At 41.9% G+C, this 59,069-nt stretch overlaps 1 protein-coding gene across 2 annotated transcripts; it reads left to right on the plus strand.

Moving 5' to 3' along the window:
• The first annotated feature begins 300 nt into the window (after positions 1-300).
• On the plus strand, positions 301-53,291 carry RNF8 (ring finger protein 8). 2 transcript variants are annotated; one of them, XM_064285407.1, is made up of 8 exons: positions 304-509; positions 6,105-6,233; positions 27,849-28,589; positions 30,814-30,876; positions 33,383-33,472; positions 35,339-35,446; positions 38,106-38,310; positions 52,810-53,291. In XM_064285407.1, exons 1-8 carry the CDS (start codon positions 399-401, stop codon positions 52,824-52,826), a joined length of 1,464 nt encoding a protein of 487 aa, XP_064141477.1. In that variant the 5' UTR covers positions 304-398; the 3' UTR covers positions 52,827-53,291. The 2 variants fall into 2 exon arrangements, 1 of the variants encoding a protein (XP_064141477.1); XR_002785301.2 differs by lacking the exon at positions 52,810-53,291 and having other exon boundaries at positions 301-509; positions 33,383-33,504; positions 38,106-38,229.
• The last annotated feature ends 5,778 nt before the right edge of the window (positions 53,292-59,069 follow it).

Genomic DNA, 59,069 nt, shown 5'->3' on the forward strand with positions numbered 1-59,069 from the left:
GTTATAAATAATTAAAAAAAAAAAAAAAAGGAACGGTGAGAAGAGCTTCCTATTTGGGGCAGTCAGGCTGGGGTGGCGGTTCTAGCGAGGAAGGGGACTGGGGGAGAATTAGCGTGCCTCAGGCGACACCTGCCGTACCTGGGGGTAAACGCCCCACACAGCCACCCCGCGGGCCGCCCCGCCCTCTCGCGCAGGCGCAGTGACTCCGCTCGCTGGCCGGGTCTGGGTTGGGCTTGCAGCCCGAGTGTGGGTTCGCACTGAGCGCGAGCGCTTGGCGATTGCTTCTGTCTGGTGTTTAGGTATGGCGGCCGCGAGGAAGCGGAGAAGCCGCCGGAGCCGGGGTCCGGGCCTCGCTGTGTGCTGACCGCGACCCGGGCCTGCCCTGGGCCGAGTGGGCTATGGGGGAGCCCGACTCTTTGGTCACGGGAGACCGCGCCGGTGGCCGGAGCTGGTGCTTGCGGCGGGTTGGGATGACCGCCGAGTGGCTGCTGCTGGAGGATGGGAGCGAGGTGAGGGCGAGGGAAGGGGGTTGGGGCAAGTAGGGGGAGAGCGGAGGGGAGGCGTCCGGGCGGGCCGGGAAGGGGGAGGAGGAGAGAGGCGTGAGGCTGGGTCACCGGGGTTCTTGTGCGAGCGGTTGGGGGAATCTGAGGGGGCAGGGCATTGGAGGAAGCAGGGACAAAGTGGGAGAAAGGAATAAAGGAGGGCTCGGGGGAAATCTGGAGGGCCACAGGGAGCGGAGTGGCGACAGAGGCCTGGTCCGAGGATACTGGGACGAGAAGCTGGCCCCGTTGACAGAGGCCTGGGCCCAGGGGGCGAGCTAGGGCGGGAGTCGTGGTTGCGGACAGAGCCAGGTGGAGGGGGCATAGTGAGAGTGAACGCAGAGAGGGTGAGAAGACGCTGGGGTGAGGGGCAGGGAGGGACTGAGACAGCCCCTGTTTGGGTCACTCGGAGCCCTGCAGTACCCAGTCCGGGGCCGGGGAACCGTGGGGCGGAGCTGCCGCAACTTCCACCCCGAGTCGCCAACAGCCAAGGATCGGAGCCTGGCCAGGAAGGGCTACCGCGAGCGTGAACTTTATCGAGTTTTATTTTGAAAACGATTGCGAGTTTTGGGTTATATCCTCCAAAATACTCAAACTTTAATGTAACGGTCTTTTTCTCCTTTTTAACTCTTGGAGAAAGCTTGGCGCTTTGGGATGGATCACCTTTATGCCGTGACACGTACCGAGTGGTACCCTGAGGTGGGCCGGGAGTGGGAATTCAGACATTTTTAAAGAATTCTCCTTTCCAGAGCTTGCTTATAATGTTTGCTAATGCGGTCATAAAAGCAAAACAAAACAAAAAAGAAAAGATGAGAGGAGGTGAAGGAAGAGAGGGGAGGGAGGAATTAGATTGCAATCCGGTTAGGACGGAGAGCTGGGTCAGGGACCAGCTTGTGGTAACCAGGAACCGTTTGGGTTTGGGAAATAATTTGTAAAACAGGTTCATTTTGTAGTAAAACTAGGTGGCTGATCATTATGTTCTAAATTAAAGATTTTTGATTATTATGTATGCTTGATTAGATTTCCCTATAAGTCATATAGTCTCAATTCAGTCTCCCATGTATTTATTGAGTACTTATTTTTATGCTGTTTGGTGTACTATGAGAGGGACAAATCTTAACAACCTCTGTACTCAAAGTATTTGTAGCTTGAGTGGGGAAGGATTTATACAGTGAAGCAATCTGAGAACATCCGTGCAGGCTGTATGATCAAGTGCTTATATATGGATTATTTAATACTATTCTAGAGGAGTGGCTCCTCAAGTCAGAAGAGGGATTCAGGTCCAGTCTTAAAGTGACTACATTAGAGGGTTATTTCAGGAACACCAGGAAGAAAGACACTTCTGCCCCAAAACATCCCATCCACCCAAGTATCAGTACCTTGAATTCCACACTAGACATTCATTCACTTCCCTGTATGGCTTTTTCCAAACCATATACCTTTGGGAAGTTTAACAAATTAATAATTATAAATTAATAATAACTGACATTATTTTGTATAGGGTTTGGGCTTTCACATGTATTAATTAATCTTATCACTACTTATGCACTATACTCTGACACACAACCCTTTGAGGTGCGTAGTGGTCAAGTGTTTACTCATTTTTTCAGATTCAGTTGCAATGGTTTAATTTATTACTTCTCCTGAATACCTTGGTAGCACTGAATATCTTAGGAGTGGCATGGGCAGAAAGATTAAAGCACCTGAACCAAGGGCGAGAGGACTATTAAAACTCTCCTAGACATATTTTAAACTATGGGTTAGTTTTGTGTGGTGCCTCTTCTTTGGAGAGAGACCTATGCAAATCTAAGTGAATGTTGAAGACTTAGTGGGAATGACTGTGGCTTGCCTAGGGGGCCTATGCAGAACAGAGGCCGGCCTATCCTGGCTGTCTGCAAGACTGGGTCTTAGGAAGTAGTTGGAGCATAGCCTGCAGTGTGTATGAAGAAAGACTTGAATCAAAGCCAAGAGATGAGGTCTTATTTTAATGGTCCCCAAATCATAGCATAGGCTGCTATGCACAAAGTTTTAGGAGGTATGCTGACATCATTTAATTATAATAGCAGTGTAAGGTCCATTCCCTACCTTTCCAGTTTCCCTTGGTCTCAGATTTCACAGATAACAAATAAAATACAGATGTACTGCAAATTAGCTAGCTTCTGGGCTCTGTGAGTATCTAGACCTTAAAGAAAAACTATAAAAAAACTATAGCATCTTCCTAAAAGGCAAGGATGGTTCTAGAGTATTTGCTAGTCATCTGGGAAACAGTAGGAATCATAATACCCAGGAGGGAAAGGGATAACATTGGTGAGGGTAGACAAGGACAAGATGATCTTCTAAACCAATTATGTCAGTAAGCTCAAAGGCTTGCAAAGCTGTTGTAAATGGAGACAACCTCCAACATATGGATCCCGGAAACGTTTGATGGCACTCAGTTTGCATGGGAAATTTAGTTTTGTGTTATGAACAGTGCTGAAATTTTCAGATAAGCTCACTGAAGACAATTCAACCTTGGTGTTGGTAAAAAGTCAATATTGCCAAGGTAATTTCTAGGGCCAGATAGTGCAGACAAGTATGAGAAAGGATGATTCCTTCTTTTTCTGTGAAAAAAGCCTGTAGGAAGCAATTTTAAAACAAGGTAGAGTTTCTTTAACATTATTCTACCTTTTCTGTACCACTTTCCCCAGGTTATCCACAATAGTGATCTGGCTGTCTCCCCTCAAGTATTAAAATGGAATATGGATTGGATGAACCATGAAAACATTGTGCCAGTGAAATAAGCCAGACACAAAGGGACAAATATTCTATTATTCTGCTTATGTGAAATATCTAGAATAGGCAAATTCATAGAGACAGAAAGGTCAGAGGTATTGAGGGGGCGGGGAAAGGGTTGAATGGGGAGTTATTGCTTAATAGGTGTAGGGTTTCCTTTTGGGGTAATGAAAAAGTTTTGGAAATAGATAGTGGTGAAGATTGTACAACATTAAATCAATGCTCTGAATTGTATGCTTAAAAATGGTTAAAATGGCAAACTTTGTGTTACATACAGTTTATTACAATAAAATAAAAAAAGGGAGGGGGCATATGGAATACTTCCTCTCACTAAACGGAAATTCTCACTTAATATGGATGACAGGTAAATTCTTAAACATTGCGGGAGTATTGCATTTTTTTTTCTAAAGTTGTTAGTGGTTTTATTTATTTATTTTTTGAGTATTGCATTTTTTAAAGATACACATATTAACTCAGAGAATTTCAATAATGAATGGAATTTCTGACATCTGTCAAAGAATTGAAAAACTTTAGACTCGGTATTGTTGGAGGTTGTCACCACATTTTAAAGGGGGGACAAGTCAGATTGTAAGAACTCTTAGCTGCTGCTTCTTTATATTTGTTGGTGGTAATAACCTAGTTTCCAACTTCTGGCCTAAAAAATGCCCATCCTAGAATCTGAGAGCGCTCATAAATGAGATCTCTTTATTCTTCCACTCATTGACAAATATTTACCGACCCATCTAAACTGCTGTGTAAACCTTCATGAAAAACAATAAAATATTATTTAAGAAATAAAAAGGATTATCCCAGGGCAGTGGTTTCAGGGGTTCATCCAGCCTCACTGGCTCCAGAAAGTCTGGATTCCATGAGAATTTGGGGTTCTGTTCTGCATCTTCCCTCCTTTGACCAGAATTCTACAGAATCCTTGATCAAGGCATTCAGTAGTAGTGGCCAGGCACTGCCTGGTTCTTCTGGTCTCCTAGGAAAGGAAGCAGATGTTCATAATCTTTGAACCTTAAAAAGTACCCGCTGAAATCTTAAAACCACCAATAGTTTAGCTTAACCAGTAATGAATGTCAGCCTTGAGCGTTATGCTCTTTTAAGAACTATCTCTATGGGATCAAACTGACAACAGCAACTCAAAAGATTACACAGGAAACTTAGGGGGCAGTGAGTTTACGTTAATGGAGGAAGAACAATTTGGAAAAGGAAGGTGAGAATGGTTGCAACTTGAAGAAAGTAATCAGTATCACTGAATTGTACGCGTAGAAATTATTGAATTGGTATACATTCTGTTGGGTGTATTCTCAACAACATATAAAATAAATTTTTAAAAAATCAGAGATACAGAGACTAATGTTCATTGGTGGTTACTAGGCGGGGGTAGGGGGAGTATTCCCTAGGTAGTAGTCACTTTTTGTTTATGGTGACGAGAAAGGTGCCACTGATAGGTGAAGTTTGCACAGCTTGACTGATTGATGCCAATAAGCTCTACACAAGAAAAAAGGATGAATTGGCAAATACTGGTTTATATATAATTTTGCAACAATAACGAACCAAAAAGGGAGAGGGGCTACCGAACTGATACAAATTAGAAATAACCAGTCATCTCACAGGATTAGCTCTCTTGATTTGAAGGCTTAGGGTCACGGTCTTGTGGGATAATCCAGTCAATTAGCATAATATAGTTCTTAAACTTTATGTTTTACCTCCCAGAATGGTGAGTAGCATCTGGGGTCTTAAAAGCAATGAGCGGCCATTTAAGATACAGCTATTGGTCTCTAGTCATCTGACAAAAGAGAAAGAAGGAAACCCAAGAATCAGAGAAGGAATCAGACTACTGGACTAATTTATCTCCATGAACTACTGCCTCCTCTACCCCAAGACCAGAAGAACTAGATGGTACCCAGCTGCCTCTATTAAAAGTTCTGATCAGGGATACAATAGATGGATCCTGATAGAAAGGGAGAAAAATGTGAAACAGAACTTTACATTCTTGAAGAATCCAGACTTACTAGACCTATTGAGGTTGGAGGAGTCCCCAACACTATTGCCCTGAGTTACTCTTCACACTTGGAATCAAAACTATCCTTTGAAGTTACCTTTAAGCTAAATAACGGTTTAGTTCAAAAAGTAAAGATTGTTACCCTTGAGTATTACATTCTTATAATAAATTATCTATATAAGACCAAGTAGACAATAGCTATTCTAAAGCATAGATGAGAATGTTGGGGGCACAGAGTTTACGTTAAAGGGAATGAAACAACTAGAAGAGAAATAAGGGGAATGTAGATACAATGTGAAGAATGTAACCAATGTCACTAATCACTGTCTAGAAACTTGAACAGGAACCGGTTTTGCTGTGTATGTTTTCACCAGAAATAAAAATAGTAATTAAAAAAATTGGAGAAACTATCTTATATAGTGGCTGTAGTTCTTGGTAGCATTTAAGACTAGTTGATAGAGTGTGTAGAAGGAATTCCTCCATCTCGTGGGTAGCTGAAGCAGATCACTCAGATGACCTTTAAGGGTTCTACCAGTCCTGAGACTCCATAATTAACTCCTTTCAAGCAGTCTCTTCTTGTCACAACTTCTTCCCTTGTTCTGCTTCTGAATCCCCATTTTCTAAAAGGTTTGTGTTGGTGTCTCCAAGGCAGTTGAAGGAAGAGATTGCAGATGAGCTGTTTCGGTTCCATGGGAGTCAGATTTCTTTGGCTGACCAGATTGTAAAGGACCTCCTTGTTAGCACAGTGGGTGATTGTGCCTCTTCCATTATTATTGTCTTCCTAGGTGACTATAGGGCGAGGATTTGGTGTCACATACCAGCTGGTATCAAAAAGCTGCCCTCTGATGATTTCCCGAAACCACTGTGTTTTGAAGCAGAATGCCGAAGGCCAGTGGACAATTATGGACAACAAGGTACAGGAATTCACAAAAGCCTGATGACTTTCATTGAATTTTTATTTATCTTTAAATTACTTTTTATTTGCATACGTAATAAATACGTGGTACAAAATTCAGAAGATCAAAGCTTTGTCTTTTTCTCCCCTAGTTACCTACATCTTCAGTGGCAATTGCTTCTGTATACTGCCAGAGATTAAATTATGCCTAAATAATTTGTAATGACTTTTAAATTGGAGTTATTTTGAAGGAAACACCTGAATTGGGGCAGTGGGTCCCGTTCCAGAAACTAGACTAAGTTACTGGGGGAATTAACTTCCTGTAAATGGAAACTCCAAAGTCCCCGGGAATCTGCCAAAGTTTGTTTTTCATGTAAAAACTTATACACACGTTGCCATGTGACCCTAGTTGCTCTCCCTGCAATGTGACAGCACACTCCTTCTGTCCACCCTGTATTTCCTGTGTCCATTCAACCAGCTCCTGTCCCCCTCTGCCTTCTCATTTTGCCTCCAGACAGGAGCTGCCCACGTAGCCTCATGTGTCTACTTGAGCTAAGAAGCACACTCCTCACCAGTATCATTTTATACCTTATAGTCCAGTCTAATCTTTGTCTGAAGAGTAAGCTTTGAGAATGATTTTAGTTTTGGGATACCAGGGGCCATGACCTCTGGGCTCCCACTAGTCTCAGTCAGGACATTAAGTCTGGTCTTTTTACTAGAATTTGAGGTCTGCATCCCACTTTTCTCCTGCTCCATCAGGGATTCTCTGTTGTGTTCCCTGTCAGGGCAGTCATCAGTAGTAGCCAGGCACCATCTAGTTCTTCCGGTCTCAGGCTGATGGAGTCTCTGGTTTATATGACCCTTTCTGTCTCTCGGGCTCATATTTTCCTTGTGTCTTTGGTGTTCTTCATTCTCCTTTGCTTCAGGTGGGTTGAGAACAATTGATGCATCTTAGATGGCTGCTTGCTAACGTTTTTAAGACCCCAGAGGCCACTCACCAAAGTTAAATGCAGAACAATTTTATTTTTATTTTTATTGTGCTTTAAATGAAAGTTTACAAATCAACTCAGACTCTCACACAAATACTTATATACACCTTCCTACATACTCCCAGTTGCTCTCCCCATAATGACACAGTCTGCTCCCTCTCTCCACGTCTGTTTTGCTAGCTTCTAACCCCCTCTACGCTCTCATCTCCCCTCTGGGCAGGAGATGCCAACATAGTCTCAAGTATCCACCTGACCCAAGAAGCTCACTCCTCACCTACATCCCTTTCCATCCCATTGTCCAGTCCAATCTCTGTCTGAAGAGTTGGCTTTGGGAATGGTTCCTGTCCTGGGCCAGCAGAAGGTCTGGGGGCCGTGACCACCAGGGTCCTTCTAGTCTCAGTCAGACCATTAAGTCTGCTCTTTTTATGGGAATTTGGGGTCTGCATCCCACTGCTCTGCTGCTTCCTCAGGGGTCCTCTGTTGTGTTTCCTGTCAGGGCAGTTATCAGTTATAGCTGGGCACCGACTAGTTTTTCTGGTCTCAGGCTGATGTAGTCTCTGGTTTATGTGGCCCTTTCTGTCTCTTGGGTTCGTAATTACCTTGTGTCCTTGGTGTTCTTCATTCTCTCTTGATCCAGGTGGGTTGAGACCAATTGATGCATCTTAGATGGCTGCTTGCTAGCGTTCAAGACTCCAGACGCCACTCTTCAAAGTGGGATGCAGAATGTTTTCTTAATAGATTTTATTATGTCAATTGACTTAGATGTCCCCTGAAACCATGGTCCCCAAATCCATGCCCCTACTACGCTGGCCTTCGAAGCATTCAGTTTATTCAGGAAACTTCTTTGATTTTTGTTTAATCCAATTGTGCTGACCTCTCCTGTATTGTGTGTTGTTTTTCCCGTCACCTAAAGCAGTTCTTTTCTACTGTCTAGTTAGTGAATACCCCTCTTCCACCCTCCCTCCCCTCTCTCGTAACCATCAAAGAATATTTTCTTCTCTGTTTAAACTATTTCTCAAGTTCTTATAATAGTGGTCTTATACAATATTTGTCCTTTTGCAACTGACTAATTTTACTCAGCATAATGCCTTCCAGATTCCTCCATGTTATGAAATGTTTCACAGATTCCTCACTGTTCTTTATCGATGCGTACTATTCCATTGTGTGAATATACCATAATTTATTTATCCATTCATCCGTTGATGGGCACCTTGGTTGCTTCCATCTTTTTGCTGTTGTAAACAGTGCTGCAGTGAACATGGGTGTGCATATATCTGTTTGTGTAAATGCTCTTATTTCTCTAGGGTATATTCCAAGGAATGGGATTGCTGGATAGTATGGTAGTTCTATTTCTAGCTCTTTAAGAAGGCACCAGATCGATTTCCAAAATGGTTGTACCATCTTACATTCCCACCAGCAGTGTATAAGTCTTCCAGTCTCTCCACAACATCTCCAGCATTTATTATTTTGTGTTTTTTGGATTAATGCCAGCCTTGTTGGAGTGAGATGAAATCTCATTGTAGTTTTGATTTGCATTTCTCTAATGGCTAATGATCGTGAACATTTCCTCATGTATCTGTTAGTTACCTGAATGTCTTCTTTAGTGAAGTGTCTGTTCATATCTTTTGCCCATTTTTTTAATTGGGTTATTTGTCTTTTTACAGTTGAGTTTTTGCAGTATCAAGTAGATTTTAGAGATCAGGTGCTGATCAGAAATGTCATTGCTAAAAACTTTTTCCCAGTCTGTAGGTAGTCTTTTTACTCTTTTGATGAAGTCTTTGGATGAGCGTAGGTGTTTGATTTTTAGGAGCTCGCAGTTGTCTAGTTTATCTTCTGCATTGTTAATAATGTTTTGTATACTCTTTATGCCATGTATTAGGGCTCCTAACATTGTCCCTATTTTTTCTTCCATGATCTTTATTGTTTTAGATTTCATATTTAAGTCTTTGATCCATTTCGAGCATGTTTTTGTGGATGGAGTGAGGTATGGGTCTTGTTTCATTTTTTTGCAGGTGGATATCCAGTACCATTTGTTAAAAAGACTGTCTTTTCCCCATTTAACTGCTTTGGGGCCTTTGTCAAATATCAGCTGCTCATATGTGGATGGATTTATGTCTGGAATCTCAATTCTGTTCCATTGGTCTATGTATCTGTTGTAGTACCAGTACCAGGCTGTTTTGACTACTGTGGTGGTATAATAGGTTTTAAATTCAGGTAGAGTGAGGTCTCCCACTTTGTTTTCCTTTTTTCAGTAATGCTTTACTTACCCCGGCCTCTTTCCCTTCCATATGAAGTTGGTGATTTGTTTCTCCAATTTAGAACATTTTCTTAATACACTTTGTTATGCCATTTGACCTAGATGTCCCCTGAAACCATGGTCCCCAGACCTCTGCCCCTGCTACTCTGTCCCTTGAAGGGTTTAGTTGTATTCAGGAAACTTTTTAGCTTTTGGATTAGTCCAGTTGCGCTGACTTCCCCTGCATTGTGTATTGTCCTTCCCTTCACCTAAAATAATTCTTGTCTACTGTCTAATTAGTGAATACCCCTTCTCCCCCTCCTCACCCTCATAACCATCAAAGAATGTTTTCTTCTGTGTTTAAGCCTTGTCTTGAGTTCTTAAAATAGTGGTCTCATACAGTATTTGTCCTTTTGCGACTGACTGATTTCACTTACCCACTGAAGTTTCCGGAGTACATCTGTGGCCCAGGGGGTACCAGGGGTAGGGAAAGCTGAACTTACTGCACTTAGCTCCCTCTCCTTCCCACTTCTTTCAATCAGAACAACCCCCCTTTTTTAAAACTTGTTTGTCTTAGTCATCTAGTGCTGCTGTAACAGAAAAAACACAAGTAGAAGGCTTTAACAAAGAGAAGTGTATTCTCTTACAGTCTAGTAAGCTACAAGTCGAAATTTAGGGTGTCAGCGCCAGTTCCAGGGGAAGGCTTTCTCTCTCATGGCATTAAAGGAAGGTCCTTGTCATCAGTCTTCCCCTGGACTAGTAGCGTCTCCGTGTGGGGACTGCGGGTCCAACAGACATGTTGTGGTCCTAGCGCTGGTTTCATGATGGTATGAGTTCCCCACGTCTCTCTGCTCCTTTCTGTCTTTTATATCTCAAAGAAGATTAGCTTAAGACACAATCTAATCTTGTAGACCATATCAACATAACTGCCGCTAATCCATTTCCTTAACATCACAGTGATAGGATTTACAACACGTAGGAAGATCACATCAGATGACAAAATGGTGGACAGTCACACAATACTGGGAGTCATGGCCTAGCCAAATTCATGCATATTTTGGGGGGATGCAGTTCAATCCATAATACAGTTTTATCATATATTGGTGTTCTAAGGAAAATTTTCTTTGAATAAAGGGTTTTCATCTTTAAACAAATTTGAAAACCACTAGTCTATTATAAATATACTAAGGGAGGTGAGGAAGGTGAGGAAACCCTGGAGGCGTAGTGATTAAGTGCTACAGCTGCTAACCAAACGGTCGGCAGTTCAAATCCACCAGGTGCTCCTTGGAAACTCTATGGGGCAGTTCTACTCTGTCCAGTAGGGTTGCAATGAGTTGAAATCAACTCAACGGCAATGGAGTTTGGTTGGTTTAAGGGAGGTGAAATAGCGTATAGTCCAGCAATTAGGAAGTACCTAAAGGGTAGGTATATAAGCCCTAGGGAATACAATGAAAATATAGAGTATGTTTTAAGAGAAATTCTAATGTAAACAGTTAAGGATTAGGAAACACGAAATGTCTTCAGACACCATTTTACACTGTTACACTGCTCTGGTTGGGAGGATTTTAATGGTACCTGTTAGAAGGGAGCGTTGCCTAGCAGCCTCATTTTGCATGCATAAAGTACATACCCGTCTGCGCTAGGATTAAGTTGAGTTGGCACTGTGTTGAAGGAGAGGGTGTAAATGCTAAGTAAATTGGTTCAGTACTTTTAGCGAGGCACTATGAGCAGAATAGAAATTGGCACTGAAAAGGAGACCTTAGAGATTAGTTTTACCACCTCTGTGGACAGATGAATCTGAGGCCAGGAGAGATAAATTGACTTGCCCAGGTCTGTCTACATAACTGACTGGTGAGTCAGTGAATGAACAGGACTCAAAGAACAGGTAGGTCTCTCTACTATGCCTTGTTGTCAAATACCAGTAAAAGACACAAGCAATTTGCTATGCTGGGTGGATGAATGAATGAATGAATGAATATTCTGTATATTTAAGATATAGCTGTAAGATTTTTGTTGTTACAAAAATAATATATAACACAACATTTGCCAATTCAATAGCTGCAAGGTTTTAAAGCCTCTGCAATAGCTTATATTAAAACACCTTAGGAAAAAATGTTTTCACAGTTGGTAATCTGAGAAATAGGGTTTTATGGCATTAAAGAGGTGAGTTCTCTGCTGCTTCTTCCCTTGATTATGTGCAGTATGGCTGTGCTCCATTTCTGGGTTTAGCAGATTTTGAGAGATTGGGAAGCCACCAGCTGACTGATTTCTTTGTTCCTTGACTGTCAGCCACAGGGGCACAGAGGCAGCCTCTCCCAACTAAGATCACAACAGCGCTTTCTGGAGTTACTTCCCAGTGTTTGCCTTGTACTTTTTCTTCTAGGGCTTATGTGACTCCTTCTCGGGTCACAGTCAGATAATGCAGAGGAGAGATAGGTTCCTGGTTCCTCCACATCTTTTCTATACAATTTATTAAGCCTCTTAGCTTTGATTCAGTTTGTGAGGTAACAGATTTTTGAGAGAAGCTATTACTGGAGTGTTTTGATGGTACAACTGTTCTTACAGGTACAAGCCTATCCCTTTTTTTACTCAACAGATATTCCCTTCCTTTCTGTCTGCTTCTTCCTGGCTTAGTGCCTTGGCTGCCCTCTTCTGTTCATTAGGGACTTGAGTTTCAGCCACAGGATATTATTGTTATGGTCATGTTTGAAGTCACTTGCCAAGTCTGTTTCAAGAGGTAGATATTTCTGATAATTCCAAAATTCGTATCTATGTTCTATCTTTATAAAATGGTTTCTTATCTGCTGGAATGGCCAGAAAATGAGAGCTTAAGTATAGATAATTGCAACAAATGACCTGCACACTGATGTATTGTTGTTAGATGACAGAGATGGTAGACAAGATCAGTGGGTAAAGTAGTAACTGTTCACTGGGAAAAATATAATCCATATAGAAAAAGAATAAATTGGATCCCTGCCTCACACTGTAAGTAAAAATCAACTCCAGGCATTTTAAGAACATAAATGTAAAAAAAAATTTTTTTAAACTTTTCATTTTTAAATAGAAAATGTAAATGAACACAATAGAAGATCCCAGATAGAATGGGAGAAAATGTGGAACAAAATTCAAATTCCTAAAAAAGACCAGATTTATTGGACTGACAGTGACCAGAGGAACCCCTGAGACTATTGCCCTAAGATAGCGTATTAACTTGGAATTGAAGCTACTCCCAGAGGTCTCCTTTCAGCCAAATAATAGATTGGTCTATAAAATAAACAGTACCACCCATGAGGGAATGTGCTCCCATAAGCAATCAGCTATTTGAGACCACATGGTCAACATTTACCTAGAAGGAAAGATGAGAGGGCAAGGAGGGACAGGGAAGCTAAATAAATGGAAACGGAACAAACAGAATAGAAATAAAGAGAACCCTAACACGTTGTAAACATTATAACCAATGTCATGGAATGATTTGTTCAAAAATTGTTAAATGGAAACCTAATTTGCTGTGTAACTTTCACCTAAAACACAATAAAATATTTGAAAAAAATTGCAACAAATGCAGTTTTGGTTTAAAATTGGCTTAAAAAAACAAACAATAACTTTGGTGACAACCCAAATGTCCATCAACAGATGAATGGATAAACACCAGCTCTGTACATACAATGAACTATTATTCAGCCGTAAAAAGGAGTGCAATTCTGATCCACCCTGTGACCTGGAACCTTGAAAACATTATGTGGAGTGAAATAAGCCAGTCACAAGAGGACAAATATTGTGCGATTCCGCTTATATGAGATATCTAGAATAGACAGAAAGTAGATTAGAGGTTACTGGGGGCTGGGGGGAGAGGAGAAGGGGAAGTTATTATTTAATGGTGCAGGGTTTCTGTTTGGGGTGATGAAAAACTTGAGGAAATAGTGGTGAAGGTTACACAACATTGTGAATCTAATTAATGCTATTGAATTGTATACTTAGAAATGATTAAAATGGCAAATTTTATGTTATATATGTTTTACCACAATAAAGTAAAAACACTTTTTAAACTTTGTAAGAGACAGTTAACTCTGCACACAAAATATGAGGATGGTTTAGTATTACAGATTTCTGTTAATTGAGAAGCTCTTCAGATGGTCCATTCTTTGTATTGATATCCAGCTCTTTTAGAAAAGTGGTTGTTTCAAAGAAGTCACAATCTGAAATTCTTTGGTGGGTTTGCTTGTTCACCTGCTTCCTGGGGGTTCCTACCTTTGTCTTTCTGTGTATTTGAAGTCTCTGGTGAGTGTACTCTATGTGAACAAACCTTCTTACTTGGGACCGTTCAGCTTCTGGTCTCCTAGCAGTTTGAGTATTGGTTCTCAACCCTGTTTCAGTGCAGTGGATCACTTTTGTGTGGCCTTTCTCAACACGGTCTTGTAACTCCCACCCAAGTACAGATAAGGTAATTGTGGCCCACCAAATGGATTGGTCAGTTTTGCCATTCCACTAGGCTTAAAATGAGCCATCCCAGAAGCAGGACGGAGAGGAACTCACCACTACAAGGGAAGAAGAGTCAAGAGCAGAGCGCGTCCTTCACCTCAGGGATCGCTGTGCTGAGAAGCTCCTGAACCAGGAGACTGAGAGAGAGAGCTGTAACACTGAGGATGGCCAGAAGCGGTGGCAGAGAAATGGTGGCAGGAGAACGCTTGGTGGAGCTAGGTTTGCTGACCCATGGAGCTAGAGCTGAGGCCTACTGGCAGAGTGGAGTGCCTCTGAGCACTTACCAGCAGAGCTGAAAGAGCTTTGCATCTCCTGCCCTGAATAGGGCTGAGGTGGGGGGCCAGAGAGTGGCATGCCTGTTGACACAGCTGATAAGAAGCTGTCCTGATGGAAGAACTGTATCCTGAACATTTCTGATCCTGAATTGTAACCTGTTACTTCCCTAATAAACCCATAATCGTCAGTATTGTCTGTGAATTCTGTGTGGCCATTGCAGTGAATTATCAAACCCGGCAGAGGAGTAGAGGGTGCCATGGGAGGGATGGTTGGTGTCAGAATTGGTAAAGATGACAGAGAGAGGAGGCATGTGTAATGTCTGCATCATAGCAGTCGGCCTTGGGCTGTTGATCTTGATTCTCCTTCTCACTTGTGATGTTAAAGGAGGTCAGATATCACTGTCATGCCATTTTTACACTTGTTTCCGGTTTTTGCCTCTTATTTGGGATTTTAAAAATACTGAAGGTAGTACATTAAAATTAAGAACTTCCATTCAATCCAGAGACAGCATTAAGAGAGTGAAGGGAAAGCTCAGTGTGGAAGACATTTGCTACACATATAACCAAAAAACGGCTTATACTCTGATATATTCAGAACTCCAAATCACTAAGAAAAAGAGAGTAACCCAGTTTTTAAGATGGGCAAGGGATAGGTACTTCATAAAAGATGATATCCAAGTGTTCAATAACCATAGAAAGTTTCTCAGCCTCATTAGTGATAAGAGAAATGCAAATTAAAACCACAGTGGAGTACTGTTACATGCCCACCAAAACAAAACCAAACCAAACCCCGTGCCGTTGAGTCGATTCTGACTCATAGCGACCCTATAGGACAGAGTAGAACTGCCCCATAGAGTTTGCACCAAGTGCCTGGCAGATTTGAACTGCCGACCCTTTGGTTAGCAGCTGTAGTACTTAACCACTACACCACCAGGGTTTCCCATGCCAGAATGACTGAAATTAAAGGGTGACAGTGCTCAGTATTGGCAAGGACACGGAGCAAGGGGAACTTACTCCTCTGATGGGATTATAAGTGGTGCAACTACTTTGGAAAATTATTTGGCATTATTTATTAAAGATACATACGTATATCTCATGAGAAAGTATTTTCACTCCCAGGAAAGCAACCGAAATGTTCATCAACAGTAGAATGGATAAATAAACTATAATATTCTTACAATGAAACACTGTATTGTAATGAACATGACTAAACTACTGCTGTATCCAACAACATGAATAAATCCCACAAAGGTAATATTAAGTGAAAGAAGCCAGACACAAGAGAGTACATATTACATGATACTGTTTATATAATGTTCAAAAACAGGCAAAATGAATGTGTGATATTAAGCCAGTACAGTAGTCACCTTATTTGGGGGAAGTCGTGGTTGACGGAGGCACAGGGGTTTCTGGGGTGCTGATAATGTGGGGTGTTTTTTGTTTTTTTTCTTTAAACTTAGTAGAAGTTACACTGGGATGTTCACTTAGTGATTATTTATCTAGCTGTACATTTATGATTTGTATACTTTTCTGTTTGCATGTTATCCTTTGGTAAAGAGTTTTCACATAAAGTACCAACTGATAAACACCTGTTAGAATTGCTGAAATAAAACTCACAATACCAAGGGAGGTGAGAACACAGAGCAGTTGAAACTCTGTTACATTGCAGGCAGGAATACAAAATGGTACTATCGCTTTGAAAAACAGTTGAATAGTTTCTTACGAAGTTAAGCATGCGCGTGCCCAGCAATCCCGTATCTAAGTATTTAAAAAAAAAAAAAATTTTTTTTAACCCGTGATAAATGAAAACTTACGTTCACACAGAAACCTATATGTGACTGTTTATAGCGGCTTTGTTCATAATTACCAAAAACTGGAAAAACAAACAAACTGGGGCATGGATAAACAAACTGACATATGCCCACACTCTGGAATAGTAGTCAGCAATAAAAAGTAACTACTGGTAATACAACAGTATGAATGAATCGCAAAGATAATTATGCTAAATGAATGAAAGAAGCCGGGCACAAAAGCGTACATACTGTGTGATTCCATTTGTATTACATTATGGAGAAGGCAAGACTAGGGCAGAGAGCACATCAGTAGTTGCCTGGGAATGGGAAAGGGTTGACTACAAAGGGGCTTTATATCTTGATACAAGCACATAACTGTATGTGTTTGTATATAAACCTGACTTTAAAAATATTGATGATAGGCACTGTCCCAGACCAGTTAACCCAGTCGGGGGGTAGGGGGGTGGGCCCAGGCACTGCTATTTGTTTTCAACCTTCCCAAATAATTTTACTATACAGCCAAAGTTCAGAGCCACAGAGTAGGTAAATCATCTGGAAAACATTGCCCTTTGGCTTTGGCTCCCTGCTTTCTTCAACAACTGTTTAAAAACAACTGGACAGAGACTGGCTATCAGGTGAGCCAAGTAGTGTGTAAGAGGGTGTGAGTTATCCCACTTTTCTCCCATTGTTGGCTAGGAGACTGAGCAGGCTTTTCCCTGCGTGCCACTTTGCTGCGGCTGATTGTTCAAGCTGGTGATTATGAAAACCAGCATTAAGGAAGATTTGAACAGAGCTTGATTTATTGAAACCATTGTGTTTGACAGCATATCCTGGGAAGTACTTGATTGTTCTTACATACCCATGGAATTGGCATCCTTTTTCTGCAACCACCTGGCGAGCAGACTTTACTAAGGGTTATGGTCCAGATTATACCACTAGGTGTCACCGAGGAGTGATGAATGGGTAAATGTGGCAGGATCCAAGGGTAAAATTGTGATGAGAAAATTTTGAGAGCTTATTTTCCAGATGAAAAGGGCTCTGGCGGGAGGATTGTTAATGCAGAGGATCTAGTGGAAGGTTGCAGTGTGTCTTGAAGGTTTACTCCAGCTTCTTAGGGATTCCTTGTTCTCTCTAGCCTTGGGGTTCTTCTGTAACCCTATTTAATCATTTATTTATTTCACCTTATCTTTGAGACTTCCTTAAATTTCTATACCTTGGTATTAGGTGCCCTCCCATGTCACATTACTTTTTCCTTTAATTCTTCTTTAAATAAAAGTTTACAGTTCAAGTTAGTTTCTCATACAGAAATTTATACACATGTTGTTATGCGACCCTAGTTGTTCTCCCTGTCATGTGACAGCACACTTTTCCTTTCTACCCTGTATTTTCCGTGTTCATTCAACCAGCTCCTGTCCCTTTCTGCCTTCTCATCTCGCCTCCCGACAGGAGCTGCCCATTTAGTCTCACGTATCTACTTGAGCTAAGAAGCACTCTCTTCACGAGTATCATTCTATGTCTTATAGTCCTGTCTAATCTTTGAAGAGTTGGCTTCGGGAATGGTTTCAGGTCTGGGCTAACAGGGAGTCTGGGGGCCATGTCTTCCGGGGTCCCTCCAGCCTCAGTCAGACCATTAAGTCTGGTCTTTTTACTAGAATTTGAGTTCTGCACCCCGCTTTTCTCCTGCACTGTCAGGGGCTCTCTGTTGTGTTCCCTGTCAGGGCGGTCATTGGTAGTAGCCAGGCACCATCTAGTTCAGGTCTCAGGCTGATGGAGTCTCTGGTTTATGTGGCCTTCTCTGTCTCTTGGTCTAATATTTTCTTTCTCCTTTGCTCCAGGTGGGTTGGGCTCAGTTAATGTATCTTAGGTGGCTGCTTGCTATCTTTTAAGACCCCAAACACCACTCACCAAAATGGGATGCAGAACATTTTATTAATAACCTTCATTATGCCAGTTGACCTAGGTGTCCCCTGAAACCATGGTCCCCAGACCTCCGCCCCTGCTACTCTGTCCCTCGAAGTATTTGGTTGTATTCAGGAAACTTCTTAGCTTTTGGTTTAGTCCAGTTGTGCCTACTTCCCCTGTATTGTGTATTGTCCTTCCCTTCACTTAAGATAATTCTTGTCTACTCTCTACTGTCTAGTTAGTGAATACCCCTCCCCCTGCCTCCACACCCTCGTAACCATCAAAAAAATGTTTTCTTCTGTGCTTAAACTATTTCTTGAGTTCTTATAATGGTCTCATACAATATTTGTCCTTTTGCGACTGACAAATTTTGCTTAGCCTAATGCCTTGCAGATTCATCCATCCATATTATGAGATGTTTTGCAGATTCATCCATGTTCTATATCGTTTTGTTGTTTTCCATTGTGTGAATATACCATCATTTGTTTATCCATTCATCTCTTGATGGGCACCTAGGTTGTTACCATCCTTTTGCAATTGTGAACAGTGCTGCACTGAACATGGATGTGCATGTATCTATTCGTGTGATGGCTCTTATTTCTCTAGGTTACATTCCAAGGAGTGGGATTGCTGGATCGTATGGTACTTCTATTTCTAGCTTTTTAAGGAAGCACCAATTCGATTTCCAAAGTGATTTTACCATTTTACATTCCCACCAGCAGTGTGTAAGTGTTCCAGTCTCTCCACAACTTCTCCAACATATATTTGTGCTTTTTGGATTAACGCTAGCCTTGGGGTGAGTTAGTATGTCATTGTAGTTTTGATTTGCATTTCTCTAATGGCTAATGAGTGTGAGCATTTCCTCATGTACCCGGTAGCCGACTGAATGTCTTCTTTGGTGAAGTGCCTGTTCGTGTCCTTGGCCCGTTTTTTAATTGGGTTGTCTTTCAGTTGTTGAGGTTTTGCAGTATCTTATAGATTTTAGAGGTTAGATGCTGATCAGATTTGTTGTAGCCAAAACTTCTTCCCAGTCTATAGGTTGTCTTTTTACTCTTTCGTGAAGTCTTTTGATGAGCATAAGTGTTTGATTTTTAGGAGCTCGCAGTTGTCTAATTTATCTTCCAGTGTTTGTGCATTGTTAGTAATGTTTTGTATTCTGTTTATGCCACATATTAGGGCTCCTAGCATTGTCCGTATTTTTTCTTCCATGATCTTTATGGCTTTAAGTTCTATATTTAGGTCTTTGATCCATTTTGAATTAGTTTTTGTGCATGGTGTGACGTATGGGTCTCGTTTCATTTTTTTTGCGATGGATATCTAGTTACGCTAGCACCATTTGTTAAAGAAACTGTCTTTTCCCCAATTAGCGAACTTCAGGCATTTGTCAAATATCAGCTGTTCATAGGTGGATGAATTTACGTGTGGGTTCTCAGTTCTTTTCCATGGTCTATGTATCTGTTGTCGAACCAGTACCAGGCTGTTTTGACTACCATGGTGGTATAGTAGGTTCTAAAATCAGGTAGTGTGAGGCTTCCCATTTTGTTTTTCTTCTTCAGTAATACTTTACTTATCTGGGGCCTCTTACCTTTTCATATGAAGTTGGTGATTTTTTTCTCCATCTCACTAAAAAATGCCATTGGAATTTGGATCAGGATTGCATTGTATCTGTAGATTGCTTTGGGTAGAATAGACATTTTCACGGTGTTGGGTCTTCCTATCCACAAGCAAGTTATGTTTTTCTACTTAACGTGGATCTCTTTTGGTTTCTTGCAGTAGTGTCTTGTAATTTTCTTTGTATAGGTCTTTTATGTTTCTGGTTAGATTTATTCCTAAGTATTTTATCTTCTTGGGGGCTATTGTAAATGGTATTGATTTGGTGATTTCCTCTTTGAAGTTTTCTTTATTGGTATAGAGGAATCCTACTGATTTTTGTATGTTTTTCTTGTATCCTGATATGTTGCTGAAATCTTCTGTTAGTTCCATTAGTTTCCTTGTGGATTCTTTAGGGTTTTCGGTGTATAAGATCATATCATCTACAAATAGAGATACTTTTACGTCTTCCGTACTGTCATGGGTTGATTATGTCCCCCCAAAAATATGTGTATCAGTTTGGCTGGGCCATGATTCCTGGTATTGTATGATTTTCCTATGTGTTGTAAATCCTGCCCCTGTGATGTTAATGAGGGTGGGCGGCAGTTGTGTTAGTGAGGCAGGATTCAATCTACAAGATTGAATTGTGTCTTCAGGCAATCTCTTGAGATATAAAAGACAGAAGCAAACAGAGACGGGGGACCTCGTACTGTAACCGAATGCCACTTGGGTTCTTGTCCTGTCTTATTAGCGATTGAAATAAGACAGACACTGATTGCAACGGAAACAGAAAGTGGCAAGTTTATTGTCTGCACATACAAGGAGCACACGGGTCTAGTGACCACAAGGCCACGTGCTCCCTGACTAACGGGGCCGGGGAGCTTTTTGTTTCCAATGGCGTTAGGGGGTTGAGTTTAGTACCCAGAACTTTCTGCCTTTAGCCCTCCCATACCTATATTTGGGGGGCGGGGGGAGGTCAGTTGAAGGATCTGATTTCAATCTGTGCGTGCTTCAAGGTGTAACTAGGGCTAGTCAGTGGACGGAGCCACTACCTGCTGCAACTTCCTGCTCAAAAGCTTGTGGTTAGCAAGACAAAGAGGGGGGAGGGGGTGCTGATTGGGGTTTTCAATATGGCTGAGCAGCCTGTTTCAGTACTACCAAGAAAGAAGCACTGGGAGCAGAGGGCATCCGTTAGACCTGAGGTTCCTGCGCAGAGAAGCTCCTAGTCCAGTGGAAGATTGACAAGAAAGACCTTCCTCCAGAGCTGACAGAGAGAGCAAGCCTTCCCCTGGAGCTGACACCGTGAATTTGGACTTTTAGCCTACTTTACTGTGAGAAAATAAACTTCTCTTTGTTAGAGCCATCCACTTGTGGTATTTCTGTTACAGCAGCACTAGATAACTAAGACACTTACCAATTTGGATGCTCTTTATTTCTTTTTCTAGCCAAATTGCTCTGGCTAGGACCTCCAGCACAATGTTGAATAAGAGCGATGATAAAGGGCATCCTTGTCTTGTTCTCGTTCTCAAGGGGGATGCTTTCAGACGTTCTCCATTTAGGATGATGTTGGCTGTTGGCATTGTATAAATGCCCTTTATTATGTTGAGGAATTTCCCTTCTATTCCTATTTTGCTGAGAGTTTTTTTTATCATGAGTGCGTGTTGGACTTTGTGAAATGCCTTTTGTGTGTCAGTTGATAAGATCATGTGGTTCTTCTCTTTTGTTTATTTATGTGTTGGATTACATTGATTGTTTTTCTAACGTTGAACTATCTCTGCATACCTGGTATGAATCCCACTTGGTCATGGTGAATTAATTTTTTGATATGCTGTTGAAGTCTGTTGGCTAGAATTTTGTTCAGCATTTTTGCGTCTATGTTCATGAGGGATATTGGTCTCTAATTTTCTTTTTTTGTGGCTCTTTACCTGGTTTTGGTATCAGGGTTATGCTGTCTTCATAGAATAAGTTTGGGAGTATCCCATTCTTTTCTGTGTTCTGACATACCTTTAGTCGTAGTGGTATTAACTCTTCTCTGAAAGTTTGGTAGAGTTCTCCAGTGAAACTGTCAAGGCCAGGGCTTTTTTGTGTTGGGAATTTTTTAATTACCTTTTCAATCTCTTCTTTTGTTATGGGTTTATTTAGTTGTTCTACCTCTGTTTGTGTTAGTTTGAGTAAGTAGTGTGTTTCTAGAAATTCTTCCATTTCCTCTAGGTTTTCAAATTTGTTACAGTACAAGTTTTCACAGTATTGTTATAATTCTTTTAATTTCAGTTGGGTCTGTTGTGATATTGCCCATCTCATTTCTTATTCTGGTTATTTGCTTCCTCTCCTGTTTTTCTTTTGTCAGTTTTGCCCATGGTTTATTGATTTTGTTGATCTTTTCAAAGAACCAGTTTTTAGTCTTGTTAACTCCTTCAATTGTTTTTCTGTTTTATTTTATTCTTCTGTGATTTTTATTATTTGCTTTCTTCTGGTGCCCAAAGGCTACTTTGTTTCTATTTGTTCGAGTTGTAGGGTTAATGTTTTTATTTCAGCCCTTTCTTCTTTTTGGATATGTCCATTTATTGCTATAAATTGACCTCTGAGCACTGCTTTTGCTGTGTCCCAAAGGTTCTGGTGGGATGTGTTTTCATTCTCATTTGATTCTGTGAATCTCTTTATTCCATCCTTAATTTCTTCTATAACCCAGTAGTATTTGAGCTAGGTGTTGTTCAGTTTCCAGATGTTTGATTTTTTTCCCTTGCTTTTTCAGTTATTGATTTCTAGTTTTATGGCTTTATGGTCAGAAAAGATGCTTTGTAATATTTTGATGCTTTATTCTGTTAAAGCTTGCTTTATGGCCTGATGTGTGATCTATTCTAGAGAATATTCCATGTGCGTTGGAAAAGAAAGTATCCTTGGCTACAGTTAAGTGGAGTGTTCTGTATATGTCTATGAGATCAAGTTGGTTGATTGTGGCATTTAGATCTTCTGTGTCTCTCTTGAGGTTCTTTCTGGATGTTCTGTCCTTCACTGAAAGTGGTATGTTGAAGTCTCCTACTATTATTGTGGAGCTGACTATCTCACTTTACAGTGGTGTTAGAGTTTGTTTTATGTATTTTGAAGCCCTGTCGTTGGGTGTGTAAATATTTATTATGGTTATGTCCTTCTGGTGTATTGACCCTTTAATCATTATATAGTGTCTTTCCTTATCCTTTGTGGTGGATTTAACTTTGAAGTCTATTTTGTCAGAGATTAATATTGCCATTCCTGCTCTTTTTTGATTGTTGTTTGCTTGATATATATATATTTTTCCACCCTTCGCGTTTTAGTTTGTGTCTTTAAGTCTAAGGTGTGTCTCTTGTAGGCAGCATATAAACAAGTGTTTATCCATTCTGCCACTCCATCTCTTTATTGGTGTATTTATTCTTTTTACCTTCAGCATAATTATTGATTGCTATGAGTTTTTTTTTTTATGAGTTTAGTGCTGTCATTTTGATTTCTTTTTGTGTGTGTGTTGTTGATAGTTTCTTTGTTCCACTTAATTTTCTGTGCTAAGTCATTTTTCTTTATGTATTTTCTTTTCATCTTTTTCATTGCTGTTGATTTTGTATTTACCAAGTCTTTATGTTTTTCTTGTTTTTTATTTTGATGTGTAGGATTCTTAGTTTCCTTTGTGGCTACCTCAGTATTTACCCCTATTTTTTAAAGTTTAAACCAATGTTTTATTCCTCTATGTCACCTTGACTTCCTCTCCATATGAAAGATCTATGACTATATATTTTAGTCCCTCTTTTTTCTTTTAATGTTGTCATCTTTTACATGTTGACATCTCTGTTTCCCTATTTTCTGCATTTTAGCTTTGATTTATTTTTGTGACTTTCCTATCTGGGTTTATATCTGGTTGCTCTGTCCCGTGTTCTAGTCTTGGGTTGTTATCTGATGGTATTGATTTTCTAACCAGAGGACTCCTTTAGTATTTCTTGTAATTTTGGTTTGTTTTTTTTTTGCAAAGTCCCTAAACTTCTGTTTATCTGGAAATGCCCTAACTTCACCATCATATTTGAGAGACAGTTCTTGGCTGGCAGTTTTTTTTTTCTCTCAAGGCTTTATATATGTTATCCCATTGCCTTTTTGCCTGCGTGGTTTCTGCTGGGTAGTCCGAGCTTAGTCTTATTGACTCTCCTTTGTAGATGACTTTTTGTTTATCCCTAGCCACTGTTAAAATCCCCTCTTTATCTTTGGTTTTGGCGAGTTTCATTATATGTCTTGGTGACTTTCTTTTGGGATCTACCTTGTGTGGGAATCAGTGAGCATCTTGTATAGATACCTTCTCATCATGATATCAGGGAAGTTTTCTGCCCACAAATCTTCAACAATTCTCTCTGTATTTTCTTTTATCCACCACTGTTCTGGTACTGCAATCACTCATAGGTTATTCTTCTTGATAGAGTCCCACATAATTCTTAGATTTTCTTCATTTTTTAAGAATTCTTTTATCCGATTTTTCCTCAAATAAGTTGGTGTCAAGTGCTTTATCTTCAGTCTCACCAATTCTGACTTCCATTGCCTCAATTCTGCTCCTGTGACTTTCTATTGAGTTGTCTAATTCTGATATTTTACTGTTAATCTTCTGGATTTCTGTTTGTTGTCCGTCTGTGTATTCTTGCAGCCTGTTAAATTTGTCATTGTGCTCTTGTATAATCTTCTTAAGTTTGTCTGTTGCTTTGTCTGTGTGTTCCTTAGCTTGTTCTGCTTTTTGCCTCCTCTCCTTCCTGATCTTTTGAAGAGTTCTGTATATTAATCTTTTGTGTTCTACCTCCAGTAATTCTTTGAAGTTCTCTTCCGGAAGATTTCTTGAATCTTTGTTTTGGGAAGCCATCGTGGTCTGCCTCTTTATGTGATTGGATACTCACTGTTGTCTCTGAGCCATCAGTAAGTTATTATATTTATTTTATGTTTCCTTTCTGTGTGCTAGCTTCTTCTTTTGTTTTGTTTTGATGTGCCTAAATAGGCTGCTCGTGTGAGCTAGTTCGATTATTGGCACCTTTGAAGCTCTAACGTCTTGTCACCAGGTAGTTAGATTTGTTACTAGGTATGTGAGCGCAGGAATCCACTTACTTTTCTTGTATGAATTCAGCTCAAGTGTCCAGATAGTCAGTCACCAAGTGTGGGGTGCAGGCTCCTATCTACAGTCCTAGAGGTGCAGCAGTGATTGGAGTAGGCACAGGTATCTGGCTGCAGTATGGGGTCATGCACTGAACAAGGCAGGGGGCTGATGGCTGCCCCTGATTGTCTGGGAGGAAAGCGTGTCCCTGTTCCCTAGAGTGTGTAGGTGGGTGGGTTTTGCAACCAGACTATGGGCACCCAATGCTGTTGGCTGTAAGGACTGGGGGGCCCACTTATTCTTGGACCCCTGTCACAGGTGGCTAGGTGGCATGGTTGGAGCCATCAGTCCTCAGGCCTTAATGTGGGTAGGTGAGGACCCTGCTTAATGGACACACTGGTGTCAAATGTCATGGACCTGCCGCTTTACCATATAGCTGATACAGTGAAGTTAGGCTTCAAATATGTACCTTGTTGTACTGTGCTAATAAGGGCCTATGCTTTGGAATGGGCTCACATAGGTCTATGCAGAGGTGAAAGGCTTTCAGAGTTCGTGGACCCCTTATGCCTATGCCTAGGTAAAAGAGCTGTGACTTCCCTGAGTTCTCAGCTTAGAGGACCTGGCAGATTATTTTTTCCTGTTTGTTAATTTGTTCCCTCTCTCAGGCTGGGAGAATGGCTCAGGGCTCATGATGGGTCCTATTTCCAGCCCAGGGGAAGCAGCATTCACTGAATCCAGCCCGGACTGGTGCAGAGTGGGGAGGGAGCAGATAAATGGGAGAGAACTTCTTCCCAAACAGGGTGTATTTTGATCCACATGGTAGGTTAGATGCATGCACTTACATTTTGCCAATTGAGGGCTGCTGCTTGCTGGTTCTGGAGGCTTGAGTAGACTGTCCACTGCTTGGTCTCTCCCCATGTGGAAAACACATCCCGAATGCCACTGCTTGCCTCACCGCGCACACCAGCTGGTTCCTGCCAGGTCAGGTCTGGCAACTCCTCACTGCTTCCGAACCGTTTCTCCCTCCCCCTGCCACTCAGTCTGATTGCTCAGCTTTGCCTTTGATGTTCGGGCTTCTAGATTGTCATATATAATCGATTGACTTCTGTTTTGGGTCTTTGTTGTATGAGGGACCTCCGGAAGCATCTGACTACTCTGCCATCTTGGCCCCACCTCCCATGTCACATTGCTTTTGCTGAAGCATTTTACCTGTGTATAATCCTAAAATTGACCACTGCTCTAAAATTGCTTTCAGATAGTTTTTTTCATTGCCTTCATCCCCCTTCTTTTTTATTTTCCCATGATTGTTTCCGAATTCAGCAGAACTGATCACTTCCTATAGTTTCTCAGGCTGAGCAGGGAGGGTAGGAGAAGGTTGGACAAATCAGCCAGGTTAGGCCCAAGGCAATGGCTTAAGGCCAGTCTTTCCATATGTATATATTCCAGTCTTTCTCTCCCTTGGAAACCCTGGTAGCATAGTGGTTAAGTGCTACGGCTGCTAACCAACAGGTTGGCTGTACAAATCTGCCAGGCACTTCTTGGAAACTCTATGGGGCAGTTCTACTCTGTCCTATAGGGTCGCTATGAGTCGGAATCGACTCGGCGGCAGTGGGTTTGGTTTTAGTGGGTTTTTTCTCTCCCTTCCCTCCAAACCGAATAATATAAGATAAAACAAGGGCTAATACCAAACCAGAGCTGAGAGCAGATTCATCCTCTGAGGCTTGGATTCAAGCCACCCTGTTCCTCATATTTGGGCTGACCAAATATTTTTTCTATCTGAGAAAGTAGGTAGCTATAATTTTCAACATAAATGTAAGTCTTAGCTCCATTTCAGATGTGAGCTTCAACTCTGGCCTACCTTCCAAAGTTAAGTCCTTGAAATGGGTTAAAATGCCTACCAGTATCTTCTAATTTGTTTCAAATCCAGTTAGGACCTATCATCTCCATGAAGTCTCCTTAGCTAATTCAGCTCCACGTGGTATTTGTTTGCATTTATAGACAGTGCCATCTAGTCCTAAATTTGCTTATATGTGCCTTCCTGTTGTCTTTGCCATAGTCAGGTGCTAAAAGTTGAGTTTCCTTATCTTCTGTTTTTGCAGTTAGTATATTTACCTTGCAAGATGCTGAGCATAGAGTTGAAGTAACTCTTGATAAACCAGTTGAACCACAACATAGTAATAATAGTGAACACTTATATAATGCTTATTACCATATACCAGTTACTGTTCTAAGTACATTACATATATTATCTCATTCAATCCACACAAACACCGTTAGGGAGATACTGTTATTATTATCCTCCATTTTATAGATGTGGTAACTCAGGTATAGAGAGATTAAGAAACTTATCCAAAGTCACACAGCTATTAAGTGATGGAACCTGATTATAAACCCAGGCAGTTGACTCCAGAATCCATATTCTTAACCCTTACAGTATGACTTAATTAAAACCATAAAATAACATTTATCAAGCACCCATGTTGCCTGTGCTAAGTGTTTCACATGCATTATCACATTCATTCCTCAGGAACAGTCGGAGGTAGGTACTGTACTATCCTTATTTTATACATTTAACTGAGGCACAAAGAAGTTAAGTACATTGCCTAAGACCATGCAGCTAACAAACCCTAGGCGGTACAGTTGGACTGTGAACCCAAGTCTGTCTGACTCCAGAGCACAACTGCTTAACCACTATGCTGTATTGCCCATGGAGCCCTGTAGCTATTAATTGGGTCAGATCCCATCTATAGTTTGACCCCAGTACAAGGTATTGGTACCGTCTTTATTGGCTTACATATACTGTGAAGCGCATTGCTCATTTACCAGTGCGTTCCAGGGGCACATCCAAGGATGGTACTTGAGTGATTTTCTGGCCAAGCCTTCCTCATTAACCTCATCATTAGATGGTGCTTCCTTGACTAATAGCAGTTTTTCAGGCTTGAGCCATTGCCCTCAGTTTGGGCCAATAGGAGCTATTCCGTTTCAGCTCTGCTGTAGCACTATTGCATTTGTTTGAGTAATTCATCCACCAGTAATGAGGTGATTCCTGCCTGTTAGAAAGGCAGTTCTCTGTGGAGGCATGAATGTGAAATATAGGTAAAAATCCAAAGCACTGTTTAAAGAATGTTGTTTCTAAGGATGGTGGTTTATGAACCTTTCTTTTCTATTTGTTCTCAAGGGTTTTCCTTCTGAAAAGGCAGAATGTTTTGCAGCAGCAAGAGAGAAATTTGATTAAGGGGAGGAAAATCATGAAGCTTATTTCATCTGTCTTTCCCTCTCCCTAGAGTCTGAATGGTGTTTGGCTGAACAGAGAACGTCTGGAACCTTTAAAGGTCTGTTCCATTCATAAGGGAGACCACATTCAGCTTGGGGTGCCTCTGGAAAATAAGGAGAATGCAGAGTACGAATATGAAGTTACCGAAGAAGACTGGGAGAGAATATATCCCTGTCTTGCCCCAAAGAGTGGCCAGATAATGGAAAAAAACAAGGGCTTGAGAACGAAAAGGAAATTGAGTTTGGATGAATTGGATGGTCCTGGAGCTCAAGGCCCCTCAAATTCAAAACCCAAAATAAGTAAAGTATTTTGTGAACCTGGTCAGCCAGTGAAGTCACGTGGGAAGGGTGAAGTGGCCAGTCAGCGCTCTGAATATTTGGATCCTAAGTTGACTTCTGTTGAGCCCAGTGAGAAGACCACAGAAGCTCATATTTACCCCACCCCGCCAAAAGTTGTAGAGCTTCATCATAAGAAGCAGAAAGCCTCAAACTGTCCTGCGTCTCAGAGCAGCTTAGAGCTGTTTAAGGTAACCATGTCTAGAATTCTGAAGCTGAAGACCCAGATGCAGGAAAAACAGATAGCTGTTCTGAATGTGAAAAAGCAGAACCAAAAGGAGAACTCAGAAAACATTGTGAAAATGGAGCAGGAACTACAGGATTTACAGTCCCAGCTGTGTGCAGAACAGGCCCAGCAGCAGGCGAGAGTGGAGCAGCTAGAGAAGACTTTCCAGGAAGAAGAACAGCATCTCCAGGTACCACCCAGGAGGAAGAGACAAATGCCCTTCAGGGATGGGCAGGCCCTCCGTGAGCTTCTGGCCAGAGGTTTCTGCTTCTGGGCCAGTGGCAGGAGATGGCATGGGACCAGAAAAGTTTGAGATAAGAGGGTTGAGTAAAAGGTTATGGTTTCAGCACACAGATAAGATCAGGAGCCAGAATTGGGGTACCAAGATAGGGTAAGGTGACCAGTGAGCCAGCCAGGACATAACTGATCTTAGAATACAAAAATGAGGCAACTCAGGACCAAGGTAAATTCAGGGAGAAGTTGGATGAAGGTCAGGATGCCATGAAATCACAGTATACCCCATATGAACCAGTATTTCTCCTCATAAGTTTGGCTCTGTGGTCAGAGCCAAATCACTTAGCCCCATGGCAGGTACAGGTCAGCTGGTTACTCTCTCTTCCTTGTACCTGGCTGCTTGTTAACTAGGAGGGTTAGTTAACTGTGTATCTAGCCTAGGAGGTGCAATGCTAGAAAAGCAGAGATGTTTTTGTTTGTGTCCTGAGCAGCCAGCAGGGAGGGAACCAGCACACCATGACTCAGTTGTTGGGTTGAGCAATAAGTGTGTTTGGAAGAAAGGTAAACTATTTACTGTCTTAGCTATGTCAACATAAGACCAAATGTGTCCCAGCGGCTGAGCCATTTGCTTAAATGACAAACTCTCACAGAGCTTCTAGGCAGAGCTGATCCTGGTCTCTGCTCAAAATGTCAGTTCCTGTTTGGCAGGAACCATGCATTTTTTAGTTGCTCAGGTAATACTGAGTGTCAAGAATTCCCCATTGTTGGCTTCGATCTAAGAAGGGCCAGATCACAACTGCAGTGAATAAGCTTTTATCTTTTCGTTTGGACTGCTCAGGGTAAGGAACAGCCGGAAGTGGTGTTGGCTCATTTCTAAACAATTTGTAAATTTGGTTCTAATCTCTGTTATCCCCTTGCACTGGTAGTATTAGCAAAGGTCATGGATTAAATAGGTCTTTCTAAGTAGACATGGGTTGCTCGTGTGTACATTTTTGTTTCCCTTATTCAGCCTGGACTAGTTCTTGAAATTAATAGAGGGTGGTTTATCTTTCCATATTTAGTGTATCATGCCTTCACCAGAGCAGAACTCTCTTTAAAGGCTAATTTGTTTAGGAACAACTGTTAACTGTTAATTAGTATTTGTGGCTGCTCTGGGTGTGCTTCAAGGTATAGCTACAACATTTTCTCCTGTACCAAAATGCTAAACAAAGGCAAAAAGGACTGGTTTAGAGAATTTCTTCAGGAGGTCATGTGTAAATTGTTTATAGTGGAGTGTATCTATCTAGTCCATTGTTTATTCGATGCATTTCCGTCTGCCCACCAAGCCATAGGGATTTATTCTACCACTGGTACTTGCTCAGAAACTCATTAAACTCTTGCTTCTTCGCACAGATTTGTTTTGAGCACCTATGTTACCTGGCACAATGCTTGGAGTTCTGGTAATTCTAAGAATGCTTAATAAATCATTTTTGCCATCAAGGAATTTATCTAGTTGAGGAGACAAGGTATGTGCTGCACATCAGAGAACAGTTTCAAGTCAGTATACTCAGTTGGAGAAGAATTTCAGGTTGGCATATTAAATGTGTTATGATTAGGTAAAGTAGGAAGGGCAGGACCCAGACATTCTTGTGGAACAGTGCTGGTTGTTGGTTACTGATGATGTGGAAGGCACTCTGGAAGGGGCAAATGGGGAACTATAGCATAAGTTCAGGAAAGGAGGGAGAAGGAGCAGTTTATGGGCTAGAAGTGGTAGAGAGACTCAGAATGAGAGATGGGGTAGCTAGAATTGAGGGCAGAAACATGCTGGAGCTCATGAGTGCCAGCCTGGGGGATTATATACAAGTTTAGATATTTGGTGGCTCAGAAGCTCTCAGTTTACATCCTTTTGGAGTCATGGCATTAGCCAGTAGACTTGGACTATTAGCCTAGGGTTTCCCAGAACAACCCGAGTGGTGACTTAAAGGTGACAACCCTGAGGCATGCAGTATTTGCGCAGGTAGCTCTGCTCCAATCCCTTATTACCAATAGCCTGAAGTAAAACAGGAGATTTTCCACCTGTTCCCTGCCCCCTCTTGTTTCCAGATGGTCATGCTAGCTGGTCTGCTCTGCACGTTGCTGCATTTTGTTCCTTTTCTCTCCTCCCTGCAGGGAAACCTTCCATTTTGTTTTTGGTTTTGCAGGGTTTGGAGAAAGAGCAAGGAGAAGAAGACCTGAAGCAACAGCTGGCCCAGGCTCTGCAGGAGGTAACTTATCTCTTGCCACTGTTCTAAGATAATAGTGGGCTACAGAGTAGGGAGCAGCCAAGCATTTCATGGCCACTGGCTGCCTCTGCTGCTTAGGCCACATCTCTGTGGCATCTCCAGTCTGTAAACAGAGCAGATGGCAGCTGCTTACACCATCAGGTCAGAGATTTAGAACCTCACAGACATGCCAGTCCACAGCGTGAAAACTTACATCTTCATCTGAGCAGACATTGCTCTAGTGAGGACGGAATGAGGCCTGTAACAATTAGGAGGCTCTCTGGGAATGTGGCTCCACTTCCACAAAGGTGAGGGCAACGCAGGGGAGATGTGAGCTATGACTTGGGCACCAGTGCCTGCCAGGGCCTCCATTACCTCGCTGCTCCTGATCTGTAGCCATCCAGAAACGATCTGAGAAAGTTACAATTAAGCATTTGAGGTCAGATTCAGAGTGTGCAGATTAACAGTTAGCAGAGCGTATTAATTTATCGAAAGGGCAATGCTCACAGATTGCCCGTAATTTATTTCATTTAATTTTACTACTTCTTTCATTTGATTATTTTTCATAAGCTCTTTTGCATCTTTAAAACTTGCTTTTGTCTTCTATCCTTTATGTATTACGATTAGAGGTTTGAAGCAATTTTAGTCAGGAGGTTAGTGGGATGGTTCAAATCTCCTTGAGAAAGTGAGCAGAGTCTTGGAATTTGCTCAGGGGAATTTATCTTCATGTTCCTTTATTGCTGCCTACCTTCCACCCTCTTACAGTGCTCACAGTCACACATCATTATAAGCATGGGAGGGTACCTGCCTTGATTTCTTGGAAGGGTACACAAACAGCCTTGGGAAAGAATTAGGTAAAAATAAATTTAATCTGTTTTGAATTTTATTTTCTGAGCTTGTTTATTTTCTAGGGTGGGAGGGTAGGTGTGTGCCCTATTTACAGTTCTCAAACATTATTAAATTAGTATTCAGACATTGTTTTGAAATTGGAAAGAGTAAGATTCTGCTACTTGGAAATCTCTAAGGGATCATTGAGTAGGCTGTACCCACAATCCCTCACCCTTTCCTTGGACAGGCAAGAGAGCATACCCATCATTTAGCATGTAATACTTGGCTAGTCTACATTCAGTGGCCTATAATGTGATATTTTAAGGTCATGATTCTATTCCAACACACAGGAGGGGAATGTCACTCTCTCAACTGAAGCAGCGGTTGCTCTTTTGGTCCACCCTGCTGGTCCTCTGAAGCTATTTTCTTCTATTTACCAGACCATTATAAAATCTTGCATTTAAATAGAGCATAAAAAACTTTCCTGAATGCTTTCATACCTGTTATTTTATTTTCTTATCGACACTGAGGTAGGAAGGGCACCTGTCTTACCATTTTATAGATGAGAAAGTTAGGGCATGTAGATCTAATTAGTGGTCCAGATGAGGAACCAGGTCTTCTGACATAACTGCTTTTTTTGAGACCACACATTTTAAAATTTGTCTCTTAAAACTAATATCATTTCAAAATACTTACTTTTGCTCCACCTCCTTTAAAAAAAAAAAAAGGACCCCTGGTGGCGCAGTGGTTCAGCGCTTGTCTGCTAACCAAGATTTTGGTGATTGGAATCCACCAGCCCACCAAGACGCTCCATGGGAGAAAAGACCTGGCGATCTGGTACCACGGGGATTACAGCCTTGGAAACCTTATGGGGCGGTTCTACTCTGTCCTCTAGAGTCGCTTTAAGTTGAAATCAATTCCATGGCAGTGTTTTTTTTTTTTCTTTTCTTTTCTTTAAAAAAAGGATTTGAGGTGAGATTTTAAAGTGTAAGCTATACTTAAGCATGAGGGAGCTCATAAAGTGTTTCCTAGAAGTGGCACCTCTTGATTTTCAGTGTAGGCAGTGAGTCATGGTGAATGAGCTGTTAGGTCTTGGGTGTGCCAGCTTCCAGAAGACACTGGTAGGATTCAGGCAGCATTACCTTATGAGCATGTATATGTGAGCTGTAGAATAAATTGGTTAAAGATCTTTTTTTATTTCAATGAAAATGATTACCTAGCTTTTCTGAATCCCATTTTCCTCTGATTATTTCTTAAAAGCCACTCCCAGTGCTAGTCAATCTCACAGTTATTTAATAGTTCTTGAGAACTGGTTCGCAGAATCACTTGGGCAGCTTCTTAAAAAAAAATACACATCCCTCGGCCCCAGGCCAAACCTATAGAATCAGACTCTGGAAAGCAATAAAAGTTCTTCAGTTGATCCGGATGGCTACCTGGATTGGAAAGAGCTGTCCTAGAAGGACTAATGGATTCGATGGCCTCCCTTCCTCCCTGTTTCCTTTATGAAGAAAAGCAGATAGGTAAGATGTCCTGAAGGAGCAAAGGCATTATTTTGAAAATGCCAATTCATTGATCCCTTGAGCCAAAGCCACTGGATAGAGGGAGGGAGCAAGTGTGCGTGTGGCTAAAAGGACAGGTGCAGTGTAGATCACCTGAGCATGGATCTGCTATGTTTCTGCAGCATCGGTCTCTGATGGAAGAGCTGAATCGCAGCAGGAGGAACTTTGAAGCAATCATTCAAGCCAAGAACAAAGAACTGGAGCAGACCAAGGTACTGGAAAGAAGATGGAGGTTTAGAATTTGGTTAGTACGTGCAACTCAGCATTTTTAGCAGTGCAAGGGTTGCTATGGTGAATGAAGAAAGAGATTATGGCTGCTCCTTGCCCCAGGGGAAATAATCTGTAAAGTTATTCAGGCCTCTAGAATGTTCTGCCTAATAAGACAACATCTTTTTCCCTCGTTCAGAAGTGAAATGCTGGGAATAGGTCACTCACATCCTGGGGCCTAGTCCTTTGTCTGTGGTAGCTGCCCCTTCAGTGTTTTCACTGGCACAGGCTAAGAAGTGGTGTAGTCAAAATAAAAAATAATTCATTCTGATGCATTCTTATAGTTCCTTCCCGCATCAAATCAATGGAATTCTTAAATTAGGCTTATAAATTCAAATGTCCACCAGAACCAGACTGGTAAATAGGATTGAGTGAAGTGGCCTGGGTGTAAGAACACCGTGGGGAACTTGAAGACTGACACATTAGAAAGCGGTGCTTACCCCCTCATCCCCTCACACAGAGGCAGCCTTTCTCTGCAGCAGCCAGTTGTTGCCATCCAGAAATGCAGGCCCAGCACTGTCAGATCTTCTTTTTTCCAGAGACGATAGAAATCCAAATGTTTATTTGAAAATATCTCAATTTTCAAATATTGGCAATAAGTTCAGTTTTTGTTTTGTTTTTTGACACCATGAGGGCCAAACTAGTGTGCAGGCTGGATACGGTCCACAGGTCACCAGTTTGTAACCTCTGACCTGGAAGTCATACCTGAGTCTGACTGCATCTCTCATCCTTACCACCCTATAGACCTAGAGCCAAGTACAGACAGGAGGAGGAGACTTTTTCGGTTGGCTCATATCTTTTTTCACATATCTTTACCCTCTGTTCAAATCACGTAGTACCTTCTCCCCCAACCTCCAAGTGACCAACACATCTTTTTTAACCCAGTGATTCATAAGTTTCCAGGGAACTCGGCTATAGTTAGAAATGGGCCCAGACCATGTTCATTGCCCTAAGCAGCCAACAGTCTTTGCTTCGATTCAAAAATAGAAGATGAAAAATCAACCATTCAAATGTACCCTAAATAGTTTTTTCTCTCCCTCCCACTCAAAATGGCTCCTGAGGCCTTCTGTTTTGGAGATGAAATGCTAACTTAAATACCTGAGAACTGTTCTTCTAGAGAACACATCTAGAATTCTCCCTAAAATGTCAGGTGTCCACAAGCAGCCTGACCCCTTGGGGAAAACACAGGGGAATTACACTGCAGATTTCTGCAGGAGTGGGAAGTAGAGCTTGGGGCCTGCAGGTGCTTTGAGAGGCTATCTCTCTAGCCTCCAGCCTCCTGTCTCCAGGGAATATGGGGATTATCCCTATTTTACAGAAAAGACAGCTGTAAAGAACACTAGGGACTTTACAACTAATTCAAGCTTTCTGCCTCTATGGAGTGACCTTTATGTCTTCTTCCTTGTCCAGTGCGTTCTTAGTTGTTTAGGATGATTTTATGTTATCTCTGAACTGCAGCTTGCTGTAGGGTACTTAATGTCTTCTTCTGGTCTTGGGTGTTGGTGGGGTTAGTATGCCACCTCCAGTTTCTCTCATTTCATTAATTTTGGGGAAGGAGACAGAAGCTATGATGCAAATACTGAAAAAAGAGGGGAAAGGAAAGAAAGGAAGCCAGTTCCCTGTATTAGAAAGCAGTTCTGAAAAACAGTAATCCTTAGGGAAAGAGTTTTAGTCTCATCTTGCTGTGCCACAATGAATTTTTAATTTAGACTCCTTCCGAATCGTATTCCAGACAATTAACCCTGCTCCCTGTCCTGTTTTGCATTCTCTTGGCTCTCCTGAATGACAGGTGGGGTTGTGTGTCTTTGCAGGAAGAGAAGGAAAAGGTGCAAGCACAGAAAGAGGAAGTTCTTAACCACATGAATGACGTGCTAGAGAATGAGCTCCAGTGTATTATTTGCTCCGAATACTTCATCGAGGTAATTATGAACACAGTAGCTCGCCCCTTCTCACCCTCCCGACTCTGAATGGAGCCTGGGTTGCACCTGCTGCATCTGTAATAGGAAAAAATTCTGAAGAGATTTTTCTTCCAGAACCTTTTTGTAGCTCTGGGATATCAGAATGACCCCTAGAGATAACAACTTCTCGTTTGTTTTTGTAGTCTTCTATTTTATTTGTTCTTGAACATTTATTTGGTATAATTAATATATTTAGCTGCAATAAAGCCTTCATCTCTTTGTTGGGGGAAAAAATAGGACCACATGGCATTAGATTTTTGCAGTATCAGAATAAAGCTGCTCGGTAAAGCGACTCTTTTCTTTACTCTGAACGGGCACTGTGCTGAGACCAGGTGTTTAGTATAGCTTTTTAAACAAGGCAGTAAATGTGATTGATGTATGGTCACTTTGGGATTTCGGGGCCAAGTTGAACATAATTTCAGGGATTGTAAGGCTCCTTGTGAAAGTGAAACATCTCAACCACCCTAACGGAGCAGGAGAAAAAACATGGTGCTGAGCTCACATTCACGTTAAAAGACCAGACTTATGCTCTGACTGAGACTAGAGGAACCCCAAAGACATGGCCCCCAGATGCTCTGTTAACCCAGAACTAAAACCATTCCCGAAGGCAACTCCTCAGACAAAGATTAGATTGAACCATAAATCATAAAATAATACTCATGAAGAGTGTGCATCTTAGTTCAAGTAGGTAAAACACGAGACTAAATGGGTGGCTCCTGTCTGGAGGCAAGATGAGAAGGCAGAAGGGGACAGGAGCTGGTTGAATGGGCACAGGAAACGTGGGGTAGAAAGGGGAATGTGCTGTCACATCATAGGGATTAGAACTAGGGTCACATAACAATATGTGTATAAATTTTTGTATGAGAAATTAACTTGAGCTGTAAAATTTCACCTAAAGCACAATAAAAAAAAAAACTCTGCCTAAGTTACTGTTTGTTATCCGGTCATGTTTTTGCACTGACTGTTTTTCATAAAACTGTGCCATTTGTGACCAGTTCATCTTGGACCACAAGTATTAAAACTCAGGTTGTTAAATGACTGCATTTCAGGCTCCTTTAAAAAGGGAAACACACGTACACTGCTTCCTTCTCTCAGAAGGTCTTTAGAGAGGCTAGGTGTAAAAGCCTCCTGAAAAATCCCCCTTGGGCAGACCTACTTCCCTACTTTAGAGAAATTCTGTTGTCTGACAGGGCTATGGACTCTGTAGGGAGAGACACGGAAAAGGGGGTTGGAATGGGTTAGCCAGCCTTGGGGGGGGCGGGGGGGTCTGCACATATACAGAAGGGGTAAACAACTTGACCTGTGTTTTGTTTGCAGCATACTGCCTGACCTATAGTACCAGTCTCCTTTTTTTTTTTTTTTTACTGTACTTTAGATGAAGGTTTACAGAGCAAATTAGTTTCTCGTTAAACAATTAATATACATACTGTTTTGTGATATTGGTTGCCAACCCCATAACATGTCAACACTATCCCCTTCTCGACCTTGGGTTCCCCATTTCCACTCCTCCAGCTTTCTTGTGCCCTCCTGCCTTCTCGTCCTTGCCCCTGGGCTGCTGTGCTCATTTAGCCTCATACATGACTGAGCTACGTGTATTATTGTTTGTTTTATGGGCCTGTCTAATCTTTGGCTGAAAGGTGAACCTCACGACTAGTCAGTCTGTTCTTAAAAGTCAGTGTTGGAGAGATGTTTCATTTTAATCAGGCAGGATTTTAGTCATGTTTATGAGAGTTGATCTCATTTTGTAAATAACATGTCTCCTAGTTTTCTAGCTTTCTGAGCTCAACTTGGCATTTGAAAAATTCTTAATTTCTGTGTTATTTTCCACGGTTACCCTAAAAGCAGGAATGAGGATGTTTGAGCCTCAGAGAAAGTTGTATTGTAGGAGATGTACATAAACATGAGTAATGACGCGAATGGTTTATATTCTCTTCTTGAGTGAAAGGACTCTGGGAGAAATCTAACCAGAGGGATTGTGCAGAGGACCCCTGGAGTCCAGGCTTCCTTTTGCATTTCCTCTCCTTAGGCATATTTACTTATGGATTCAGGCACTGTCAGTGAACCCTTTAGGTTTTTCACATTGTTTAGTTACTCTTCCGCCAGCCTTTTACATTTGTTTAGTTAGTTTCTTCAATTACAATGCCTCCCACAGTTCTGTATACTGAGTAGTCAGTATATATTCCCCTTCGAGGTTCTAATTCACCATTATTAGCAGGGCATAAATTTGTTTCTCATAAGAGAATTGTGGTATTTGTACCACAACATTGTCACACTTACTCATCCTCCTTGTGTCTGGTGACATTAGTTTACAAGGTGGCTGGTTTGCATTGGTAATATAGTCTGAGTTGATGGAATAAAATGGACAAATCAGCCTCCCTGTTGCCTGAACCCGTGCATGACCTTAACTCTGAGAAAGGAGGAAACAAACCTTCTAATAGAAAGCTTAAATTTCCAAACCCCAAAGATGATTCTAATGCCGTTTGTAAGCCCTCCAGGTGTGATTGTATTTAACTTTCTCTTGGGCCTTGGAAATTAGCTCCTATCCTAGCTTTGAGATGACAACCATCCCAGGAAAGTAAGTGTGACAGTTCTGATGTGTGTGTTCACATTCTCATTGTAGGCTGTCACCTTGAACTGTGCCCACAGTTTCTGCTCGTACTGTATCAGTGAATGGATGAAGCGGAAGATCGAGTGCCCCATTTGTCGGAAGGACATCACATCGAAAACTCACTCCCTGGTTCTAGACAATTGCATTAGTAAGATGGTAGATAATCTGAGCTCGGAAGTGAGAGATCGACGAATTGTCCTCATTAGGGAACGAAAAGGTGAGTAGCTGTGAGGATACCAACTCCTCAGCAAAGGACTTATTTACTTTTAGACTTTAAGAGATGTATACTTTTCATCGTACTTTTACCTATAATTATATTGCTTAATTCCCACAGTCTTATCAGGTGGTCAGAAAGGTGGTGGGTGATATTACCATTCAAGAAAACTGAGGCCCAGGGAGATAAAGCAACTTACCCAGTATTACACTGCAAGGTAGTTACATTAGTTTCCTAGCGTTTCATAACCAAGTTCCACAAACTAAGCGACTTAAAACAACAAAAATTTATTCTGTCCCAGTTCTGGAAACTAGAACTCCGAAATCAAGGTGTTGGCAGGGTCATACTCCTCTAAAGGCTCTAGAAGAGAATCCTTCCTAGCTTTTGGTGGCTATTGGCAGACCTTGGCTTGTAGCCGCATCACTCCAGTCTCTACCTCCATCACCACATGGTTTTCTCTGTGCACCTGTCTATCTCTAAATCTCTCTCTCCTGATAAAGACACCAGTCATATTGAATTTAGGGCCCACCCTAGTCCACTATGACTTCATCTTGAGATTATATCTGCAAAGACCTTATTTCCAAATAAAGTCACATTCACAGGTACTGAGGGTTTGGACTTGAACATACCTTTTTGGGGGACATAATTCAACCCATAACAGTAGTCTAGCCATTATCTATTGTTCCATGTTCTCAAAAAGACCAAGGATGGCTGTTAAGGTCATCTTCGTTTATAGTTCATCACATCACGAAGAGTTAATATCCCTCTTCTCTTCTGGGCCCCAGGCAGTTTCCCCTTTCCTTTTCTCATACTGCCAGTTTTTTTTTTACCTACTCCCTTGGTGGGCAAAGATGTGGGACCAAGTTCATCATCTAGGGGAGGAACAGGAAGAGTCTTGGGCTGGGTATGTGGAGAGAACTGAAGATAGCAAAATTAGAAGACTATTCCAAGAATATACCACTAACAGGAATGGAAGGGAGAATTGGGCAGGTAGAAAACTGCTCACATGCCCTTTCAAAGATGTTAGGATTCCTGGACAGCTGATTTTTTTTTTTTTTGCCAAAATATATCTCCTATACTTTGTCTTAAATTTTCCCAATTGGAAATTTATTTAATAATTTTCTCTTTAAAAATACAAATGCACCTGGAGAGACTAAGGAAATTGTCTATAGGCCCTTTTACTCTGTGAGCAGTTGGGCCCTTGGGTGTGAACCAGTAGCCAGCTGGGTATCCATTGAAGCATCATGTATCTGGTCTAGACGTTTTAGCTTTATAATGACCGAGGTCACAGAAGTCACAGTGAGATCACATTCAAGCCCTACTAAAACCCAAGTAGGATTTGCCTTCCCTTCCAATACATTGCTTAGCTCTTTGGAAATGTGAGCATGAAAGCATTCATGTGTGTTATCACTGTATTATACACTCTAGTACAAGTTAAAAGTCCCTGACCTCAAGTCATTTCTTTTCCAAATCAGGAGGCAGCGTACCACCAATATTTACTACCTTATATACTTCAGTTGTCTTTGCTGTAGTGGATGTTTTTGGCTTGTAGTGGTCCTAGTATATAGGAGCTCCAGACTTATGAATGGATTATGTTCCCAAAGAAAGAAAATATTTAGTCGTATTCTTTTGTTGACTTTCTTCCTTCCTTACTCTTACTTAAAAAAAAAATTATTGTGGTAAAATATATATAACAAAAAGTTTGCCATTTTAACCATTTTTTAAGTGTACAATTCAGTGACATTAATTACATTCCACATATTTTGCAAACTTCATCACTATCCATTTCCAAAAGTTTGTTATCACCCTAAACAGAAACCAATAACCTCTTAAGCAATAATTGTCCACTTCACCCTCTTACCAGACCCTGGTAACCACTGTTAAACCTTTTTCTCTCTGCATTTGCCCGTTGTAGATATTTCATATGAGTGGGATCATACAATATTTGTCCTTTTGTGCCTCATTTATTTCACTCAGTGTAATGTTTCCAAGGGTCAGCCAAGGCACACATGTATCAGAACTTCATTTCTCTTTGTGGCTGAATAATATTCCATTATATGGACTTTTTTTTTTTTTAATACATTCATCTGTTGGTGGACACTTGGGTTGTTTCCACCTTTTGGGTATTGTGAATAATGCTGCAATGATCATTGGTGTGTAAGTATCTGTTTGAGTCCCTGCTTTCAAGTCTCTTGGGTATGTATATACCTATGACTGGAATGGCTGAATCATGAGGTAATTCTGTTTAACTTTTTGAGGAACTGCCAAACTATTTTCAGTAATGGCTAAACCATTCCTTTTAAATTCCCACCAGCAACCCAGACCCTTGGCAACACTTGTTATTTAATAGCCATCCTGGTGGGTGTGAAGTTGTATCTCATTTTGATTTGCATTTCCCTAATGATTAATGATGCTGAGCATCCCTTTGTCTCTCTCTTGAGCTGGGTCCCCTGTTTTCTTCCTCTTTCTTGGTTTGATGGGTTGATGTGGTGGAATACATCCACCATTAACTACCCAAGAAGGCATGCATTAGATATAAAATTTCGAGATCCTGATATGTTGGGAGTATCTTTATGTTCTCTCATATTTGTTTGGTAGTTTACCTGGGTATAGAATTTATGCTAGGAAATTGTTTTCCCTCAGATTTTTGAAAGCATTGTGCAGCTGTCTTACAGATTCTAGTGCTGCTACCAAGAAATCTAATGCTATTCTTGTTCCTAGTCATTTTGATGTAATCCAGTTTTTCTCTCTGGGAACTTTTAGGATTTTTCTTTAGTACTCTGAAATTTTATGATGATATGCCTTAGTGTGTTCTCTTTTCAGTCATTGTGCTAGACATTCTATATGTCCTTTCAGTCTGGAAACTCATGTTCTTCAGTTTGGGGAAACGTCTCTGATAATTTCCTTCTGCCACTCCTGTTAGTTGAATTTTGGGGCTCATGTCTTTTTTTCTACTTCTTATGAGATTTCCTCAATTTTAATTTCTAGCCCTACTAAGGAATTTATTTCTGTTCTCATTTTTAATTTTCAAGAGCTCATTTTAAAATTCTCTATATGTTTCTTTTTTATCCTGGTCTTGTTTCCTAGGTGCAGTATTTTATCTTTCAAAGATATTAGTTTAAGGCTTATTTAATTTCTTGCAATGTCCTTTTTTTCTGGGTTCCTTTTCATTAATTTTGATTTATTTCTTTGATGTTAGGGGTATTCCTCAAATATCTGGCAATCTTTGGCCATGTGGTTCATATTTAGGAGGGAGAAACTAAATGCTGGTTGGAGCTCTGTATGCTTGGGCAACACTTGCCAACTATAGGGCTTTACTGCATAAGAGTCTGCCAAGACACTTCTGTTTTGTTGAGGGGAGTATCCAACTGAGAGTGCTTTTAGGTCTTTTCTCTTGATTTGATTAGTTTCCTCAGAGTTGAATCTTGCAGTCTCCTGACCTATGAATAAGGGGGATGGCAGAGGGTAGGGTAAGACAAGGTAGCAAGGCTGAGGAGGGGAAGGAGGATAGGCTGTGTATATGTGTGTCTTTCTTTCCCACCTTTTGCTATGTGGGCTTTCACTTTATTCCCTCACCTTTAGTGAGGCACCTCACCTTCCTTCCCTGTTCTCTCCCATCTAAGCTATGCCTGGTATTCCTGAGTCTAGAGCTTCTGGTTCAGTATCTCCAGATAGGAAACCCCTAGTCTTCTATCGGTATAGAGGAGGGCACAGTTTTTCCTGTTGTTTGTATAAAGTGGGAAGGGGGTCAGGCGGTTTAAGTGCTTCTTAGAAGGACTTTCAGCCGGTCTGTTTCCAGCCACTCCCTTACCTACTCCCACTCAAACCCATACATGCACATCCACGGAGGCTAGGGTTTCAGTTTTTCCAGTCTGCTGAGATATCTCTGTCTACAGTGGCCTTCTCTGTTGTTTGTTCTGTACTTCATAATTTATGCCTTTTTTATTTACCATTAATTGAGTGGCATTTGGGAAGGAGCAGAGATAAATGTGCAGATTCAATATATCTTTTTTAACTGTACTTTCTTATTTTTCTGTCCTTCTTATACTTTTCTACCAAACATACAAAACAATATACAAAAGTATTAAAATAAAAATATAAGGCTTAACTCTTCAGACCTTAATTCTATTCATCAGTGATATCCACTGATACAGCGTTTTTTTTTTCTAATAGAATGTTTCAGGCTGGCTACTCCTGAATGGATGTGGATTAGATGTTACGTATTTATAATTAAAGACAAAACAGAGCATTAGTAATTTTTCATAGCTACTTTGTCTTTATTCAGTTCTGCAGACATTTGCTGAGCATCTATTATTTTTAAATAATGTTGTGTTTTCACTGAATGTTTTTCACAGCAGTTTATGTTCCCATTCAACAGTTTCTACACAAGTTGTTCAGGGACATTGGTTGGTTACATTCTTCACAATGCGTGAACATTCTCAGTATTTCCATTCTGGTTGTTCCATTTCCATTAATCTGGTTCCCCTGTAGTAATTTTTTTAAAAAGAGAAAAAGTAGAGTGAAATGAAATGTTTTGTTTACCTTGAATGTTTTCTGAAGAAAGAATGATTTAATTAAGGGCGAATAAATAAGGTATATGGAGACTTACGTGAAGAGTCTAAGGGGTAAAAAAGACTTTCTGTTGGTTGGCACTTTTGTAGTTAATTTCATCTCACAATATGTATGACTTCCCTTTTTCTTGATATAGCTGTCACTTAGCTCTCTTGATAAGATCACATCTTTACCATGATCTGGATAACTTTTCTTTATACATATATTTTTTCCTGATGAGATAATACATGTATATGGTATAAAATTCCAAAGGTTCAAAGTGGCACACAGTGAAAATTCAGTCTCTGTCCTATCGCTGGCCCTTGGTTCTCCTCCTTGAAAGCAACTGTTTTTTATCAGTTTCTTGTATTTCCTTCTAGGGACAGTCCCTGGAATGTGTGTGCATGTGTGTTTTGTACAGATGATAGTACCCTGTATGTCGTCTTCTATACCTTATTTACTTGATGATGTTTCTTGAAGTTCTTCTAAATCAGTGTGTAGGAGCACCATCATGCTTTAAATAATCTCATAGTTTTTCATTATTTGGATATACCATAATTTAATTAGCCAGTCACCTTTTGAATAAAATTTTAAGTTGCTTTTTATCTTTTGTTATTAAAAAAACAAATGCTTTAATAAGTATTTTATACCTATGTCATTTTACAAACCTGTGAGTTATGTCTGTAGGATAAATTCTAGAAGTGAAATTATTAGGTCAGTGGGTAATTTTAATAGATATTGCCAAATTGTTCTTCAGAGAAGTGGACCAGTTTTACAGTCTCAGCCACAGTATATAACCATGCCTGTTTCCCACACCCTTACCAACATATTATAGTCTCAAACGTTCTTATCTTTCCAATCTGATGGTAAAAATAGGATTTTTTTTTTTGAACTCATAGTTAGATTGAGTACCTTTTTTTATGTTAAAAGTATTTCTTCTTTTGTGAACTGTCTGTTAGTATTTTTGATCACTTCTCTATTTAGTTATTGGCTTTTTCTTATTATTATTAAGGGGTCCTTTAGAAAACTAACACTTGTGACATGAGGTGCAATTATTTTCCTCTCAAGTGTTGGTTAGTTTTTTACTTCAAAGGGTTTTTTTCCCCTTCCACACATTTAAATTTCCCTTTAATGGCTTCTAGGTTTTAAGGGATGCCCTCTGACATCCAGATAGTTTAGGGAAAAAAGAGTCAGATTAGTGATTCTTGAGCTAAGGAAGAGGTGGAAGAGATCAGAAAGCGTTAAAGGTAAGAAATGTATGAGAACAAATTGAGGTGGAATTAACCTAAGCTATTTTTTTTTTTTTATTTGATTAGCATGGAAGTGGGGCTTAAGTATGTGTGCCTTGGTGGAGGGGGCGACGGGGATAAAAGATTAGAGACACGCTATCAGTTTGCTGTGCTGATCACTAGATGGTGCTGTTGCTCAAGACAGTTTGGTTGCAGTCCAAAAAACCAACCCTGTTGCCATCAAGTTGATTCTGACTCATAGGGACCCTTTAAGACAGAATAGAACTGCCCCATAGAGGTTTCCAAGGAGCGACTGTTGGATTCAAGCTGCTGACCTGTAGCTCTTAACCACAGTGCCATCAGGGTTCTGGTTGCCAACCAGATCTTGTAAAAACCTTGGGTTGGATACACAGTGAATTATTAATGGAATGTTTATACGAGTTAAAGACGTATAATTTGAAAAATGCCTGAAAAAAACGCAGATACAGGTTCTATCTATAACAGTCACAGCTTAGTTACACAAATTGACATAATATTAAGCCAAAAAGATATAAATATAATCCTGCCGTGTTATCATTGGGGATTATATGTATTTACCAAGAAGTGTCCCAGTTGGAGTGAGTTGGGATGCAGGGATTAGGGAAGGGATAGGTAAGTCTCCCTAATGAGCCACACCATAGTGAATATCTGTTCATTTAATCAGGTGATCTGGTTACATTTGGGGCCTGATGTGTTGAAGGTTGCAGAGAGCTACTCTACTTGAGGTTTGAGTGTCCTTGTGGCAAAAGAATGTGTCCTGGGGCAAAGCACAAGGAAGCTAATGGGTAGAAAGATTTGGTTGTTGGGCATAGAAGCAGGATAGATATTATTATGTTCAGTCCTTTTAATAGTCCAATAAACTGCCACCTTCTGGGAAAGCTTCAGAGCCAAATTGTGATGTCAGTTAGCTTTACATAGTAGGTCAATCACAGGAGAAGAACCAGAAGCTCACTGCCCTTCCAGGTGCTGCCATTAGCAACCTATGTTCATGTGTGTCTTTGGATATACCTTTCTCTAAGTCCAGAGAAGCTTGAAGGCTTAAAGGCCACACTGCTTAGAGTCTTCTGTCCACAGTTTTCTCTCTCTCAGCGCTTCAACAGATGTCAGCAACTTTGAATAGGGCCAGGAATCTGATGCTGATGAGCCTGGCCCTTGTTTGGTCCACCAGAGCTGAGACAGCAAGCCTGTTGCAGAGCCAGGTGGTGTGGGCATGGAGCAGGAAGTATGCTTGAATGTGTTATGCCCAAGGAAGACATTCTGACCTGTGGGAAGGTGGGGTGGCCTGCAGTTGATTCCTTGATGCCAAAGTATTTTCCATTTTTCTGACAGCTGTGTGCTGTTGGATTTTGTTCCAGTTTTGAGCCCCCGGCCAGATTTTTCCCTCCAAGAGCCACTTGATTCTGGAAAAATCTCCTTGTTCTTCATCTCTACCTCCCATTACTCTACAAGCATTTACAGAAATACTAAACTAGGCATCAGGATAAAGAGAAAAATAAGACATCGTCTCAGCCCTCTTTGTACCCATGTCCTAGTGGAAGAGATAGAAAGTCAAGTAAATAGTGTGATGCGTTCCATAACAGGGTGGTGAAAATGCAGAGTAGGGGCCCTTCATTTGGCCTGGGCCAAATGAATTTTTTCCTGAGGGGAAGTTTCAAAAAGGAAGTGACTTTAGAACTAAGCCTTAAAAATTCCCTAGGCGGGTAGCTTTCCCAACAGAGGAAATGGCACAAGCAAAGCACAGAGGCATGAGAAGCAGTGACCTGTTCCTAGTATGCCCTCTCCTTGTGGCCCACATAAGACTTAATGTCCACATGGTGTCAGGGTAGTATGAGGACAGCCAAGGCTTAGGAAGTGTCTTTTGAGGCCTTGTGAATGCCTCCTTTTTTCTTCTCCCTTTCCTTTCTGAGAGGAGTAGTGGCCTGGGTACCCAGATTTGACCCAAGGTCAGGTTATGGTCTGTGAGCTGAAGTGTGCTAGGTCTGCTTGCCGGGTGGGGATACCCACGTGCTTTCTTTACCCAGCCCACTGACTAGGTTCCTTCTAGCTGGTCGAAGCATGGTAGATGGCTTCATGAAGCCTTGGAAGGGGAAAGAAGAGCTCCATGTCCTAAGTTTACCTCTGAGTTCCCTAACACACAGCTAATTCTGTAGGGTAAATAGCATCAAGCCCCCCATTCCTCTCCAAAGGGTAGAGATGGTGCCTCTCTCTCTTTTTGGTAACACTGGGAGGCAACACTTGAGAACCAGTTGGCCTCCCTGTTGCATGCACTGTCTGAGAGCAGTTCTGGCACCAGTCTCAGTTTCTGCGGTTATCGCAGGGAGTGCAGCTTTGAGGTTTTCTCTAGAGACAGACAGATCGTTCTGGGGCCCAATTTAGGGAACGACATGCCAGGGCCATCAGCAGCTTCACTGGGCTGCAGTGTGGGGTTTACATAAAATTCTCAGTTCAAAGACCAACCTTTCTTGCATATTCAATGGACAATTGAAAGCTGGTTTATTAATCCTAAGTGTGTGGGAATTTTAAATAGGACCAAATTTAGGATCTGGGAACTAGGATTGGCAAGCCTGTAGTTGCCAAAATTTTGAAATTGTGGAAGGGCCATTTTCCTCCTGGGCAGCGGTTGCTCGTATCATGAGTTTTGGTTCAGAGAGGGAGGCCTGTCTATCTGTGGCTGCATGAGGCTGTCCAACCAGACAATCCTATGCTCTGATGTCAGTAGAGCAACCCACCCCCCCCACCCCCCCAGGCCCCCTCAGCTGGTGGTTGTCTTAAAGTTCCACATCCTAGTGGGTGGAGTAATGCCTCATGACTGATAAGCCATTAATCTCTTATAAAGTCTTATAAACACAGAGGAGAGGACAGAGGTGAGAATGGTAGGTGCTGTATCCTGTGTGGGAGAAAGGATGCTCTGGAGCTGGGACGGATAAGGAGCATTTGATAAATGCTTGTCATATGATTAATTGTGGCTCTCTGGAATATTGACATGAGATTTTTCAGAAGGGAAGAGTTTTCTTTGACATCCTGTATAGAGGATCCCCCTCTGGAGCTGGTGAGGTGAGGGAGCAGAGTCTTCTGTCAGCTGCTTCCACCTCCCCCGTTTGTTCTGTTCTCATTAGATGTTGGTTGGTTGGCAAGAGTGTTAAACACTCTTATTTTTTGCTTTAGGTTGCACTCAGAAAAGAATAAAGCAAATGGTCTAGAAAGGAAATCTTGTTGGCCCTTTGGAACAGTGATTTTCAACTCAGGGCCTTTTTCAAACTGCCTTCCCTACCTCCCTTGCTACTACAATGTTGAACCGAGGGTACTAGTGAGAGTGCTGGGGACTTCAGGAGAGTGGGGGTAAGGAGAAAGTTTTGTGAACAACAGTTTTTGCGAATTTGTGAGACAGAGGTTCCTTCAGAGGTTGGGGTCTCTGGGGAGATTGGCCCAAGTCAGGCCACGTGGCCTGTGACTCTTGTCAGCTTCCTGTGGGCCAGGAGGGTGGTCTAGACACAGGGCAGGAGAAACCTCTGAAGAGAGCATCCATCTGCCACCTGGAGGGTTCTCCCTGATGGCACCTGTTTGTTCTCCTTTGCTGGAAGGCAGAGGAGTGTAGCAACGGTAACAATGTCTAGCAAATGGAACTCATCCAGAGAGAATACTTGTTTGCAAGTACTTTTAATCTACCCAGAGGGTCATGTACATGAAGTTAACATTCCTTCCTGCCTGCCTTGTGTAGGACGATGTCTAAGGGAAAATGGCTGTCAGCAAAGTTGGGATGGGGTGGGGGTGTCCCCATACATGTACTCAAATTGTATACACCACTGTGCTCTTTATAATTTTTGACTTTTAAAAATTTATCCTTTGCAAAATTGTCATGGTATAGGAAATTAGCTTGTCACTAGAAGCTTTTTTCTTATTTTTCCAACTCCTCCCTCCGTTTTTTGCCCCTCCTTTTTTTCTTTCCCTTCCCTTCTTTTGTCTCCTATTGTCCTTCCTTTGTCATCAAGATGGGTTTTTCCCAGGGAGTCCCTGACAGCGCAGGAGACGAGTAGGGTGTAGAACTCAAATTCTAGTAAACAGACCAGACTTAATGGTATGACCGAGACTGGAAGAACTGCAGAAGACATGGGCCCCAGGCTCTCTGTTAACGCAGAACTAAAACCATTCCTGAAGTCAACTCTTCAGACAAAGAATAGACTGGACTATAAGACATAAACCAATACTCTTGAAGAGTGTGCTTCTTAGTTCAAGTAGATACACGAGGCTAAATGGGCAGCTTCTGTCCGGAGGCAAGATGAGTGGGTAGAAAGGGACAGGAGCTGGTTGAATGGACACGGGAAATCTGGGGTGGAAAGGAGGAATGTGTGGTCACATTACAGGGATAGCAACTAGGGTCACATAACAATGCGTGTATAAATTTTTATATGAGAAACTAACTTACGCTGTAAACTTTCACCTAAAGCACAATAAGGAAAAAAAAGAGATGAGTTTTTCCTCTGTTGAATTTCTCTCCCTGTCACCCTTATTGGTCTCTCAGAATACACAGTTTGAAATGACAAGGGCAGCATAGGAACTGTTCACCCAGTGGGGAAGAGGGCTGTAATATTAGTAGAGGTCAGCTCTAGGATTAATTGGAATAGAAGGAGTAACAATGCAGGAAGTTCCAGAACTTCAAATTTCTTGCTGACTCTGTAGTCCTTGTGATTTTCTGAATGGTCCTTCCTTCTGGAGGTCAAAAGGCTGTTCCCTGACTTTAGTACTTTCTGGTGGAATGTCTTCTCCCCTTCACCAAAAGCTACCCCCTCACCACAGGCACAGGAAAGCTTTCACAGTTTAGGACAGTGGCCTTCTAAGATGCAACTAATGATCCTCCAGTGCACCCCAACTCATAGATTGCTGGGTCTGGGGGAGCCATGTTGTGTCAGGATGGAGAGATCAGTGACCTTGACCTTGACTACCTGGCCACTTCATCTTTAAAGATGCCCTGAGGAGCCTGATCCAAGAGAGTCAGGGACTCTGCTGAACCTGGCCATGTTGTACTAAAGGTGAGGACCAGTGCTTGCTGGCCAAGGGGGGATCCCATTGCTGCTAGAGGCCTCCAGGGGAATGCCATCAGCCCCAGCTTGCCCACCAAGCTGGCAAGGAAGGACCTAGAGGTAGAGCAGGAGCATATGGGCTAGAGCTTAAAAAGAAGCAAGTGTGAGTAGCTCTGGCTGACTCTGGGGGTCTGGGCAGGAGGTACTTAAGATAATTCGTTCCTGTTTTCCACAGCAGAAGTTCCTCCTGCCCCTCCCCCCTTTTTAAAAAATTATTTATAAAACAAAGTTATTTTAACTCTAAAAACTGGTTTCTTCCTCCCCTCTAACATGTAACCTTTTGATTCACTTTTTGCACACTCTCCCAGGAATTTCTTGTTATAGGATATTGCCTGTGCAAATGTAAAATAGTATCATTAACCAAAGCAGCTTTTCCTTGAGGATTTCTTGCTTTCTGTGCTTAGCTCTGCATGAGCACAGAGCATTTTTAGAGCAAGCTCAAGTGAGTTGGTATTCCAGATTTCCAAAAACTAATCATAGAGAGTAGCTTGGGTCACTGATTATGCCTCTTCTACCATCTCCCCCAATATCATAGAATTAGGTACGCCACTATTGATGCCTCCGTGGGTCGGCTGGATAGATATTCTGTCCAGCTGCATACAGCTGTGGTTTTTGAGAAATCTGATATAACCAGACATGCTATTTCTGGCTAGGGCTTCTAAAATTGCTCTCTGCTTTCCTTTTTGAAAAGTTTGGACCTCTTTTGCCCTTGTCCCATGAAGCCTGAACCAGAACTAACCCCAGAGAACTGTCTCTTTCTTGCTTCATTTCTTCTGAGCTCCTGCTCAGTGCCAGGTGCTGAGATAAAAGTGAGCAGGGTTATGTGCAGCCCCTGCCCCATGGAGGTTTTGGTCTAGATGCAGGGTTGAGGCCGCTTCTAGTGAAGGGCTACATAAGGGGGAAAAACAGTACCAGGTAGGGGCCAAGGGAAAACTCTTAGGAAGTGACGAGGCAGAAGTGCATGTTACAGTAGAAGGGCCCGAAGCAAGAGAGCAAAGGAATTTTGAGGACTGAAAGAAGTGAGATATGACTGGATTGTAGAGGGCCAGAGAGAATGTTGACCAGTGAAGCTGGATAAAGTGGCAAGACTGGATCATGAAGGGCCATGTTAAAGATTTAGCCTAGAGGTGGTGGGTAAACTATCCGAAGATTTTAAGTGTAGACCTGAGTGTTGCTGTTTGTATTTTTCTGGATGGTTTAATGTGGCCACAAAGAGGTAAATAAATGGTAGTGGGGGACAAGACTAGAGGCAGCAATCTAGGCCTAGGGTGATGGTGGCTGGGCTACAGAAGTAGCAGTGGGGTTGGAGAGTAGATGGATTCCAGAGGTAGTTAAGGGGGTAGAATCTACACGTTTGTGGGACTGATTTACTATAGGGAGTGAGAGAAAACTGAGCTCAAGGATCTTGCCCAGATTTCTGTCAGGGACACCCGGGTGAATGGTAGTGCATTCACTAAAGTAAGGAGTTTGGGGAGGTAAATTTAAAGCACCTGAGGGCGTCAGTGGCCCATTCAGTAGGTATTTGGATATGTGGATCTGGACCCTGAAAGCCAGGACTGGGTTAAGATATTAGATTTGAGAACCATGTGCCATGGAAGTGGTTAAGCCACTTTGTGCCCTCTCCACGGGTGGTAAGAACCGAGGGTAAATTCCCTGGCCCTGAGAAACACCAACATTTGAGGAATGGGTAGTGGAAGAGGAGTGTGCAGGGTAGACTGATATAAGGAATGGCCAAAGAGAGAGATAGAAAGAGGGAAATGTGTAGCCAAAAAAGATGTTAGAATGGTGTGCTTTGAGCCTTCCTGACCACACCCTTGTCTGAGGCACGCCTCCTCTCATTACACTGTGGACATCTCCCTATGATTTCTTTCAAAGCATTTACCAAATTGAAATTACATTTGTTTGTGTGCTCTTGGACCTAGGTTTATAAACTCCTTGAGGGCAGAGATTTTTTTTTTTTTTTCCTATTCCCTGTGGTATCCCCAGTACTTCATATTTGGCACATGGTAGGTCTTTGACAGATGCATGTTTTTGAATGGTTACGAAGTGTGAATTCAGCAATGTGAAATGCTGAGCAGTTAAGATAGGGATGAAAAGTTGTCCTTTGTAGCAAGTGTGTGGGACATTGGTGACTTGGTCTAGTACAAGTTTGGAGAACTACTGGCATCAGAAACCAGTTAACAGTGAATTGGAGAATGAGTATGAGGTGAAGGAGTGGAGAAGAATAGACAAGTTCCTTGAGAAATTTGTCTGTGACTAAGATGGTGGGGACCAGCATCAATAGAAGGCTATAGTTGGAGGAGGAAGTAGGGTAAAAGGAGGTTTTGGTTTTGGTTTTTGAAAGACAGGAGAGATTTGAATATGTTTACTTGCTGACGGGAAGGAGCCTATAGAGGAGATTAGGAAGCTGAAATAGTAGTGGATAGGGCAAGATTCTTGGGAGGCCGGAGAGGAGAGGGAATGCAGAACACAGATGGAGGGATTAGCCTTAAAAAGTAGGAGGGGGTACATCCTCTGTTTTATAGAGTGAAGACTATAATGTAGGAGAGTAGGCAAGGGAATTTGCATGAGAGAAGTCAAGGGAATTTCTTGTGGCTTCTGTATCTTTCCGTGAGCTATTAGGTGAAGCCATTGGCTGAGAGGAAGGGATGCCCGCTTGGTTCTCACTTAGCTCTCCAAGGCTGAAGGCTTGCCCAGCTCCAGGACCCACCACTTCAGAGGCTGCACAGAAGTGGGAGAAAGTAACTTTTATAATCCCTTCGGTCCTCCCACCAAAGCGGTCCAGGCCTCAGTCTCAGGGTAGGAGACAATCTCCTTGGTGGCTTTATTGTGCCCTTGGTGTAGGCCAGGATCCCTACCCTCCTGAGTCAAGAAAGCAGAAGTTATCAGAAAAGGCTGGAGGCCAGTAAATAACCCCTCTTAGCCCGCCCCTCGGTGGACAGAGAGAGAACTTCACCTCTCCTTGCCCCTTTCTGTATATATAATTCATTGCTTTCTTGAGCAGGTATTTATTGAGGGCCAGCTTTGTGCTACATGCTGGTCTAGGTGCTGAAAATATAAACAGAAGTAAAAATCTAGTAAGTTAGGTGTGATCAGTGCTATGGAGAAAACTAAAGTGGGAAAGGGGAACAGGGAGTGACAGAGAGAGGCTGCATTTTTAACAGGATAGTCAAGGAAGGATCACTGAGAAGGTAATACCTGAGTAAGATCTGAAGGAAGTTTTCATGTTGCCATCTGGGAGTGTCCCACACAAGGGAATAGTAAGGGGGAGCATGCTAAATGTGTTGCAGGAACAGTAAGGAGGCCAGTGTGGCTGGAGTGCATGAGCGATGGGGAGAAGAGTAGGGGAGGAGGTCAGGAGGCTGGGGTGGGGGGCAGATTGTGTTGGGCCTGATAGGTCTTTGAAAGGGCTTTGACTTTAGCTCTTACTCTGGCAAAAATGGGGAGTGGGGTTTGAGTAGAGTGACATGATCTAACTGACATTTTCTAGGTTCACTTTGGTTGCTGTGTGGAGAAGAGGCTGAGGGTGGTGAGGGTGGAGGCAGGGAGGCCAGGGAAGGGAAATGCAGGCTTATCATTCCTTTCTCTTTTCTTTCTGTCTAAAGCAAAGAGCCTGTCCTGAAGACCATGCTCCAGGGCATGTGAAAGACTTCCAGGCAATGGGAGCTTGGAATCGGTCTGGAGGATTCACTCTGGACAGGACTTGGGATATTCTGCAGGTCATCTTGAGAAGCCAGGTGGGACAGGAGCTGAGTTAGCAAGTTCTCCGTTACAAGCCGTTGATGTTGGCCTGCCCTGCTGCCATCATGTCTGAAGCCCCACCCGTACTTAAGCCCGCTGCTTAAGGGCACTTAATAGACTGTTTCACTACATGTTGAATGGGTTATTCTAGTTCTGTTTTTTAAATTTGTTATTGTTGTTGTTATTATTATTATTGCCTTGATACCTCAGAAGCGTCTCCATTTTGGACAGGTTGGTTGTACCCTTATGGCTGCCCCCGAAAGCTAAGGTGGCCTCTGTTTTGAGAGGATGGAATACCTCTTTGTGAAAACAAGATGTCATTTCCTGGAAATAAAATGTAAAACCTTTTGGTTGCTCAGCTGGGCTTTGGTGTATTTATCTTTCTTCCCTTTCAGCTCCCAGACAGTCTCACAAGTAAATACTGGCAGCTCATAGATTACAACCATGAAAGTGACTGTATCAGATGATAGACTTGAAATTGAATGTCATCCTAAGAAGCCAAGCCCAAGATCACAGCCATGGCAGATGGGCTCTGTTAAACCCCTGATGGTCACGTTTCCTTTTCATTCTGTCGGTGGGTCACTGCTTACCTGGTTTCAGAGTGAGGTAAATTCCTTTCCTTTAGCTGAGGTTTGGAAGTTGTTTTCAAACCTCTTTCACCCAATGTCATGAAAATATGGCCAATGATTTTATGAGAACTTGGTATGCTTTCTCTTTTTTTTAAATTAAAAGTCATCTCTTTTTCACCTGCCTCCGCTTTATAAACAGAAAGAAAACCAGTTTTGATGCTTGAGAGACAAAAGCTTAGGACAGCCTGTGGTATCCTTGGTTACCAGGCTTGAGAATCAAGGAACATACAGGCAGTTGAAGAGTAGTCGCTTCAAACTGGGAACCGTCTAATAGGATTGCGAAACTGTGCGCTATGTCATTCAATAACTTCCTTCCAGATGGAAAGGTATTTTCCTCTCCCTTTTTACTGCCTACCTGGAGAACCATTCTTTTGTAGGCCTTTATTTATACCCTGTGTATTTTCAAAAAGGATTGGTAATTGTTGAGTTGCTAACTTTTTAGGGATGGTGGGCTTTTTTTCTTTGTAGAATATACTGTGAATATTGGGGATCCTGGATTCCCTAGTCTTTGTTTCCATCTTTCTCACCATGACTACTGATTGAAATACCAGTGGAATCAAGGAAGAAGAAATAAAAAAATAATGAATAAATAAAAACATTTATTTTAACCACATTAAAAAATTCTGGAAAAAAAGAGAAAAGAAGGAAAAGGTTGTTACTATCTTAATGTAATAACCTCTTTTTTCCTCCCATGCATGTGTTTTGTTTATATAATTACATAGGCTTACGTAAATTTTTATATATTCTGGGGTGTTTTTTGTTGTTGTTGTTCTAGTTCACAGATTAGTTAGAACATTGCAGATATATGCTTTTTGAATAGGTAATATGTTCATGTGGTTTGAAATCAAAAGATGCAGAAGAGCATAAAGTGGAAAGCCTTCTCCCTGGTGCCCCCGTGACCACTTCCCCTCTATACAGAGATGAGTGTTACCAGTTCCTTGTGTATCCTTCCAGAGATCTTCTGTATTTCCACAAGCAAATGCATATATGTGTGCTTTTATTTTGTACAAATGATAGCAAAAATTATACACTATTTTATGCCTTTTTTTTTTTTTCCAGATATATTTTGGTAACGGTTCCATGTCAGTACATAAAGAGCTTCCTATTTCTTTGTCACAGCTGCCTGGTATCCCATTGTGTGTTTGCACCATAATTTATTTACCCAGGCTTATTCTGAATGGAAGTCTGGATTGTTTCAACCTTTTTCTCTTAATGCTGCAGTGAACATCCTTTTACATACATCATTAGAGGAAAGATCCTCAAGGAAGAAATAGCTCAACTCGAAGAGCCTGAAGACCATCCACACAGACTGGCTGTATGCACTGACCTTTCCCTCCCGTAGCTGCTGGACACTGAATGACTGGCAGCCCCTCCTTTGAGAACACAACATCCCTCTCAAGTGTGCCATACAGGCTAAGAAAATGAGCTCTCAAAGACACACTAAAAAGAATACTAAGTAAATAAAACTTAAAATTTATAAGTCAGACTACCTGGGTTTCAATCCCAGCCTTGCCATTTGTAGCTGTGTGACCTTGGGCAAGTTAGTTACTCTCTCTGAGCTTTAGTTTCTTCATCTCAAAAGTATTGCAAAGTTCTGTTGTGAGGCCTAAATAATTATCCCCTTTATTATTGGAGTGCTCGCGAAAACCTGAATATTCTGTTTTAAAAGACACAAACAACCCAAAAATTAACCCAAAGTTTCCCATAATTTCTCTGAGCTCCAGAATGTTCTTTCCCTGGAAGGATAGCTGATATTAAACATCATCTGCATTTTGCTTGCCTTGAAAAATACATGGTAACTTTTCTGCCTTGCAGCACCAGACTGCAGTGTAGCTGAGCCCCACTGCTGTGCAGTCTGGCTCTAATTAAAGGCATGTTCTCTACAACAGGGCTCTGAGAGACTGAGTAAGAGGGTTTGTTTCAGCTTCTGGCTTTATTATTAAGCAGATGAACACAGCCAGCTATGTGAAGCCCTTTATAGTGAGTGGCAGGTGTCCTATATCCATCTGATTACATTAACCTAGAAAGGGCTCACTCTACCTCTTGGCATGCTTCCTCCCAGCAATCACACTGTGCCAGGGCTGGGGACTTTGGCCTTTGTGGGTTGGATAGCTGGATACCCATCATCTGTTTCTCTGATTGGAGGCTGCTGTTTTTATAGAAAGACCTCAATTCCCTCGTTATCTCCAGCTCTTCACCCAACACTGCTTTTTCTTGCTCTGTGAAGGACCATCCAGGCAGTAATACCACAGCTGCAGGAGTGCCTGGGATGGGCAGCTCTCTCCAACTGCCCATTTGATTTTTACAGCCTGACTCTGGGTTGAATCTCTCTGCCTCATATCTAAGGATAATCCAGAAACTCTGAGACACCCTACGTATGTTTGTCTCAACAACTCATTTCTCTGGTCCTCTGGCAAATGTTCTGACAGAAATTAAGAGAAGGATGTTTAACTTGCATTGCGGTCCTTAAGAAAGTCAGGAGAATCGTTTCTCACCCAGATAGGTAGTCTTGTTAAAAGGTACAGGCCTGATTTGAGCACGTTGCTGCCATCCATTAACAGTACTAAGGAGGCCAAGGACTTACTCTTCAGGGCACCAGCTAGCTTCATTGATAGAAAACTTTCCACCTGCTCAACTTCTACAGCTTTTTCTATAAGTGGGACTTGAGGCAGTGGGACTAGGAGTAGGAGCTCCTGGGAAGAGGATGGAGCCTTGTGTTAGTAAAAAATAGTGAAGTGTCCTGTTTAGCTGATTCTTCAGTTTAGAAGAATATCTGAATCCTAATGAGGGCCAGGCCTCTAGTATGTGTCCAACAAGTATTCAGATGCTATAATTCCTTTGTCTGCAGCATCCCCAAACAATGTACCCATCATGGGCTTCCTGAATTCATTGATTTTATTATCTCCATGAACTATTTCCTGCTTGCTGCTGCTTTACCCAAATCTAACTCAGATCCAATTTCTAGACCCATTGTCTCTGCTATCTACCCCCCTTCAGACTCTGAATATTTTAATCTGGTATGACTTTTTTGGTCATACAATGGCTGTTTAATGTTTCTAATAAATTCAACAATGGTTTTTTTTTTTTTAATTTTTATTGTGCTTTAGGTGAAAGTATACAATCAACTCAGTCTCTCACACAAAAACTTACATACACCTTGCTACATACTCCCAGTTGCTCTCCCTCTAAAGACAGTCCATTCCCTCCCTCCACTCTCTTTTCGTGTCCGTTTCGTCAGCTTCTAATCCCCTCTACCTTCTCATCTCCCCTCCAGGGAGGAGATGCCAACATAGTCTCAAGTGTCCACCTGATCCAAGAAGCTTATTCCTCACCAGCATCCCTCTCCATCCCATTGTCCAGTCCAATCCCTGTCTGAAGAGTTAGCTTTGGGAATGGTTCCTGTCCTGGGCCAACAGAAGGTCTGGGGGCCATGACCACCGGAGTCCTTCTAGTCTCAGTCAGACCATTAAGTTTGGTCTTTTTATGAGAATTTGGGGTCTGCATCCCACTGCTCTCCTGCTCCCTCAGGGGTTCTCTGTTGTGTTCCCTATCAGGGCAGTCATCGGTTGTAGCCAGGCACCATCTAGCTCTTCTGGTCTCAGGCTGATGTAGTCTCTGGTTTATGTGGCCCTTTCTGTCTCTTGGGCGTGTAATCACCTTGTGTCCTTGGTATTCTTCATTTTGCTTTGATCCAGGTGGATTGAGACCAATTGATGCATCTGAGATGGCCGCTTGCTAGTGTTTAAGAACCCAGACGTCTCTCTCTAAGGTGGGATGCAGAATGTTTTCTTAATAGATTTTATTACGCCAATTGACTTAGATGTCCCCTGAAACCATGGTCCGCAAACCCCCATCCCTGCTACACTGGCCTTCGAAGCATTCAGTTTATTCCAGAAACTTCTTTGCTTTTAGTTTAGTCCAGTTGTCAGCAATCGTTTTTGAATACCCATTGTTTATTAGGTCCTGCTCTAGGTGTTGGGGGGCATGGGGATGGGCAAAACCAAAAGAAACTTGTGAACCTAAGGGGTCAAAAAGTCAAAAGCTTCCCAAAAAGGTTTTTTCAGATTCTGTGGGAGGGGTTTAGACAGTGCTGCCTACTGAGCTAGCATATTGGGTGTTTCTTAAAAAACCAAACGTGTTGCCATGAGTCGACCCTATAGGACAGAGTAGTCCTGCCCCATAGGGTTTCCAAGGAGTGCCTGGTGGATTCCAACTGCCAACATTTGGGTTAGCAGCCATAGTGTTTAACCACTATGCTGCCAGGGTGTTTCTTAGTATTCCTCAAACTCCAGGCTACTCTGGGCCTACACCAAGATTCAGAGCTGGCATTTCACACTTCTAGGCTCAGGAGAGCCGGTCTAACCTGGCTAGGTGTGCTGAGCTGTCTGTCTGCTTCTCCTTACACCTTCCCGCAGGCTGTGGTGATCACTTTAGAGATGAAGCTCTCTGAGGTCTCTACCCAGTGTTAGCCAGGAGCCTTTGAGGGCAGCTCTGAGGCAAGTTTGGGTCCCCAGCATGGAGTATAGGCCCTGAAGATGCCCTCCACACTACATAAGAACCCCACAGCCCTGTGCAGGCAGGCACCCAGGACACTGTTGAGGGAGTTCCAGTGACACTACTTAAGCCAAGGTTGTTGTTGTGTGCCATTGAGTCAATTCTAACTGCTAGCAACCCTATAGGACCGAGTAGAAGTGCCCCATAGGGTTTCTCAGGAGCAGATCACCAGGCGTCTTCTCCCACAGAGCATGGAAGTCAGAGAGAGAACATGGCCTCTTTAAAGAAGTAAAAGGTGTTTTGTGTGGCTGGGTTGTAGAGTTCCTGAAGAAAAGCTAATCATAGTCCAATAACATTCATTGAGCATTGTTACCAGCACTTTAGATTAACTCTTAGAACAACCCCGTTACTAACTCCACTTTATAGATGAGAAAATGGAAGCAATGAGAGATTAAGTAATTTGCCCGAGGCCACACAAGGTATTAGAAGTGAGAAAAAGAGGCTGAAGAAGTGATCAGGCCCTATTATAGAGTTAGGACTTCATCCTAAGAACAATGGGAAGCCATTGAAGGTCGTAATCAGGGAAGTGACATTTTCCTGTTTTAGGAAGATTGCTCTGACCACTGTGTGGAGGATGGATCATTGCAGGGAGGATAAGAGGACCCAAGGGGACCACTAAAGCAATTGCAATAATCCAGGTATGAGGTTAGATGACCTGAATTAAGGCACTGGCAGTGGAGGATTTCACAGATACTTAGCAGGTGTATTGGGCAAGATTTAGGATTAATTGGATGTGGGGTGAGGGAGAGTCTGGAGTCAAGGGTGACCACTGAGTATCTGCCTGGGACAAGGAACTCAGTGATAACATTCACTAAAATAACTCAGAGAGAGGAAAATGTTTGAGGGAAAGATGTTGTGCAAGGACGAGTTCTGTTTTGGAATTGTTGAGTTTGAAGATACCAAAAAGAAAATTGCATGGAGTAGTTACAAAGTCCCTATAC

This window comes from Loxodonta africana, chromosome 1, assembly GCF_030014295.1.
Source record: "Loxodonta africana isolate mLoxAfr1 chromosome 1, mLoxAfr1.hap2, whole genome shotgun sequence".
Classification (NCBI taxonomy): Eukaryota; Metazoa; Chordata; class Mammalia; order Proboscidea; family Elephantidae; genus Loxodonta; species Loxodonta africana.

Bases quoted from the DNA above. Each gene is read 5' to 3' on its own strand.
- RNF8 (XM_064285407.1), top strand. From the start codon at position 399: ATGGGGGAGCCCGACTCTTTGGTCACGGGAGACCGCGCCGGTGGCCGG. The intron at 6,234-27,848 runs GTACAGGAATTC...CCCTCTCCCTAG, and splicing joins GGACAATTATGGACAACAAG to AGTCTGAATGGTGTTTGGCT. The intron at 35,447-38,105 runs GTAATTATGAAC...TTCTCATTGTAG, and splicing joins GCTCCGAATACTTCATCGAG to GCTGTCACCTTGAACTGTGC.